Here is a 72,089-nt window from a genome sequence, read left to right as displayed (position 1 = left end):
AACTAATGTAATATTATATATCAACTATATTTCATTTAAATAAATACAAATAAATAACATTTTTTAAAAGACTTGAAAAACTTTGATGTCAAAGGATAGCGTTTCCCTTCTCCAGGGGATCTTCCAAACCCAGGGATGGAAGCCATCAAACCCAGGTCTCCTGCTTTGCGGGCGGATCCTTTACTAGCTGAGCCACCAGGGAATACTGGAGTGGGTAGTTTATACTTTCTCCATGGGATCTTTCTGACCCAGGAATTGAACCAGAGTCTTCTGCATTGCAGGTAGATTCTTTACCAACTGAGCTATGAGGGAAGCCCTCACTACAGATGGAAATTTTTCACATATAGCAGCACAACCATCAGTAATGCTGTATAATGGTTGCCAAGCATACACGTGTCTATAGCAGTTATTAGATTAAAAAAAATAATCTACTAATTGCCTAGAGTGGTCCATTATTTGGATCTGTGAATCAGATCTTTTATATAGACACTTATCTAGGAACATTGCCAATCTTAGATAACCAATATTTGTATTCATACAAACAACTCATTCGTATACAAATATTGATAAATCTACTAAGAGTAAAGGGAACATAATGCTCATTTTGTGAATTGTCAATTCATAAATTTGATCCATAAGCATAACTTTATGCAGAAGATTAAAAATTGGTATCTCATCACCAATTTAAAAGCATATAGTTTTAGTATTAATAGCAGTCTTCACACGTTGTTAACAAAATAATTACTATTGGAATTTGTATCCTGAATGGCCTAGTTCTCAGTAACATTTTAAATATATCATTTAAGATATATGTGAGATTTGTCTCAATGCTGTACTTTAGAACATGTATTGAATTGAAAGGACTTTAAGCCGTCAAGGCAGTGGCACATTATCACAGTAATGTTATACTATAAATAAATATATTTTCCATCAGCACCATCAAAGTTTTTTTCAAGTCTTTTTAAAAATGTTACTTATATATTTGTATTTATTTAAATGAAATATAGCTGATATATGTATTACTTTAGTTTTCAAGTGTATAGCATAATGATTCGGTATTTTTATAGATTCAGTTCAGTTCAGTCGCTCAGTCGTGTTGGACTCTCCGCGACCCCATGAATCACAGCACGCCAGGCTTCCCTGTCCATCACCAACTCCGGGAGTAACTCAAACTCATGTCCACAGAGTCAGTGATGCCATCCAGCCATCTCATCCTCGGTCGTCCCCTTCTCCTCCCGCCCCCAACCTTTCCCAGCATCAGAGTCTTTTCCGGTGAGTCAACTCGTCACATGAGGTGGCCAAAATATTGCAGTTTCAGCTTTAGCATCAGTCCTTCCAATGAACACCCAGGATTGATATCCTTTAGAATGGACTGGTTGGATCTCCTTGCAGTCCAAGGGACTCTCAAGAGTCTTCTCCAGCACCACAGTTCAAAAACATCAATTCTTCGGCGATCAGCTTTCTTCACAGTCCAAACCATTACATGATAAATGCTGTATTTCCATGTGTTATAAGATACATCTTCACTATTAATCTATTTTATATAGTGCTGCTGCTGCTACTGCTGCTGCTGCTAAGTCACTTCAGTCGTGTCCGACTCTGTGTGACCCCATAGACGGAAGCCCACCAGGCTCCCCTGTCCCTGGGATTCTCCAGGCAAGAACACTGGAGTGGGTTGCCATTTCCTTCTCCAATGTGTGAAAGTGGAAAGTGAAAAGTGAAAGTGAAGTCGCTCAGTTGTATCCGACCCTTAGTGACCCCACGGACTGCAGCCTACCAGGCTCCTCCATCCATGGGATTTTCTAGGCAAGAGTACTGGAGAAAAGTTGTTTGTACTTATTAATCCTATACCCCTAACTTGCCCCTCTCTTTCCTCTCCCATATGGTAACCACTGGTTTGTCTCCTATATATGTGAGTCTGTTTCTGTTTTGTGTATAAATTTATGTTTTCCAGATTCTATATATGTTATACAGTATTTGTCTTTTTCTGTCTGACTTATTTCCCTAAGCATACATAATATTCTCTAGTTCTATCCATGTTGCTGCAAATGGCAGAATTTTATTCCTTTTTGTGGCTAATATTCCGTTGTATATCTTCTTTATCCATTAGTTTGTTGATGGATACTTAGGTTGCTTCCATATCTTAACTATTGTAAATAGTGCTTCTATGACCATGGGGTGAATGTATATTTTTGATTACTATTTTTGTTTTTTTTCCACATGTATACCTAGTAGTGGAATTCATAGATTGTATGGAAGTTCTACTTTTAGGTTTTTAAGGAACCTCCTACTGGTTGCATCAATTTACTTTCCTACTAACAGTGTTCAAGTGTTCCCTTTTCTCCATATCTTCACCAACATTTGTTATTTGTAGACCCTTTGTTGATGGCCATTCTGACAGGTGGGAGATGTTCCTTCTTCCTGTTGTGATTCACACTTCTCTAATTAGTGATTTTGAGCATCTTTTCATGTGCTTGTTACCTTTCCATATGTCTTCTCTATAAAAATGTCTATTAGGGCTTATGCCTATTTTTTATTTTTTGGTATTGAATTGTATGAGCTGTTCATATATTTTAGATGTTAATCTCTGTTGATCATATCATTTGCACATATTTTCCCCAGTGTATAGGTTGTCTATTGTTTTGTCAGTGGTTTTCTTTCACATCATCAAATTTTCATTCCAAAATAAGATGTTAAAATGAGGTCCAATTTTAAAATGACTTATCTAAAGTCTTAAAGATATGTGAATATTGTCATTTGTGTAATGCAAGTAAAGTCCATTTCACTGAATTATCAAAGTATAGAGATGTTGAGACCTTCAGGTGCTATTATAGGCCAGTCAAGAAATTGATTTATGTGATTTTATACAGAAGATATATCAATTACCTAATTTTCAATTCTTATTAATTTCAGAGGTTTCTCCAAAGCTTATTAATACCACAGCTATTGGATATGATAACAATGAATATTTCATGATTTAAATGCCAAATATGAGAGAAAATTTGAACATAAAAACCTGAGCTTTATCTAAATAACTGTTTGAATTATCTAATTGTTATAACTATGACTTTGTATGTGTATATAATTACTATAACTATTAAATGAGGCTTCCCGGGTGGCTCAGTGGTAAAGAATCTGTCTGACAGCATAGGAGATGCAAAATTCAATCCTTGGATCGGAAAGATCCCTGGAGAAGGAAATGGCATCCTACTTGAGTATTCTTGCCTGGAAAATACCATGGGCAGAGAAGCCTGATGGACTGCAGTCCATGGGGTTGCAAAGAGTCAGACACAACTGACCGACAAAGCATACATATCTGTTAAATATACAGTTATAAAAATCAGGAATAAAAATCTTGCTATATAACTATAACATGACATCATCATAAAAGTACATATATTTATACATTAAAAAAAGATATTTTCAAATTCCTGGCACAGAGCTACTAAAACTTTTGGAATTTGCTAAATGACAGATCTTTTGTTATTCATAAAGAGTTTACCTGCAATGTGGGAGATCTGGGTTCCATCCCTGGGTGGGGAAGCTCCCCTGGAAGAGGACATGGCAACCTCTTCCTGTTGGAATGACTGACTACCTCTAGTCAATCATTAGAATTCAGGCCCACCCCCAACCTCTGGGAAAGAAGGAGTGCTGGATATTGATTTAATCTCCATTGGGCAATGATTTTTGTCAATTACGTCTATATAATGAAACCTTCACAGAATTCCTAAGTGACAGGGGTTGGAGAGCTTTTGAGTTAGTGAACACATCAGGTTCTGGGAAGGTGGGATGCCTAGAAATGGTATGGGAAATCTGCACCCTTATCTCAGAATTCACTGTGTCTGTCTTCCATGTGATTATTCCAGATTGTATCCATTATACTACACCAATTCCAGTAAATAAAGTCTTTCCCTGAATTCTTTGTGCTGTAGTAGCAAATTGCTGAACTTGAGGAGTGGGTCTTTGGAATCCTTGACGTGTAGCCAAGTTACTCAGAAGTATGGGCAAGCCTGGGACCTACTAATTGTGTTTGGAGTCGGAGGTAGAGAGAAGTCTTGGGGGATTAAGCCCTTAACCTGTGATGTTGGCACTAAATCAGGACATTCAGTATCAAAATTACTTAATATAATTTTGGTGAAAACCTACATACATAGTGTCAGAAATGTTGTGAGTAGCAAAGAATCAGTTATTTATTTTCTTTTAATAGCTATTCAACAAGCCTTCATAGACCTCAAAAAATAAAGCAGTTTTAATTGAAAACTTTGTAAATGTTTTCTTCCCTTTTATATACCACTCAAAGTTGGCTTATATTCAAACTAAAATACCATCTATTTCATAGATTGAGACATCCTATTACCTTGACAGATAGGACAGCCTTAAGGGAGGCTCAATCACTTTTGTCCTTAATTACTTTTTTAAAACAACCTGATCTCTCATGACATAATGAGATATTTAAGAAAAATACCATCTTTTAGGAAGATGATGCTGGTGAGTTTAAAATTATATTCAGAATTATTTAATATAGTGATTTGTTAACTTCACTTTTTCAGAACTATGTATATATAAATATGACTATTACAAGATCCTGATATTTTGAATGTGAAGGTCGTTATTTATCCAAGGTCATCCTCAAATATCTTCCATCTGTTTTACCATGGGTGACATTTTCTGCAATGAATAGGCATTTGTAGGTGTTGATTTATACATCTCAAATTCACTTAATTTACATCCAATTCAAATTTAACCCAACAAAATTATTTTAACCTTTCAATACATCTAATATTATCTTACATAAGCCTAGCTCAGTGTATGGTTGGGATTCATGATGACTTAACCATGTGATATGCTGACACTAGTAAATTTGTGTTAAAAAAAAAACAAAAACATAAAACAGATTCTCTGCCATCTTCTAAGACAGGTAAGCCACATTATTCGATGAGTGAATCAGTCAATATTTATTAAATTTCTAACATGAAAATAAGAACAAACACAGTTTTGGAAACTGCAGGAGAACTTAAGCATACAGAATGGTTTCATTGTCATTGTCATTACAGTCTAGTCATGGAGACAAACATTAAATGTAAAAGAGAATCATATGACAATGCATAATTACATCCTAGAGTAGTCTAAAATTGGCTTCATTTTTTGTAAAGGAACTATCTTCAGCAGAATTCCGTAAAAATTCTGTATGGAAAAAGATACAGAATTTTCAAATAAGTAGCTAAATAGTTATCATTGCCTCTTTAACACTTTAAAGTTGTTAAACATTCAAATGTGTAAATGTTAAATTGAAATCTGTTTTTGTCTTTGTTTAGGAGGGATAATTTCTGTCAACCTGGTTAAGAATGAGGACACGTACTTAAGGCAGATTCTATCTATCCAATAAATTAAAAATTGGAGTAATTTGAGCATATAAGTTTGCATTCAATAAAAAATAATGTTCTGAAGAAATGTCCTACTGAATCCCAATCTGCTGAACTATGCTGTGATGGTTGAAAATAGAGCTTGTGAGAAAAGTCTCCCAGATAAATTCAACACATGGGAAAATCAAAGAGATAAGACACTTTGTTTCAAGTACAAAAGGAAGGTTAAAGTGACATGGCCCAAACAGTTCAGTAACACACATATGTTAATTTATTCCTGTCCTTAAAAAGCTCCAGAAAGTTGTTTACATGTCAGAGAAAAAAATCTACCCAGGAGTAGAGTCAGCTGCTATATCTAGTAACAGAAAATGGCTGATTTACTGGTGGCATTACTGTCAGAAAGATGAGGGTAAACAGTTTCTGTATTCCCTACATTGGCAATTCTGGAAAAAAAAAGGGGGGGGGAGGTAACAAAACTGGCTTTCATATTCAAGACATTATGATGAGAACACCATTGTATACTTTAAAACTGAAACTGAAGATGCAGCCTATCAGTTTGTAATATGGAATATGCATCCAGTTTTCTGTAGTGATGAATTTGTTTCTACTGTTAAAACTTTGATTGTGATATACTGGAATTAGGTAGGTAAGGTTAGAAGAGAATACTTAATTAAGTGAAATCTCAGTAGATTAAAAGAAGAGCCAGAAAGAAGACAAGTAGTGATATATTTAAAACAATTTATGTAAAATGGAGACAAACAAGAGGCTTTCTTCGTTCCCCTGCTCTTGCTATTCCTCTTTCCTTCATTGATTTTTTTAACCCCTCAACCACAGCACTCAGTGTGTCTCCTATTCACCCTTCCCTGTCCAAAGCTTGAAAAATTAAAAGTCTCACACTTAAACTGCAGAAAGAAGAATCTAGAGTTACTAAAACTAAAAGACATTTTTGGAAGTATCAGTAATAGTTATTAAAATAGATGGCTGTTTGAGGCTTTATCATTTCTTCTTCAGAGAAAACAGAAGTGAAGACTGACATTCTATTTCTCTATGATTTAGATATAATATTGGTAGAACACTGGGAAATGAATAGAAAACTTGTTGAGGTCCTTTGTCTCCTCAATTTTACAAATTATTTTTGTACAGTGGTAAAATATGGGCATGATTATGTAAATAGACTGTTAAAAAAGCTAGGTATATTTGAAGTGGAATACAAAGTGAACATTTTATTATCTTCTCATAAATATTTTATGACCCTATGTGGTTGAAACGAATCGCCAGTCCAAGTTTGATGCATGATGCAGGATGCTCGGGGCTGGTGCACTGGGGTGACCCAGAAGGATGGGATGGGGAGGGGGATTCAGGATGGGGAACACATGTACACCTGGGGCGGATTCATGTCAATGTATGGCAAAACCAATACAATATTGCAAAGTAATTAGCCTCCAATTAAAATAAATTAAAATTTAAAAAATAATAATACACTATTGGTAAAGGTTATCATAACTCTAAGGAGGAACTGTGTGAAATAAGGAGGCTGCCATAAAATAATTTGATCTTGAAAGTGATTATTAATACATGGTATAAAAAGTACATGTATATATAAGGTCTTGCAATGTCCATTAAAATTATGAAGCCATTTTAACTTCCAAGGCATTTTTTGGCTCTTGACTATAAGCCACATCTTATTATGACTACTATTATATTTTGTTAATGTAGTCCACAGTTACTATCTATACCTGTTAGAGAATGCATATTCACTCAAGAAATAACTCTTCAAGAATAATAGAATGCAATGTTTACAAAAGATTGTATGGCTCTTCACTACTGAAGGTCTATCCAAATCAAATGTGGGTGTAGAAAGTATTAAACCAAGCATTAATAAAATATGATATTATACAAATTAGTTTCCCTGACTAGTGTAATTTTTGTCAACTCAAATATGTAGAGGGGACATGAAGAAGCCAGACTACATCCATGATTGGAAGTAACAAGGGACTTGACAAAAAAGCAATAATAACATGATAAGTTTAGTGAATTTGCTGTTGAAACAAAGAACAAAGGAAAATGAACATGTCTTTATGTAATATATAATAACTCTTACCAGGCTATTAGTGACTTTTCTCATCTTTTTTTTTTTTTTTTTACTAGCAGTATAACTTCTGCTCTCTGTATCTCACACAGTAAAAGAAAAGTGTGTTATTGAATAAAGATTTTATATAAATCATTGGGTACAGCAGCATAGTGACAAGGCAGCGCAAACATGTTCAGTGATTTTTAGAGGTGACATACTTAGAAAAGTAAATACAAAAATAACTTCTTAATAATTCAGCAAGATAACATGTCCTAGTATTCTGAAGTTATGGTAAATTATATACTTTGTAGAAATGTATTTTGCTTGTGTGTATCTGTATTTATATAGTGTTCCTTGGTGTTGTAAAATTGTTAATATTTGCTTTTAAATTTTAGCAGTTTACCTTTAGATTCTTTGGAGTTTCCTAGGTATGCAATGGTCTGGCTACAAATCATTTCTTATACATATTGTTTTTAATATTATTTTACTGTATTGCAGTGGACTAGCTCTTTGTAAAATGCGACACAGAAGTGATGGCAGGCATTCTTCAGAAGAAATTATTTCAATATTTTACTATCAAGTATGTTATCACCATATGATCTATAGATTTTCTTAATGGAAAACTTTTAATATTTCCATCTGATTTCCATTTCTTAAGAAATGTGAGGTTCTTTCAACATGAATTAATATTGAACTGTATTCACTACCTTCTCTTTGTATATTGAGGTAAACATATGCTTTTTTGTATATTGAGGTAAACATATGCTTTTTTGTTTTGTCATTTGTTAAAGTGGTGAGTTTGCATTGTTAAGCTAGTATTGTATTTCTAGAATAAACAGAGTTTGTAATTTTTTTTTACTTTTATGTATTGCTTCAATGTGTTTGTAAATATTTTAGTAAAATTTCTGCATTTACATTCTGTAGGTTTTGTTTCTTATAATATCATGTGAGTTTATGAATACACATGCCTATATGCATATATGTATATATATGACTAGCAGTTTAGATATGTTCTGTGGCAGTTTTGATAAATGTTTCTCCTAGATTATTAGGACCCTCTTATTTTTCCCTTTCCCTAAAGAACACTCTTTAGATTTCCTTCAGTTCACTAATAGTCTTTCTTTTCTTTTCCTGACTAGCATTTATTTCACTGTTATTTTTGAAGGCTATTTTTATTGGATATAGACTTCTAGGTCGGCATTTTCTCCCAGCAATTTGAATATATCATTTCCCTGTTTTCTGTCCTTCCTTGTTTATTGCTGTTGCCAGCTCCCAGTGTGTCCTGTAGCTTATTTGAAAACACTGGTCTTTTTTTCAGATGGCTTTTAGCATTAGTTATTGTTTTTCAACAATGATACGACGATGTGTCTTGGTGTGATTTTCTTCTATTTTTCCTGTTTTAAGTTTATCAGATTTCTTGACTCTGTGGTTTGGTGCCTTTCAAGTTTTAGAAAAAAAAATATGAACCATTATGTCTTCAGTTCAGTTCAGTCGCTCAGTCGTGTCCGACTCTTTGCGACCCCATGAATCACAGCACGCCAGGCCTCCCTGTCCATCACCAACTCCCAGAGTTCACTCAAACTCATGTCCATCGAGTCGGTGATGCCATCCAGCGATCTCATTCTCTGTCGTCCCATTCTCCTCCTGCCCCCAATCCTTCCCAGCATCATCTTCAGATATTACTTTTCTCATCTGCTGGCAATGCACTTTTATAACTTTGCATTATCTGCGGTATGTCTTTCAATATTCTTTGTTGCATTTTATCTGTCTTCCCTACTTCAGTCTGTCTTTTCTCCTGACCCACCTCTCAGTCTTTTCTGTTTTTAAAAATAGCTACTGATTTTGATAATTTAGCTCTTGTGTTTCTAGTACTAGACTTTCCTTGTAGTTACTTTAAAGTTTCTACTTTGGAAATTTCCCCAATCTTACCTTCTATTTCATTGGCTATTAAGTATTATTATTTTAATGTTCATAGATGGTAAGTCCCTTATGTGGATCTCCTATGAGTATCTTTCTTTTGATTCCTTTATCTTTTATTAAAAATCAGGTGTTCTATGCATGAGGATTTTGATAACTTTGTGAAAATTTACTTCCCAACATTGCAAACTAACAATAATAAATTACTAAAAGAATAGAATACTTTCTTTAATTCAGATAATCTGAGGAGAAAGTATAAATTTAGTAGACTGGGTATGATTCCTTCATTACAGATAACACAGCATGTGAAGAATCAAACAAGATGTGGGGAAGGACTCATTGGAAATATTAGTTTTTAAACAGAAAGAGTCAGTGAGCTATGGAAAGATTTTGAGTAGAATACTGATAAAATTGATTTAAGTTTTAATAGAATTACTCTGACTGCTGAGGTAAATTAAATTTTAGGAGAACTAGGGCAGAATTAAGAAAACAGAAGGTATTGTAATAATACAATTGGGAGATAATGGCAGTTTGAATGTGGAGGTGATGAAGTTGGTGAGAAGTTGTCAGACACAGGATAAGCTTTTGTGGCATAGTAACATTTGCCACCCAAAATATACCACTCCCATAAAGATTATTTTCAATTGAAAGTAATCGAGAGCAACTACAAGAATAGCTTTCTACCTTTCCCCTATTTTCCTAAAGTAGGATATAAATTTACAACTGTGTCCCTTCACTCCTCTCTATAATGAAGAAAAAGAGTTAATCACCAGAGACAACTTTAGACCCTTATCAATCCAAAGATAGCAACAGAGGAGCCCATGTAACAAACTGCACAAACTAGCCTTTAACTGCCCTTAGTCTTCCCCCACATGTTTACCTTCTTGTAGACCTTGTAAGTCTAAAATGTTGTTTCTTTACAAATGTACTTTTTGCCCTTGTTAAGGATTCTTTGTAAACCTGAGTTCTAAGCCACCTCTTGAGTTATTCATTCCTGAGTTTCTTATATTTATACATGAGATATGTGTGCATGTGGGTTAGTTGCTCAGTCATGTCCGACTCTGCGATCCCATGGACTGTAGCCCACCAGGTTCTTCCGTCCATGGAATTCTCCAGGCAAGAATGGGTTGCCATTCCCTTCTCCAATATGTGAGATATACATGTTAATACACTTATTGTCTTCATCATTGTTATTCTGTCTTTTGGTACAGAACCCCAGATGAGAGCCTAAGATGGGCAGAGAACACATGTTTTTTTCTCCTGGACACTTCACAGATAGAGGAAGTATATTAATGGATTGGATGTGGGATATGAGGGGGGGGGGAAGAGGGCTTTAACATTAAGTCTTTTGGCCTGGTAAACTGAAGTATGCAGATGCCAACACCTGAGAGGTGGAAGAATTTTGCAGAAGCAGGATGGTAGGTTGAGCAAGATGATTATTTGGCATCCAGTTAAAAATATCAAGTAAGAAATTGGTTATATAAGTCTGGGGTTTCAGGGAGATGTACTAGTTATACATATAAATTTGGAAATTATCAGTATGTGGGTGGTATTTTAAAACAATCTTTGCAACTGGGTAAGGTCACTGAGGATAAACAAAGGTAAGAAGTAGTTGGGGAATGTTATTTAAAACTGTGTCCCCAATTCTTTACTGTCCTTTGATTCACATCCTTCCCAGTGTGACTTCTTAGTTCTTCAAGAAGTAGCTTCTACTCAAACCCTTCTGAATCTAGGTCACCCTTGTGACATGCTTTGGCCAATAGACTGCAGTGGAAATGTCAAACTGGGCCTCTAGAAAACTACATGTGCTTCTGATTTCTCTTTCTGAAGTTTGCCAGTGTCACATGAACAAGCCTAGGCTAGCCTGCTGGGTATGGAAAATCACGTGGCTTTATTGTCCAGGCCAACTAGCCAGCCAGCCAGATATATGAGCGAGGCTATTCAAACCAACTGTACATCAGACAACACATCAGCTGAACACATGAGTATGAATAAGCAGTAAAATCAGCAGAGCCTGTCCCAGGTCAGCAGAAACACTCAGAGGACATGGATTCTTAGGCAGTAATAAGTTTTGTTTTAAGGCACTGAATTTTGAGATTGCTTATTACTCCAGATGAGATGGTTGAATGGCATCACTGATTCAATGGACATGAACTTGGGCAAGCTCTGGGAAGTGGTGAGGGACAAGGAAGTCTGGCATGCTGCAGTCCATGGGTTTGCAAAAAGTCAGACATGACTTGGTGACTGAACGACAACATTACTCCAGAATAATTACAAGAATCAAGGAAGGAATTCAGAGGGCATGACAATTATTAAGGAATTAGAGAAATGGAAAGGAATCAAAGAAAACTAAGAGCAACCATGAGGGTTGGGGGCGGGGGGAAGCCAGGTATTTAGGGTATTTTTTAACCTGGAAAAATATTTCAAAAGAACCAGAATTGTCAGTTCTGTCCAGTGCTGCTAAGTCATGTACAAGGAAGGTTTCAGGTTGACCACTGGTTTTACTAATGTAGTAGATGCTGTTGACCTTATTTCAAAGATGCTTTCTCAACCATGTTGACAGGATGAGAACAAGGTGAATTTTATGAAAGACACTAAAGATTACTATATGAATATACATTATAAAACTTTGAATTCTACATAATCTCATTTTGGCTGTATGTACTTTTTCTAGTATAATCAAATGTATAACTCTATTATGACATATTAAACAGAAACATCAGTTAAACCTTAAATTGTTGATATAGATATAAAATAAAATCAAAGCACTCTCTTGCTGTGCAAACCTTTATATATGTGACTTATGTTGTACACTCCATTCACTGAATCAAAGGACAGTTTTATGCAAGATTGCATGAGAACCCACCTGCCAGTGCAGGAGACATAAGAGATGTAGGTTTGATCCCTGGGTCAGGAAGGTCCTCTATAGAAGGGCATGGCAACCCACTCCAGTATTCTTGCCTGGAGAATTCCACACACAGAGGAGCCTGGTGGGCTACCGTCCTTGGGGCTGCAAAGAGTTAAGACATGATTGAAGTGATTTAGCACGTATACAAGCATGTAAATAAGATTCCAAGGAAAAATGCGGAAGGAATTCATTAAAAGTATTTTTAAGCCTTTTAAAAACTCTAATATCATTTCATAGTTACTTTGACCTACTAGTTACATTAAAGATAGACCTTCAATTCTTTTTTCCTTTTCTTTTTAATTGGAGGCGATTTATTTTACAATATTATATTGGTTGTTTTTGCCATACATTGACATGAATCCGCCCCAGGTGTACATGAGTTCCCCTTCCTGAACCCCCCCCTCCTCCCTCCTCCCCTTATCCTCCCTCTGGGTCATCCCCGTGCACCAGCCCTGAGCATCCTATATCATGTGCCAAACCTGGACTGGTGATTTGTTTCACATATGATAATATACACACTTCTAAGCACTGAACTGAACTGAAGCATTAAAAATAATTTTCTAGGCCAATATAAAAAAAAACATTTGTACTAAAATTTGGCATTAAAAGTAAATCATTGATGTTTGTTTATTGATAGACTTTTTCTGAAAGTGAGGTTGGTGTATTGTTTAGGCAGGTTTGTTTATTTATGATGATTTTGCTGAATCTCACATGAGATTAAAAGAACTATACAGCCTGAGTCAAAGCTATCCCTTTGTTGCCTAGAAGGCCATGGTTATCTTCTGCCCCCTGCCTTACCCCTTCTCACCCCCACCACCACTGAAATGGAGAACATGATATTATCAATCTCTCATTCGTATTTAACATGGGTTGGAAGAGAGAACATTGAGGCACTGCTCCTAACCTTTGTGCATCCAGGTCCAACAATGGTCAGATAGAAATAATTAGTGCCACTTCAAAGTTATTAAAAGCAGTTCTGTGCAAAGGGGAAGAATCATCTTAATTGTGCCCTAGGGAAGAACTGCTTCAGAGGGATACTTCTGATTACTTTGAAGTAGAACTAACTACTTGCACCCTCTCAGCAGGCTTCACTAAGTAGAAATGTATAAGCTCTCCTGGACTCAAGGGAGAGAATAAACTGAATACCTAGTAGAAGCATTGATTTCTTAATCTCAGGCGGTAGACTCCTGCAGAACAAGATGCAAAAGCAAACCATGTGATTTCAACTCGAGTGACCCCACTGCATTAAAACTAAATTAGACCAGTGTCGATAAGCCTCAAGAAATGAATGTCCTCCTAAAGAAAGCAATAGTTTAATTTATAATTCTGCCTAAAGGTTTCTCTGCTAAAAACAATCAAATAGAATAGATCTAATATTTTCTGTTTAATGTAACATCAAGTAAATGTGATAACTGACTAGTAGTGATCACATATTTCAAAAGCACACAGTGACATTTACTTACTCGAAGCTATAGGAAAATGTAAAATTTGTCACCCAGTTGTATTCTGGTGCCTGGAAAATTATAACTCATGCATTTAACTTTTGGTTCAGTTCAGTGCTGTCGTGTCCAACTCTTTGTGACCCCCATGGACTGCAGCACACCAGGCTTCCCTGTCCAATTTCCTGCTAAGAAATGAACTAAAAACTGAGGAGAGGCATTTATGTAAATAGATTGATGCTCTAAATTTCCTTTATTAGTCATAGTTTCCTTTCTGACTTGATCTTTGTTACTTAAAAATACATGTCTGCTTAAATGCTGCTTGTTCCAAACTCAGGATGTTACAAAAATTATATAAACTAGCAGAAACTATCAGAGAAGGCAATGGCAAGCCACTCCAGTACTCTTGCCTAGAAAATCCCATGGATGGAGGAGCCTGGTAGGCTGCCATCAGTGGGGTCACACAGAGTCGGACACGACTGAAGTGACTTAGCAGCAGCAGCAGCAGCAGCAGAAACTATACCTGCTATTGAACTATAATAATAATTGCAAGTGGTCTAATTCAAGAATACTCTTTGTATAAACATCCTGATTCAATATTTTAAATGCTTAAAATATATTCCTTTTATTTAAACTCAGATTATTAAAAATTCATCACAGGCATTCTAACTATACACTAGTTTATAACTGATTTTGAAAAAGAGAAAATAGAGTTATGAGTGTTAGGGACACTGAAAGTGTTACATCAGTCTTGTCTTTGAAAAGTAAAATTTAGTCTGTTGTAAATCTTGTTTATTTTATAAACAAAAAAAGTAACAAGATCTTAAAATAGAAATTGCTTCTAATTTGACCTTAAGTATCACAACTACACAGGAAAATAAATAAATGGTAATTTAAAATTAATGGGTAGATGTTTTTTATTCTTCTTGTTTTAGTTATTTAGAGACAGATGAGAAGTGTCAGAGAAGATTGAAATGTTACAATTGGATATGTGCATAAACAAATATTTACATGAACAACTGTAATATAACTGTTAAATATATAATCACCTAATCACCAATCAAATTTCAAGTTATCACTTAGTAAAACTTTTTTTTTTTTACTACTTTTCTAGAAGGTTACACAGTACTGTACATTTTAGTATTAAAAAACCTTCTAGTTGTATGGGATTATAAAACACAAGTGCAAAAGAGTGTTTTCTGCACTCTCTATTGACTGTGCTTGATCTCTATTTAAGTTTGTTTATCTCTCAGCAAGTGCTTAACAGCATAATACTGTGTGGAATGGAATATATTCCTTTTTTCCTCCTCAGATTTTTACTAGTTGTTGACTGCTATTGGAAGACTACCATATGGTGTAAAATAAAGATTTCATTTCAGCATGCTACAATATGTTGTATTAAAGCCATAAGGAAAGGAAACTTGGCTATAAAGGTCATAAAATTGTAATGTACCACACAGAAGAAGTTGTTACTGTGTAAGTCATCTTGCAAATATAATGATATACATTTCAATATGTGCACTAAATAAAGAGATTTAAAATATTTTTTTTCTTTTTTATTGGAGGCTAATTATTTTACAATATTATATTGGTTGGTTTTGCCATACATTGACATGAATCCGCCCCGGGTGTATGTACATTCCCCTTCCTGAACCCCCCTCCCACCTCCCTCCTCCCCTTATCCTCCCTCTGGGTCATCCCTGTGCACCAGCCCCGAGCATCCTGTATCATGCTTTGAACCTGGACTGGTGATTCGTTTTGCATATAATATACATGTTTCAATGCCATTCTCCCAAATCATGCCACCCTCACCCTCTCCCACAGAGTCCCAAAGACTGTTCTATACACCTGTGTCTCTTTTGCTGTCTCAAAAGATGGCAATGATATAAAACATTTTTAAAAGATGCTTTCCTTGTGCAAAAAAAAAATTAATAATAAAGCAAGCAATAAGGCTGGATATTGAAGTCTCAAAAGAAACATATTTATGAACTTGGGTCCATTCACCACATTTAATAAAATTTATTGATTACTTACAATATAGTAAGTAAGGCAGAAAGATGTGCAAACTCAGAATCAGTTCTCTGGGGGCTTACCATCTACTAATGGTGGTTGTAGACAGATAATCAAATAACCATAAAAATACAATAGGTTCTATTTTTAGTAGACATTTGAAAATGATGTTCTGTGGACCCAGAGAAGAAACCACTTAACTCTGCATAATAATTCAGGGGAGAGTCCCAGAGGAACTATCATTTCAGCTAAAAGTTTTGTTTCCATTATTCATATCTCCCCAAATGGTAAATCTATGTGTCCATAAGTTTAATATTGAGAAAAAAGAATGATTTCACTGCTTCTACCCTGTGACCCTCGCAGCCCATTTCTACAGAGCAGTCCTGAGTAATCTCTTCAAAATGTCATTCTAAGCAAGCCACTCTTTTGCTTAAAAGGTCTGGCTCTCATACTATGATTCATAAAGCTGAACTTGCATCACATTCTTGATGATTATATGAACTCAACTGTCTCCACTCTTCCTTTCACTTAGTCTTTCCTCTAGATGTGCCTACATTGCCCTTGTCCCATGTATTTAAAAACACTTTGTGAAGGCATCAGATATGTTAACGCTTTATTCCAGTATCTACTCAAACCTAATTTTGAGAGAGAAAGAACTTTACTGGTCACCCTATGAAAAATTGCATCTTCTAGCCTATTGCGTTTCGATGAAAAATAAGTATTTGCTCTTTGTCCCCATTTCCTGGCACAGAGCTAATGAACCCCACAAGGGCTCCTGGATGATGGGTGTCTTTGGTTGCTGCAGAGATGGTGGGAGCCTCCAGAAAGCCTCAGTCTTGGGGCTGGGATCCAAAAAGACTAAACTAGGATTCCAGGGTTGGAATGTTCAACCTCAACCCCAACCTACCAGGAGGGGAGAGGGAATAGAGATTAAGTCACCAGCCATTGGTGATAGAATTCAATGAATCATGCTAATGTAATGAAACCTCCCTAAAAGCTCCTATAATTCAAGATTCAGAAAGTTTCAATGTGGATGAATCTGCTGAGTTTCCAGAAAGGGCAGGGACCTGAAGAGAGCATGGAGGCTCTGGGCAATCTGCCCACACCCTCCCATATTTTGCCTGTGCACTACTCCCGTTTCAGGGTTCTGAGTTGTATTAATTATCATTTATGATAAGCTAGTAAACATAAGATTATTGTTTTCTTGAATTCTGTGAGTCATTCTAGCAAATTGTTGAACCTAAGGAGGGGGTTGTGAAAATTCCTTATTTATAGCCAGTTGGGCAGAAGTACAGGTTACCTTGGACCTGAGATTAGTGTCTGAAGTGAGGGCAGGCTTCTGGGACTGAGTCCATAACTTGTGGGGATGCATTAATTCAAAATAGTGTCAACATTATTTAAACTGATAGATGACCCATTGGTGTCAAAATCACAGATGTGTTTATTATATATTCCTTTTAATCTATTTTGTTTTCTCTGAAGTACATATCTTTACCTAAAATTATAGTAAAAGTGAAACCAAGTTCACCTAAAACCATATTACTATCCTGACTTTATTTTCTGTTGTATTTTTATTTTGGAATATATTTAATTTACAGTGTTGTGTTAGTTCCAGGTATACAGCAAAGTGTTTCAGTTATACACATATTCTATTTTGATATTCTTTACACATATAGGTTATTAAAGAATATTGAGAAGAGTTACATGTGGTACACAGTAGGTCCTTGTCGGTTATATAACTTGATATAGGTACAAGATTTATATATATATATATAAACAAACATATGATATATGTATATAACTTGATATATTATAAACACACTTGATATATATCTCTAAATAAACATACACTGCTATATATAGTATATATAGCAGTGTATGCTTATTAATTCCAAACTCCTAATTTATCCTTATGCCCCTGTTTTCCCTTTGATAACTGTTACATTGTTTTTGAAATCTGTGACTATGTTTCTGCTTTATGAATAAGTTCACTTATTTAATTTTTTTTAATTTAATTTACAATATTGTTAGTTTCAGATGTAAAGTGACCCAGTTACATATATATCCACTGTTTCGCTTTCCCATATAGGCCTTTACAGATATTGAGTAGAGTTCTTAAGCTATACAGTAGATCCCTGTTAGATATCTATTTTATCTGTTCAGTTCAGTCGTCAGTCATGTCCTACTCTTTGCGACCCCATAAATCACAGCACGCCAGGCCCCACTGTCCATCACCAACTCCCAGAGTTCACTCAAACTCATGTCCATCGAGTCGGTGATGCCATCCAGCCATCTCATTCTCCGTTGTCCCCGTCTCTTCCCACCCCCAATCCCTCCCAGCATCAGAGTCTTTTCCAGTGAGTCAACTCATCGCGTGAGGCGGCCAAAGTATTGGAGTTTCAGCTTTATCATCAGTCCTTCCAATGAACACCCAGGATTGATCTCCTTTAGAATGGACTGGTTGGATCTCCTTGCAGTCGTAGTGAGTATATCTATATCCCAATCTCTCAACTTATCCCTCCACCCTTCCTACCCTTCTGGTAACCATAAATTTTCTACATCTGTAACTCTGTTGCTGCTTTATAGATAAGTTCATGTGTATCCTTTTTTTTTTTTTTTTTAAGATTCTACATATGTGCATGTGCGAGCTCATTTGTGTCTGACTCTTGGTGACCCCATTGACTATAGCCTACAAGGCTCCTCTGTCCATGGAATTTTCCAGGCATGAATATTAGAGTGGGTTGTCATTTTCTACTCCGGAGGTTCTTCTGAACCAGGGATCCAGTCTGCATTGGCAGGCAGATTCTTTACCCCAGATTCTACTTATAAGTGAGATCATATATTTGTCTTTCGATGTCTGACTTACTTCACTCAGTGTGGCAGTCTCTAGGTCCATTCGTGTTGCTGGAAATGGCATTATTTTATTCCTTTTGGTGGCTGAGAACTGTTTCATTGTGCATATGTATATACACATCTTGATCCATGTGTCAGTCTGGACATTTATGTTGCTCCCATTTCTTGGCTATGGTGCATTGTACCTTGGGATTCATGCATATTTTCAAAGTATGGTTTTCTACCGATATATGCCCAAGGGTGGGGTTGCTGCATCCAATGGTAGCTCGATTTTTAGTTTTTTAAGGAACCTCCATGCTGTACTCCATAGTGGCTACAGCAGTTTACATTCCCACCAGCAGTGTGTGTGGGGGTTTCCCTTTTTTTCCTCGCCCTCTCCAGTAGTTAATATTTGTGGACTTTTTGATGATGTCCATTCTGACTGGTATGAGGTAATACCTTTTTGTAGTGTTGATTTGCATTTCTTAATAATTAGCGATGTTGAGAATATTTTCATGACATTTTGGACAGCTGTATATCTTCTTTGTGGAAATGTGTATATCTTTGGCCCTTTTTAAAGAAATATATTAAGCCATATGTGCTCTTTTTAAATTTTGGTGATTGATCCCTTGTCAGTCACTTCATTTGCAAATATTTTCTCACATTCTGTGCATTGTCTTTTCAGTTTGCTTATGGTTTCCTTTGGTATGCAAAGGTTTTAAGTTTAATAAGGCCCCACTTGTTTAATTTTTTTTTTTTATGACTCTAGGAGGTGGACCCAAAAAGGTGCTACTGCCATTTATGTCAAAGACTGTTCTGCTTATGTTTTACTCTAAGAGTTTTTTAGTATATGGCCTAACAGTTAGTTAGGTCTTTAATTCATATTGAGTAAATTTTTTTGTATGGTATTAGAGAATGTTCTAATTTCATTCTTTTACACATAGCTGTTCAATTTTCTGAACACCATTTTTATTGAAGAGACTGTCTTTTCTCTATTGTATACTCTTACCTACTTTGTTGTGGACTGACTGACCATCGGTGTGTGGGTTTATCTCTGGACTTTCAATCCTATTCCATTCATCTGTATTTTTGTTTTTGTATTAATACCTTAACTGTTTTGATAACAGTTGCTTCCTAGTATAATCTGAAGGCAGGGAGCCTGATTCCTCCAGCTCTGTTTTTCTTTCTTCAGATTGATTTGATTACTCATGGATTTTTTGTTTACATATAAATTTTAAGGTTTTTTTTTTTTCTGGTTCTGTGAAAAATGCCATTGGTAATTTGATATAGATTGCACTGAATCTGTTGGAGAAAGAAATGGCAACCTGCTCCAGTGTTCTAGCCTGGAGAATCCCAGGGATGGGGGAGCCTGGTGGGCTTCCGTCTATGGGGTCACACAGAGTCGGACATGACTGAAGTGACTTAGCAGGAGCAGCAGCAGCACTGAATCTGTAGATTACACTATACCTTGATAGTACAGTCATTTTAACAATATTGAGTCTTCCCATCAAGAATATGGTATACCTTTCCATGGAGGTTCGTGACATTGTACAGGAGACAGGAACCAAGACCATCCCCATGGAAAAGAAATGCAAAAAAGCAAAATGGCTGTCTGAGGAGGCCTTACAAATAGCTGTGAAAAGAAGAGAAGCGAAAAGCAAAGGAGAAAAGGAAAGATATAAGCATCTGAATGCAGAGTTCCAAAGAATAGCAAAGAGAGATAAGAAAGCCTTCCTCAGTGATCAATGCAAAGAAATAGAGGAAAACAACAGAATAGGAAAAACAAGAGATCTCTTCAAGAAAATTAGAGATTCCAAGGGAACATTTCATGCAAAGATGGGCTCGATAAAGGACAGAAATTGTATGGACCTAACAGAAGCAGAAGATATTAAGAAGAGGTGGCAAGAATACACAGAAGAACTGTACAAAAAAGATCTTCATGACCAAGGTAGTCACGATAACATGATCACTGACCTAGAGCCAGACATCTTGGAATGTGAAGTCAAGTGGGCCTTAGAAAGCATCACTACGAACAAAGCTAGTGGAGGTGATGGAATTCCAGTTGAGCTATTACAAATCCTGAAAGATGATGCTGTGAAAGTGCTTCACTCAATATGCCAGCAAATTTGGAAAACTCAGCAGTCACCACAGGACTGGAAAAGGTCAGTCTTCATTCCAATCCCAAAGAAAGGCAATGCCAAAGAATGCTCAAACTACCGCACAATTGCACTCATCTCACACGCTAGTAAAGTCATGCTCAAAATCCTCCAAGCCAGGCTTCAGCACTATGTGAACCATGAACTCCCAGATGTTCAAGCAGGTTTTAGAAAAGGCAGAGGCACCAGAGATCAAATTGCCAACATCCGCTGGATCATGGAGAAAGCAAGAGAGTTCCAGAAAAACATCTATTTCTGCTTCATTGACTATGCCAAAGCCTTTGACTGTGTGGATCACAATAAACTGTGGAACATTCTGAAAGAGATGGGAATCCCAGACCACCTGACCTGCCTCTTGAGAAACCTGTATGCAGGTCAGGAAGCAACAGTCAGAACTGTACATGGAACAACAGACTGGTTCCAAATAGGAAAAGGAGTATGTCAAGGCTGTATATTGTCACCCTGCTTATTTAACTTATATGCAGAGTACATCATGAGGAACGCTGGGCTGGAAGAAGCACAAGCTGGAATCAAGATTGCTGGGAGAAATATCAATAACCTCAGATATGCAGATGACACCACCTTTATGGCAGAAAGTGAAGAGGAACTCAAAAGCCTCTTGATGAAAGTGAAAGAGGAGAGTGAAAAGGTTGGCTTGAAGCTCAACATTCAGAAAACAAAGATCATGGCATCTGGTCCCATCACTTCATGGGAGATAGATGGAAAAACAGTGGAAACAGTGTCAGACTTTATTTTTTTGGGCTCCAAAATCACTGCGGATGCTGATTGCAGCCATGAAATTAAAAGACGCTTACTCCTTGGAAGCAGTTATGACCAACTTTGATAGTATATTAAAAAGCAGAGACATTACTTTGCCAACAAAGTCCGTCTAGTCAAGGCTATGGTTTTTCCCGTGGTCATGTATGGATGTGAGAGTTGGACTGTGAAGAAAGCTGATCGCCGAAGAATCGATGTTTTTGAACTGTGGTGTTGGAGAAGACTCTTGAGAGTCCCTTGGACTGCAAGGAGATCCAACCAGTCCATTCTAAAGGAGATCAATCCTGGGTGTTCATTGGAAGGACTGATGCTAAAGCTGAAACTGAAATACTTTGGCCACCTCATGCGACGAGTTGACTCACTGGAAAAGACTCTGATGCTGGGAAAGGTTGGGGGCAGGAGGAGAAGGGTACGACAGAGAATGAGATGGCTGGATGGCATCACCGACTCTGGATATGAGTTTGAGTGAACTCCGGGAGTTGGTGATGGACGGGGAGGCCTAGCGTGCTGTGATTCATGGGGTCGCGGAGAGTCGGACACGACTGAGCGACTGAACTGAACTGAACTGAACTTCCATGTGTTCATGTCATCTTTGATTTCTTTCATCAGTGTTATATATTTTTTAGAGCACAGGTTTTTTCCTTCTTAGGTAGGTGTATTCCTAGCTATTTTATTAATTTTGATGGGATGCTAAATGTGATTATTTCCTTAATTTCTCTTTCTGATCTTTCATTGTTGGTGTATAGGAATGCAAGAGATTTCTCTGTATTCACTTTGTATTTTGAAACTTTACCAAATTGATGAGCTCTAGTAGTTTTCTGGTAGCATCTTTAGGATTTTGTATGCATAGTGTCATGTCATCTGCAGACAGTGACAGTTTTACTCCTTTTCCAAATTGGATTCCTTTTACTTCTTTTCATCTGCAGCTGCCATGGCTGGGACTTCCAAAACTATGTTGAATAAACGTGGCTATAGTGGACATCCTTATCTTATTACTGATCTTAGAGGGAATGCTTTCAGCTTTTCACCATTGAGAATAATGTTACCTGTGTGTTTGTCATACATTGCCTTTATTATGTTGAGGAAGTTCCCTCTGTGATAACTTTTGGGAGAGTTTTCATTATAAACGGGTGTTGAATTTTGTCAAAGGCCTTTTCTGTATCTATTGAGATCACTGTGTGATTTTTATATTTCAGTTTGCTATTGTGTATCACACTGATTGATTTGTGGATATTGAAAAATCCTTGCATCCCTGAGATAAATCCCATTTGACTCTATCATATGATCCTTTTAATGTGTTGTTGAATTTGGTTTCTATTTTGTTGAGTATTTTTGCATCTATGTTCATTAGTGATATTGACCTATAATTTTCTGTGTTTGTGGTACTTTGGTTTTGGTATCAGGGTGATGACGGCCTCATAGATGTGTTTGGGAGTATACCGCCCTCTGTAAATCTTTGGAAGAGTTTCAGAAGGATTGGTCTTAGCTCTTCACTAAATGTTTGATAGAATTCACCTGTGAAGCCATCTGGTCCTGGACTTTTGTTTGTTGATAGTTTTTTAATCACTGTTTCAGTTTCAGTACATGTGAGTAGTCTGTGGATATTTTCTGTTTCTTCCTGGCTCAGTATTGGAAGATTGTACTTTTCTAATAATTTATCCATTTTTTTATTTGCCCATGTTATTGGCATGTAGTTGTTTATAGTATTCATTTATGATCCTTTTTTATTTCTGTGGTGTCAGTTGTAACTCTGTTTTAATTTTTAATTTTATTGATTTGAGTCATGTCCGTTTTTTCTTTAATTCTGGTTAAAGGTTGATCAATTTTGGTTATCTTTCCAAAGTACCAGGTTTTAGTTTTATTGATCTTTGCTATTATTTTCTTTGTCTCTATTTCATTTATTTCTGCTCTGATCTTTATTATTTCTTTCCTTCTACTGACACTGGGTTTTCTTTGTTCTTGCTTTAGTTGTAAGGTTAGGTTGTTTGAAAGTTTTTCTGTTTCCTGAGGTAAGATTTTTGTGCTGTAAACTTTCCTCTTAAAACTGCTTTTGCTTTGTCCCACAGCCAAGGACGTTTTGGATCACTATATTTTCATTGTCATTTGTGTATGTATTTTCTAATTTCTTTTTTTTTTTTATTTCTTCAGTGATCCGTTGATTGGTTAGTAAAATGTTGTTTAGCCTCCATACGTTTGTGTGTTTTACAGTTTTCTTTCTAGCATTGATTTCTAACCTCACAGCATTGTGGTTTGGAAAAGATGCCTGATATGATTTCAATTTTCTTAAATTTACCAACCACGTGCACTTAAGAAGAAAGTTTATTTTGCTGCTTTCAGATGAAATGTTCTATAAATATCGGTTAGCCATTATGCTATACGTCAGTTAAGGCCTATGTTTTCTTAATTGATGTTCTGTCTAGATGATCTGCCCATTGATGTAAGTGGGGTTTTATAATCCCCCACAATTATTGTTACTATTTCTCCTTTTATGGCTTTTAGTATTTGCTTTACATGTTGAGGTGTTTCTATGTTGGGTGCATATATACTTAAAATTTTTATGTCTTCTTGGATTGATCCCTTAATCATTCTATAGTGTCCTTTTTTGTCTGTTGTAAAAATCTTTACAAGATTTAGGCTGCTTTGTCTAATATGAGTACTGTTACTGCAGCTTTCTTTTGATTTCCATTGTCATGGAGTATCATTTCCATTCTCTCACTTTCAGTCTGTATATATCCCTAGGTCTGAACTGGGTCTTGTATATAACATATATGTCTTGTTTTTGTTTTTGTATCCAATCAGCCAGTCTATATCTTCTGGTTGGAGCATTTAATCTATTCATGTTTAAGGTAACTATCAACATGTATGTTCTTATTGTCATTTTGTTACTTGTTTTGAATTTGTGTTGGTCTTTTTTTTTCCTCTCCTGATATGAGGACTATATTTAGTGTTGTGGTTGTATTGCTTTTTCTTTTTGTGTACTTTTCCATTGTGGATTTTTGTGTTTTGATTCCCTTGCAGATAGCAGTCTATATACATGCAAAATTGTTTTCAGCAGTCTCAATTTCAAATGCATTTCCAGTATCCTGTACTTGTGCTGTCTTCTCACAGTTGCTGGTTTTGATACTGTATTTGTGTGTGGGTGATTCCAACCTTTACTTTCTGTTTTCCTTTACTGGTGAGATTTCTCATTTGGAAATTTCTTATTTCTGCCTGTGGCCTTTTATTCTAAAGAAGTTCCTTTAGCATTTGATATGAAGCTGGTTTGATGGTCCCGAATTATCTTAGCATTTGCTTCTCTGTGAAGCTTTTGGTTTCTCCATCAAATCTGAATGAGAGCATTGCTGAGTATTCTTGGTTGTAGGTTTTTCCCTTTCATCACTTTAAGTGTATCATGCCACTTCCTTCTGGCCTGCAGAATTTCTGCTAATGTGCTTATAACCTTATGGGAATTCCTAGTATGTTATTTGTTGCTTTACCCTTGTTGCTTCTTTTTCTTTGTCTTTAATTTTTGTCAGTTTGATTACTATGTGTTTCCCCTTGTTTCTCCTCGAGTTCATCCTGTATGGGACTCTCTGTGCTTCCTTACATGACTGCATTCTTTCTCATGTTAGCGATGTTTTCAGCAATAATCTCTTCAAATACTTTCTTAGGCCCCTTCTGTCTCTTCTCTTCTCTCTTTCTGGGGCCCCTGTAATGTGAATGTGCTTTTAAAGTTGTCCCAGAGGTCTCTGTTACTGTCCTTACTTCTTTTTATTATTTTTTCTTTACCTGTTTCATGATAGTGATTTCTACCATTCCTTTCTAGCTCAGTTATTCCTTCTTCTTCCTCATTGATTCTGCTATTGACTCTTTAAGTGTATTTTTCTGTTAGTTATTGTATTGTTTAACTCTGTTCTTTAAACCTTCAAGCTCTCTGTTAAACATTTATTTTGTCTTTTTGGACTGTGCCTCTATTATTTTTCCTGTGTCTTGGATCATCTTTACTATCATAACTCAAAGTTATTTTTTAGGTAGATTTCCTGTCTCCACTTCACTTTGTTGTTCTTGTTGGTTTTTATAATGTTCTTTGTCTGGAACCTATTTCTCTGTCATCTCATTTATAATTAACCTCTCCATCCAAAAGGTTATTCTCTTTCTTGTCCAATATCTGTTATCCTCAGTATTGAGGAGCATCAAAGAAGAGGGGAGATTAAAACTGAGCAGGACCTTGTGGGGTTCTCCCCATTGCAAAAGACTTTCTATGTGTCCCTGTTTCTTGTTTGCAGGAAAAAGGCTTCAGCCTCCAAGACATTCCCAGAGTTATGAAGGACAGAGTCAAACAGTTACTAATTAGGGGAGGAAAGAGGTGCAGAAACAGAGGAGGAGCAGTCAAGAAACCACAGTGCAGTGATGGGGCAAGGTCCTGGTTCCTCCTCAGCAGATGTAGATTACTACATATATATATATATATATATATCTGAGTTGTCGAGAGAAACTAAGGCCCCTACCCAGGTGGCAGATGGTAACTTCAGGCTGAACATAAGTACAGGGACCCAAGACTGGTTGGAACCAGAAGGTGATTATTGAGATTCTGGGCCCACCACCCTGTTAATTCACTAGAAACTGGTCAGAGGAAGGTCACACACCCTGCAGAACTACCAAATTTTTCCTATGAGAACTCTTCCCTGAAAACCATCAGGGAGTTGGGGTTTTGGGGAATAAGCTTCCCATTTTCATTGTATAGCCCTGGAAAAAAACTTTTCTGTACTCCAGAGCTAAACATTTTGGTTTGTTTGGTGTCACTGTGCATTGGGCACAGGAACTTACATTCTGCAACAGAAGTACTTTGTTTCCCACAGACCCATGATAACAAGTGACATTTCTGTCATGTTCATTATAGAATCCTTGAAATGAGAAACAGTACTTTGCATATATTAGGCATGCAATAAAATTTGCAAATTAATATATGAATGAATGTGTAACTGCTACCTGACGATGGACTACTATGTGTCTATTTCTTTTATCATTGGTCACATGGGATATAATAAATGTATTAAAAAACAAGCATATATGTTACAAGGTTCCATTAGCCTTGGGAAGAAATTTTAAATCAAGGATGAGAAGTTATTTATTTTGTATACCAACTGAGAATCCAAATTAATACAATCAAACAAGAAAAGCCAAATATTTTTGAATAAAAATATTTTATGTGTTCCCTAAATGCTCTTCCTCTCACTTTGAGTTTTACAAAGTTCATTCCTTGCCCTGAAATAGAAATTATATGTCTTTCCCCCTTGTTTGCTTATAGGCTGTAAGATCTAAGTATCCCAGCAGGTTTTAGTTGCAAATACAAAAGGAGAAAATTCCCCCATATGGTTTTTGCTTTATCCATATGAGGGTAATCAAAGAAACTAGCTAGGGAAATAAAAGGGATCAGCTGGAGACTTCCTTTTTTCCAGAACTAAACAGATCAGTTCAAACAGTATGCCTCTTTGAAATATTATTTTGCAAAAACTAGCTCTCATCCTTTATGAAAATGGTGTATATTCAAAAGTATTAAAAGTATTAAGGTATATTAAAAGTATAAGGTATATTTGTAAAATATATTTCTCTTACCAGTTTTGTTTGTTAAAAGATTGTCTCTGCAGCAAACCAAACTCTAACAGTAGCAAAATTTGATTTGAATTCTACTTTCCTTAGTGAACTTTTTGAATGTATTTCTGGACAACTATGGAGAATTTTAACAGAAAACACTGATTTAAGTAACAATATCTAAGACTGTAGTATTTTCACGTATATTGCTGGCGTTATTTTCCTGTGGAGATAACTTATAAGATCTTTTCTCTGGTTAAAAATAATGTGTGCTGGGGGAGGAGAGGCATTTTTTCCTCTACCCATCTAGATTCCATGGCTGAGATAACCTTGTTATGCTGCTGCTGTTGCTGCTAAGTCACTTCAAGATAGATTAATAGGAAAAAAGCAAACAGAAGTTACATTAACATTGCTACCTCATATACACATGGAAGATACCTAGGAAAACTGACTAAAACTCCCTCCAATCTTAAATATCATCTTTAGCTACAAACAAAAGATTTTAAATTGGTTGGAGGCCAGTTATGGAAGGATACCAGGATAAGCATGATTAATATGGATAACGTTTATTGTGCAGGTTTAAGATGATTCATTTGCCATTGACGAGTTTCTGGAAATTTAGAGTTATTTTGTCTCTGATATGGAAAAGGACTCTAATACTAAAAGTAAATTTTGCCCACAAAATGGTAGTTCCTACTCTGTTTTCAGGAATTCTCCTGTGTCTGCAGCATCTCAAAAATAATCATCTCAAAACAAGCCTTATTCCAAAAAGGTACATTTTTGGATGGTACACTCTATTATTCTTCAATACCAATATTGATTTCCTATTCTTGAAAATTATACTATGGTTACATAAGGTGTCAACATTAGATGAAATAGGAGGGATACAGGAGAACTTTATGTACTACTTTTGCAACTTCTCTAAAATTAGTTTGAAACGGTTTAAGATATAAAGAAGAGAAAACTTTAGCTTTTGTCTCCATAATTAATAGACTGTGACATAAACAATTTGTAAAATATATCCTAAAATAGAATCATGAGAAATCTAGGTAAATCAAGTTTTTAAAAAGCATTTATTCTTCCACTTTCAATTAAGATAGAGTATGTAGTTCTTGACTTTCTTTCTCACTTTAAACAATTATGAAACTAGACAAAATATGAGATAATGGTTTTGGACATTAAAAAAAAAAAACAGGCAGAACGTCACTGTGGTTCCTAGAAAGTGAAAAATCCATGAGGAAGCCCTATAACTTATCCAACTCTCTTATTGAGGGTATATACCCTATTGTGACAGGAATAGAAGATCAGAGCTTTTGAAGAGACTGGAATTCATGCTGCTTGATCCTCAAAGAGGAAAGTGAATGTTACGGAACTAAGGTTCAGCTGCTTATCACTGAAAAGCGAATAATTGAGAGGCAAGTGTTGGTAAAAAGGAAAAGTACTTTAATCAGAAAAGTAGCAGTTCAGGGAGAAGATGAACTCATGTCCTGGACAAACTCTGAAGATCCTGCTAAATCATGACAGTTTTTAAATGGAAATGGGACAAGTATCTCAGGGATCACAGAGGTAGGAGGCTGGATTCTGCATCATTTTCCATTGCATACAGACAGGCTGACTCTTTTTGAGTGTTACCTTGTTCATGTGATCTGTCTACAGGATTGCTAATGGAGCAGTTAGGTGTAGACAGCTAGTCATTTTTTAAGTACTTGATTCTTTTCCTGGAGAAAGAGGATGAAAAATAAACAGTTTCGGTAAGGCATAGTGTGCATTTCAGTTCAGTTCAGTTCAGTTCAGTCGCTCAGTCGTGTCCGACTCTCCGCGACCCCATGAATCACAGCACGCCAGGCCTCCCTGTCCATCACCAACTCCCGAAGTTCACTCAGACTCATGTCCACAGAGTCGGTGATGCCATCCAGCCATCTCATTCTCCGTCGTCCCCTTCTCCTCCCGCCCCCAACCTTTCCCAGCATCAGAGTCTTTTCCAGTGAGTCAACTCGTCGCATGAGGTGGCCAAAGTATTGCAGTTTCAGCTTTAGCATCAGTCCCTCCAATGAACATCCAGGACTGATCTCCTCTAGAATGGACTGGTTGGATCTCTTTGCAGTATAAGGGACTCTCAAGAGTCTTCTCCAACACCACAGTTCAAAAGCATCGATTCTTCGGCGGTCAGCCTTCTTCACAGTCCAACTCTCACATCCATACATGACCACGGGAAAAACCATTGCCTTGACTAGACGGACCTTGGTTGGCAAAGTAATGTCTCTGCTTTTTAATATACTATCAAGGTTGGTCATAACTTTCCTTCCAAGGAGCAAGCGTCTTTTAATTTCATGGCTGCAATCAGCATCTGCAGTGATTTTGGAGCCCAAAAAAACAAAGTCTGACACTGTTTCCACTGTTTTTCCATCTATTTCCCATGAAGTGATGGGACCAGATGCCATGATCTTTGTTTTCTGAATGTTGAGCTTCAAGCCAACCTTTTCACTCTCCTCTTTCACTTTCATCAAGAGGCTTTTGAGTTCCTCTTCACTTTCTGCCATAAGGGTAGTGTCATCTGCATATCTGAGGTGATTGATATTTCTCCCAGCAATCTTGATTCCAGCTTGTGCTTCTTCCAGCCCAGCATTCCTCATGATGTACTCTGCATATAAGTTAAATAAGCAAGGTGACAATATACAACCTTGACGTACACCTTTTCCTATTTGGAACCAGTCTGTTGTTCCATGTCCAGTTCTAACAGTTGCTTCCTGACCTGCATACAGGTTTCTCAAGAGGCAGGTCAGGTGGTCTGGGATTCCCATCTCTTTCAGAATGTTCCACAGTTTATTGTGATCCACACAGTCAAAGGCTTTGGCATAGTCAATAAAGCAGAAATAGAAGTTTTTCTGAAACTCTCTTGCTTTCTCCATGATCCAGCGGATGTTGGCAATTTGATCTCTGGTGCCTCTGCCTTTTCTAAAACCTGCTTGAACATCTGGGAGTTCACGGTTTACATACTGCTGAAGCCTGGCTTGGAGAATTTTGAGCATGACTTTACTAGCGTGTGAGATGAGTGCAATTGTGCGGTAGTTTGAGCATTCTTTGGCATTGCCTTTCTTTGGGATTGGAATGAAGACTGACCTCTTCCAGTCCTGTGGCCACTGCTGAGTTTTCCAAATCTGCTGGCATATTGAGTGTAGCACTTTCACAGCATCATCTTTCAAGACTTGAAATAGCTCAACTGGAATTCCATCACCTCCACTAGCTTTGTTCGTAGTGATGCTTTCTAAGGCCCACTTGACTTCACATTCCAAGATGTCTGGCTCTAGGTCAGTGATCACGTTATCGTGACTATTTTGGTCGTGAAGATCTTTTTTGTACAGTTCTTCTGTGTATTCCTGCCAGGAGTTACGTTAAATTGTCTAGTGAGCTCATTCCTATAATTAGGTTCTTTTAAGGCTAGAGGGGAAAAGAAATGAGAAAACGGCAAAGGGGCAAAAGAGCTGCTTTTAGTTCTCCACTGTCAAACATCATTTCATTTCTGTGGAATTAGGCCTGAAGATCTGTCTTTGGTAACTTCATTCTGACTTAGGGCACTGTATTCTCAGAGTGGATAATGTTGACATGGGTATATAACATCTCTTTGAAATTTTTATTTACCCGCTTACATATGTGGGAAAAGCAAGCTATGATTATTTTGATGCCATGAGGATATAGATGACTATGAGTAAAAGTCTTAATCCCATTCTCTTGAGGCCAGTTCTTGAAATTGTGCTAGCTATATATTCAGTTCTGCTCAAGATGGAGCAGCTTATGGCATGGCTATAGTCTGATCATCATGCAGTTAGCTTTTGACTCATCATGCAGTTAAGGTTTTGATGTCTAATTGGAATTATAGTTTCTGTAAAAAAAACTCAAGAATGTTCATCAGACACTGACTCTGTGGCTCTGTTGTCTGAATCATTAACTGCTTGACACTGTTCTTTTGTGGCTCAGTGAGGCCTGGGAGATTTCAGTTTTTATTTTATTTTTTTTCAGACAAGAGACAGGGGACATGAGGAAGAGTGTTTACACTTGGGGGCCTGAAAGGATTCTGCTTGAACAGAGATGATCCCTAGGAATCTGAAAGGGGATCTACGCTGAGTCTTTGGTTAAGGTTTGAGTGGTCTATATGCAGGATGAGATTCTGCGAGTCCTGTCAGAACCAAGAAACTCTAGGGTAGACGGACACAAAGTGAAATAGAACTAACTCATGAAAGGATAAAACCAAGCCGAAGAGTAAAAGGGAGGTGCCAGTGAGTTAACTGCATGATGGGACAAAATTCAATATCATTCAACGATGGTGGCATAATTATGCCATACAAGATATCAAGCAGAATATTCAATATAACATAAAAATTGCTAGTCATGTGAAGAAACAGGAAAGTGTGATATACAATGAGGTATGCTGCTGCTGCTGCTAAGTCACTTCAGTTGTGTCCGACTCTGTGCGACCTCATAGACGGAAGCCCACCAGGCTCCGCCGTCCCTGGAATTCTCTAGGCAAGAGTACTGGAGTGGGTTGCCATTTCCTTCTTCAATGCATGAAAGTGAAAAGTGAAAGGGAAGTCACTCAGTCGCGTCCAACTCTTCGCGACCCCATGGACTGCAGCCTACCAGGTTCCTCCATCCATGGGATTTTCCAGGCAAGAGTACTGGAGTGGGTTGCCATAGACTTCTCCAAATGAAGCATGAGGGTTACTCAATACAAATCAAACCCAAGAGGCTAAAGAATTTAGAATTAATAGACTAGGACTTGTGAACAGGTATAATGAATATATGTATATATGTATGTATATATATATGTATTTTTAATTGTCATTGAAGTATAATTGATTTGCAATGGTGTGTTAATTTCTTCTATACAGCAAAGTGACTCAGTCATATATATATATATATATATATATAATTTTTATGTTATTTTCCATCATTATGGTTTGACATAGGATATTGGATATAGTTCTCTATACAGTAAGACCTTTTGTTTATCCATCCCTTACATAATAGTTTGTCTCTGCTAATCCCAAACTTCCATTCCTTTCCTCTCCTTTTCACCTTCCCTCTTGGCAACCACATCTGTTCTTTTTCTCTGGAAGTCTGTTTTGATGTTTCTTAGATACATTTATTTGTATGGTATTTATTAGATTTCACAAATAAGTGATATCATAGGATATCTGCCTTTAACTTACTTCAATGAATATGAGAGTTTCTAGATCTATCCATGTTTCTTCAGATGGCACTATTTCCTTCTTCTTATGGCTGAGCAAGATTCCATTGTGTGCGTGCATATACATACACGGTGCACATACAGGCACACACATACCACATCTTTATCCATTCCTTTGCCAGACAGTTTACTGTTTCTGAGTCTTGGGTGTTGTGAATACTCCTGCTGTAAACATAGTGGTGCATGTATCGTTTTGAATTATATATTTCTCTGGGAGCAGGCTTGCTATATCTCATGACAACTCTGTTTTTAGTTTATTGAGGAACCTCCATAATGTGTTTCATGGTGGTTGCACTGATTTACATTCCCACCAACAGTAGTAAGAGGTTCCCTTTTCTCTACTCCTTATCCAGCGTTTGTGATTTGTAGACTTTTTAATGATGGCTATTCAGATCTATGTGTGGTAGTACCTCATTGTATTAGTGTTGATTTTTGTTTCTCTAATAGTAATGTTGAGCATCTTTTCATGTGTCTATTGGCCATCCATGTCTTCTTTGGAGAAATCTGTTTAGGTCTTCTGCCCATTTTTTGATTGGGTTGTTTATTGTGTCTCTGTGTGGTCAGTCATGCCTGACTCTTTGAGACCCAATGGACTGTAGCCCGCCAGGCTCCTCTGTCCATGGGATTTTTTAGGTAAGAATACTGAGGTGAGTTGCCATTTCCTATTCCAGGGGATCTTCTAGACCCAGGGGTCAAATTTATGTCTCTTGTGTCTCCTGCATCGGCAGGTGAATATTTTACTACTAGTGCCACCTGGAGCTATTTGTCTTTTTGCAAATTAAGTCACTGTCAGCTTCATCATTTGCAAAAATGCCTCCCATTCCATAGGTAGACTTTCATTTTGTTTAAGATGTCCCTTGCTATGCAAAAGCTTGTAAGTTTGCTTAGGTCCTACTTGTTTATTTTTGTTTTTATTTCTGTCACCTTGGAAGAGTGACTTAAGAAAGCATGGGTACAATTTATTTCAGAGAATGTTTTGTTTATGATCTTGTATAAGAGTTTTATGCTGTTATAGTTTCATCTTTAAGCCATTTTGAGATGATCTGGTGTGAAGGTGTGTTCTAACTTCATCAGTTTACATGCAGCTGTCCAACTCTCCCAGCACCATGTTCTGAAGAGACTCTTTCCCAATGTGTATTCTCACCTCTCATATTGACGCTTGATTGACCATCGATGTGTGAAGTGTGCTCTGGGCTCTCTATTCAGTTCCATTGATCTGTATGACTATTTTTGTTCAAATACCACACTGTTTTGATTACTGTGGCTTTGCAGTATTGAATGAAACCTAGGAGGGTTTTAATGCCTCCTGTTTTGTTCTTTTTCCTCAGGATTACTTTGGCAATTCTGCGTCTATTATGATTCTATATATCTATAGGTATATCTATATTTAGGTTATTTGTTCTAGTTCTGTGAAAAATGTTACAGGTAATTTGATAGGGCTCACATTAAATCTGTAGATTGCCGTGGAAATTATTGCCATTTTAAGAATAATAATTCTTCCAATCCAAGAGTCCAGGATATCTTTCCATTTCTTTGAATCATCTTCAGTTTCCTTTATCAGTATTTTGTAGTTCTCAGCATAAAAGTCTTTCACCACTTTGGTGGTTTATTCCTAAATATTTTCTTTTTATGATGCTATTTTAAATGGTATTTTTTTTTTTACTTCTGCTTTCTGATATTTCATTAGTATAAAGAAATGCAACCGATTTTTGTTAATCTTGTATCCTGCTACCTTGGTGAGTCTTTTGGGTTTTCTATATATATTATAGTATCATGCCATCTGTATATAATGACATTTTTACCACTTCCCTATCGATTTGAATACCATTTATTTCTACTTCATGTCTGACTGCTGTGGTTAGGACATCCTCTATTGACGAGATGTGTTGAAGGTGGGGCAGCCTTGATTTGTTCCAGATTTTAGCAGAAAGACATTCAGCTTTTCACCATTGAGTATTATATTGGGTGTGCATACTAAGTTGCTTCAGACTTAGTCATTTCTGAGTCTTTGTGACCCTGTGGACTGTAGTTGCCAGGGTCTTCTATCCATAGAGTTCTCCAGGCAAGAACACTGAAGTTGGTTGCCACGCCCAGGGGATCTTCCTGACCCAGGGATTAAACTCACATATCTTATGATATGTTCCCTCTATACCCATTTTTGTAAGGATTTTTTTTATCATGAATGGTTGTTGAATTTTATCAAATGCATCTATTGAGATGATCATGTGTTTTTTTGTCCTTTACTTTGCTAATGTAGTATATCACATTGATTTGCTATGTTGAACCATCTTTGTGACCTGGAATGAATCTTACTTGGTTGTGGTATGTGACCTTTTATATGTGTTGTTGGTTCGGTTTGCTAATATTTTGTTAAGAATTTTTATGTCTATACTCATCGTAGACATTGACCTATAATTTTGTTTTTCGGTAGTGTCTTTGGTTTTGGTATAGGGTGATGTTTGCTTCATAGGATGATTTTAGGAGTGTTCTTTCCTCTTCAGTGTTTTGGAAGAATTTGAGAAGGACTGGAATAATTTCATCTTTTTATATTTCATAGATTTTCCTAGTGAAGCCATCTGGTCCTGAACTTTTGTTCAGAGGAAGGTTTTTGTTTTTTCCTTACAGATTTTATTTCATTTCTAGTGATTGGTCTGACCAAGTTATCTATTTTTTATTGATTCAGTTTTGGTGGGTTGTATATTTCTAGAAAGTTGCTGTTTTGTCTAGGTTGTCAAATTTGTTGGCATATAATTGTTCATAATATTCTATTTCTTGGTATCAGTTCTGATTTCTCCTCTTTCATTTCTTATTTTGAGTCTTCTCTCTTTTCTTCTTGGTGAACCTGGGCAGAGGTTTGTCAGTTTTGCTTACCCATCTTTCAGAGAACCTGCTCTTGGTTTTATTGATTTCTTTTTCTGTTGTTTTAATCTCTATTTTATTTCCTCTCTTAAAGTCTTTCTTATAATCTTCTTTCTGCTAGCTTTAGGTTTTGTTTATTCTTCTGTTTCTAATTCTTTTAGGTTGTGGGTTAAGTTGTTTATTTGAGATTTTTGTACCCGTATGAACTTCCCTCTAAGGACTGTTTTTGCTGCATCCCATGGATTTTCCATTGTTGTTTTGTCATTTGCTCAAGGTATTTTTAAACATTTCTTTGATCTTATCATTGCCCCATTGGTTTTTTAGTAGCATGTTGTTTAGTCTCCATGTAATTTTTTATCTTTGATTTTCTATGGTTGATTTCTAATTTAGTGACTTTCAGTCAGAAAGGATGCTTGAAATAATTTCTCTACCCTTAAATTTGTTTAGGCTTGTTTTCTGTTCTAGTATATGGTCAGTCCTAGAGAATGTTCCATGTGCACTTAAAAAGAATGTATATTCTGATTATTCTCCTGAAAATATCAATTAAGTCTAAATGTCTTATTGTTTCATTTAAGATCACTGCTGACTTATTGATTTTCTGTCTTAAAGATATATCCATTAATGTGTGGGGGGTGTTTAAGTCCCCTACTATTACTGTATTCCTGTCAATTTCCCCCTTTATGTTTGTTAGTATTTGTTTTATATATTTGAGTACTCCTATATTGAGTGTGTATATGTTGACAAATGTAATATCCTCTTATATTGATCCTTTCACCTTTATGTACTGTTCATTTTTTTATCTTTGTGTATTTTATTTTGTAGTCTATTTTGTCTGATGTGAATGTCATAACTCTTGATTTTTTTGTCATTTCCATTTGCATGAAATAATTTTTCCATCTCCTCACTTTTAATCTATATGTGTCCTTTGCCCTAAAACAGGCCTCTTATAGGCAGAATACTGTAGATTATTGTTTTTTTGTCCGAACAGCCACTCTGTCTTTTGACTGAAGCATTTATTCCATAGACGTTTAAGGTAATTATTGATACATATGTATTGCCACTTTAAATCTTGTTTTCCCATTGATTTTATATTTCTTTGGTCCCTTTCTTTTTGGTTTTCCTTTTGTGGTTTGATGGCTTTTTCATGTATTATACTGATGTTCTCTTCTTGGTTTTTGTGAATATATTGTATGTTTTTGTTTGTGGTTGCTGTTTTTCAAGTATGTTAACACCTTCCTATATCTACTTGCTTTAGACTGGTAGTCATATAGGCTCAAACATATTCTACAAAAAAAAAATCTGTTGTCTTACTCTGCTCCCCCACATTTTATGATTTTGATGTCCTCTTCTGCATCTGCATGTTCATTTTGGTGTTCATGGTGATTACCATTGCTTCCGCATAAATTTAAAAATGTTGAAAATCTGTGTCTGGCTTATTTAAGTGACTTACTTTCCACTTTTGATTTTCTCTTTCATATATATTCTTACTTCATTTCTCTTTAGAGAAGATCTTTAAATATTTCCTTTAGGATAGGTTTAGTATATTGCTCTATTTAGCTTTTGCTTACCTGAGAAGTTCTTTCTATTCAAAATGATCATCTTGCTGGTTAGAGTACCCTAAGTTACAGATTTATCCCCTTTCTGGACTTTGAATGTATCTTGCCACCCTCTTCTAGCCTGCAACATTTCTGTAGAAAATTATCTGACAGCCTTATGGGGGTTCTCTTGTAATTAACTCTGTTTTTCTTTTGATGCCTTTAGAATTCTCTTTACCTATAACTTTTGCCATTTTTATTAATATGTTTCAGTGTAGGTCTGTTTGGGTTTATGTTGTTTGGAGTCCTCTGTGTTTCCTATATCTGGATATCTGTTTTCTTCTTTAATTTTGGGAAATTTTTAGCTATAATTTCTTCAAATACATTTTCAATTCCCTTTTCTCTTTCTTCTGTTTCCAGGATCCCTGGAAAGATTGACATGCTTTATATCGCCCTATAGATCTCATATTCCTTTCATTTTTAAAAAAATTTGAGCTTCTATCTGATGTTCTGGGCTTTCCAGGTGACTCAGTGGGTAAAGAATCCTCCTGTAATGCAGGAGACACAGGTTTGATCCCTGGGTATGGAGGAGAGCATGGCAACCCACTCCAGTATTCTTGCCTGGAGAATCCATAGTATAGAGGAGCCTAGCAGGCTACAGTCCATAGGGTCGCACAGAGTCGGACATGACTGAAGGGCCTGAGCATGCATGACCTGCTGTTCTGATTGGGTAGTTTCCATTATTTTGGCTTCCAAACAAGTATTTGTTGTTCTCCGTTACTCATTCTGATAATCATAGCCTTTCATTCAACTTTCATCTCTTCAAATGAATTCTCTAAATTTTTTGTCTCCCCCTTCTAGTTTCCAGTTCCTTTTTACAGTCATCTGCTTTTCTGTTCAGAGTTTTTCTTAATTCCTTCAGTAGTTTCATTATCTCTTTTTGAACTCAGTGTCTGTTAGACTGAAGAGGTCCATTTCATTGTTCTTTTAGGAGAATTCTTTCAATCTTTTAATTGTGAGTGATTCCTTTCTTCTTCATTTTACTTGTATTTCTCTTGCTTTATTAATTTAGGAGAAACACTTACTGTGGTTGTAGAGGGCTATTTTAATGTGGGAACATCTCTGTTTAGCCTGCATGGGTTTAATCTTTTTTGTGTAAGGGCTGTTTTTAGTATGGATGCCTATCTACCTCTGTCCTCAGTAAATGTCGGCCATTATTGCCTTGATAGGACGTGTGACTGTTCTTGCAGTGGCCAGAGACTGCCCTGGATATTGAACAAGCCCTCCTTTTTTGCTCTGTTTGTCACTTCCCTGTCAGGGGCAGGGTCTGCTCCCTAGTTGTTGGAGTATAAATGCCAAGATTTTTTTCTGAGCTGCATTTCTAATTGCAGGGTGACATAGCTAGTATTGTAGGGCTCCCAATGGGAGAGGAGCATCTGCATATTCCTCTGCTGGAAATACTCACGTGTCAGTGTTCTCTCTTGTGTCACCTTTCACCCGTTGTGTGGTCTCACAAAGTACACGTTGTTGGCTTTCAGCCCCACCTCAATCATAGGTATGCTGGCAGTTGACCCTGGTATCTTTGACATTGTTTTCATCAGGCCACCAGCACAGATCTATTGAAATCAGGTCCCAGGACTATAGTAGTTATGCATCTGGACCCACTGTGGGAGCTGTGGAGGCAACTGACACTGACCTGGCCCAGCCCCCAACATGTACTCATCCACTAAGCCCAGAGTTGCTAAGGTCAGATTGTCCCAGCTGCCAAAGCACACATCATCTGTTTGGATGTTCTGTGGATGCTAAATTTACAGCTCTGACAGCAGCTATAGAGAAAGATTTCACCTCTGCTTTCTACATTGTAATATCAGCCCTACTCTTGCAGGTAGGCAACCCATTGGTGCTACCACGGCTGCTGAGGCAGTGGCCAGTGTGTCCAAGTTTGCCCAGGTAGGTGACTCTCCAGGAGCATGTAAAGAAAGGCAGAGGCTGGCACGTGTGGAAAGAGGCTGCTACAGTGGCCCAACTCCTCCTTTTCATACTTTAACAATAGTGCTTCACTTCTATGGTGACTTAGGCTTCAGAGAATGCTCCCATTAGTGCTGCCCCATACTCCAGCCCCTTAAGGCTGTCTTTGTGCAGCCACAGCAGACCTCTCTTCAAGAGTTTGTTCGCTAAACCTGCATTCCAGCAATCAGCTCCTGACTGTACCAGCAGATGCACATTTCAGGCTGGGGTGCACAGGGCAGTGGCACGACATTCTCTTTAGGTCTCATTCTGTTCTACCTGCCACCAACCAGTTGTTGTGCTCTTCTCTGAGCCACTGAAGCTCTTTTTCTGTCCCAGCTGATCTCCCTACCAGTGAGGGCCTTCCCAGGGTACAGAAGCTCTCCTTTCTTCAGCTCCTACCCAGGGGTGCAGGTATTGTTTTGCTTCCTCTTCTCTCTTTTTGAAAAAGTTTTTCTTTTGTCCTACATTGTTATGTTTAGAGCTTTCTTGTCCTTTCAGGTATTTGTGATCTTCTGCTTGTGTCCTGGGAGGGTTGTTCCAGTTGTAGATATATTCTTGATAATTTTGTGGGAAGAAGTGAGTTCCAAGTCCTACTACTCTGCCATATTGATTCCATATATTGAATATGTTAAAGAACATAAATTATAAAAATGAATCAGTAGATATTCTCTATCTCATTAGAGAAATAGAAACCAAAAGATTTGAATTTATAGAAATAAAAAGTATAACATGTGAAATGAAAAATTTACTAGATAGTCATAATGCAAAATGAACAGAGTAGAATAAATGGTGAGTAAATATGGACCTTATTCAGTTCAAGACCTTCTTCATAAATGAAATAATAGAGAAAAATTTTGGGTGAAAAGAACACACCGCAGTGACTTCTGATTAAACATCAGATGAACATAAGTAACTGCCTTTTCCCCAAACCAGAAAAGAGAATAAGATAGAATAATATTTGAATAACTATTTCTAAGGTTTGATGAATTTGGTTAAAAAACACCAATTTAAAAAAGCAAGAAAACCAAGGAAAGTCCAAAAGCATTTTTTAAAAAAGCACATCAATGCAGACCAAATTTATGAAAATCAAAGAAAAAACATCTTGAAATAAGACAAAAACGATATTCAGCAGAAGAAAAGTATCAGTAAAGCAGACATTCTCTTCAGAAACAAAGGCCAAAAACAGTGCAATGATATATTTAATACACTTAAAAGAAAAACAACTCCTAAACTAGGATTCTCTATCCAGTGAAAATATCATCCCAAAATTAGTAAAAAAAAAAAAAAAAAAAAATTATATTTTGAGATATAACTGATACATAATCGCATTAGATTTAGGTGTACAAGTAATGATTTAATATATGTGAATATTGTGAAGTTATAATAAATCTAGTTAACAATAATAAAGAAATAAATTTAGTTAACAGTGTTGCAGGCTTCCCTGGTGGCTCAGTCAGTAAAAAATCCACCCACAATGCAGGAGACTGCCTGCAATACAGGAGACCTGTGTTTGATCCCTGGGTCAGGAAGATCCCCTGGAGAAGCCAACCCACTCCAGTATTCTTGGCTTGGGAAATCTCATGGACAGAGGAGCCTGATGGGCTATAGTTCATAGGGTTGCAAGAGCTGGACATAGCAACTAAACCACCACCACCACATTATTGCACGTTTTATTTTTCTTGTGATGGCTTTTAAGATTTACTCTCTTGTTGCTGTTCAGTCACTGAGTCATGTCCAACTCTTTTGCAACCACATGGTCTGTAGCCTTCCTCTCTCAGCAACTTTCAAATATCTAATACAGTACTCTTAACTTTAATCACCATGCTATACATTTACATCCCCAGGGTTTATTTTCCTCAATAACATGAATTTTGTACCTTTTTACTACCATTATGAATTTTTCTCACCTCTGGAAACCACCAACCTGTTCTCTGTATCTATGAGGTTTTCAAGTTCTACTTGTAAGTGAAATCATACTATATTTCATGTTGATTTACTTCCCTAAGAATAACAGCCTCAATGGCCATTCATTTTGTGGTAAATGACAGGACTTCATTATTTTTCTTCTGGCTGAATAATATTTAACTTGTGTGTGTATATATATGTGTGTGTGTGTGTATGCCAGCCACATTTTCTTTATCCATTCATATATCCATGGACACTTAGCTGTCATAAATAATGCTGCAGTAAACATGGATACAGATATCTTTTTGAGATACTGATATCATTTTCTCCAGATAACTTCAGATAACTAAGTAGTTCTGTTTTCAATTTTCTGAGAAACCACCATAGTGTTTTCTATAGTGGCTGCACCAGTTTGTCTTCCCACCAACAGGGCATGAGGGTTTCCTTTTATCCAAATCCTCACTTACAGTTATGTCCTATTTGATGACTACCATTCTAACAGCTCTGGGAGATGGTGAAGGACAGGGAAGCCTGGTGTGCTACAGTCCGTGGGGTTGCAAAGAGTTAGACATGACTGAGTGAGTGAACAACAGCAAAAAATTCTAACAGGTGTAAGGTGATTTGCATGTCCCTCAGGATTGGTCGGAGAAGGCAATGCAAGCCACTCCAGTACTCTTGCCTAGAAAATCCCATGGATGGAGGAGCCTGGTAGGCTGCAGTCCGTGGGGTCGCTAAGGGTCGGACACGACTGAGCGACTTCACTTTCACTTTTCACTTTCACACATTGGAGAAGGAAATGGCAACCTACTCCAGTGTTCTTGCCTGGAGAATCCCAGGGACGGGGGAGCCTGGTGGGCTTCCGTCTATGGGGTCACACAGAGTCGGACACGACTGAAGTGACGCAGCAGCAGCAGCAGGATTGGTATTTGTTGGCCTCTGTATGTCTTCTCTGAGAATATGTCCCTTCAGTTCCTTTGGCTATTTTTAATTTTTTAAACTGAGTTGTATGAGTTCTCTAATACTTCAGGTATTAACCCCTTATCAGATACATGGTTTGCAAATATTTTCTCCTATAGGTTGCTTTTTTTCATTTTTGTTGGTTTATTTGTTGTGGAGAGCTACTTAATTTGTTGTATTACCACTTTTGCTTTTGATGCCATTGCTTTTGGGGTCAAATCCACAAAATTATTGCCAATAGTATGTTTTCTTCTGGGTGTTTTATGGTTTCAGATCTTATGTTTAGCCCTTTAATCCATTTTGAGGTTGATTTTGTATATGGTATAGATACTAGTTCTGTTTCTGTCTTTTGCATGTGGCTACCAGAGATCAAATTGCCAACATCCCCTGGATCATGGAGAAAGCAAGAGAGTTTCAGAAAAACATCTATTTCTGCTTCATTGACTATGCCAAAGCCTTTGACTGTGTGGATCACAATAAACTGTGGAACATTCTGAAAGAGATGGGAATCCCAGACCACCTGACCTGCCTCTTGAGAAACCTGTATGCAGGTCAGGAAGCAACAGTTAGGACCGGTCATGGAACAACAGACTGGTTCCAAATAGGAAAAGGTGTACGTCAAGGTTGTATATTGTCACCTTGCTTATTTAACTTATATGCAGAGTACATCATGAGGAACGCTGGGCTGGAAGAAGCACAAGCTGGAATCAAGATTGCTGGGAGAAATATCAATCACCTCAGATATGCAGATGACACTACCCTTATGGCAGAAAGTGAAGAGGAACTCAAAAGCCTCTTGATGAAAGTGAAAGAGGAGAGTGAAAAGGTTGGCTTGAAGCTCAACATTCAGAAAACAAAGATCATGGCATCTGGTCCCATCACTTCATGGGAAATAGATGGAAAAACAGTGGAAACAGTGTCAGACTTTGTTTTTTTGGGCTCCAAAATCACTGCAGATGCTGATTGCAGCCATGAAATTAAAAGACGCTTGCTCCTTGGAAGGAAAGTTATGACCAACCTTGATAGTATATTAAAAAGCAGAGACATTACTTTGCCGACCAAGGTCCGTCTAGTCAAGGCAATGGTTTTTCCCGTGGTCATGTATGGATGTGAGAGTTGGACTGTGAAGAAAGCTGATCGCCGAAGAATCGATGCTTTTGAACTGTGGTGTTGGAGAAGACTCTTGAGAGTCCCTTATACTGCAGGGAGATCCAACCAGTCCATTCTAAAGGAGATCAATCCTGGATGTTCATTGGAGGGACTGATGCTGAAGCTGAAGCTCCAATACTTTGGCCACCTCATGAGACGAGTTGACTCACTGGAAAAGACTCTGATGCTGGGAAAGGTTGGGGGCGGGAGGAGAAGGGGACGACGGAGAATGAGATGGCTGGATGGCATCACCGACTCTGTGGACATGAGTTTGAGTGTACTCCGGGAGTTGGTGATGGACAGGGAGGCCTGGCGTGCTGTGATTCATGGGGTCGCGGAGAGTCGGACACGACTGAGCGACTGAACTGAACTGAACTGAACTGATCCAGTTTTCACAACACCAGTTGTTGAAGAGAGTGTCCTTTCCTCATTGTATGCTCTTGGGTCCTTTTTTATAAGTTACTTGGCCACATACGTGTGGGTTTATATCTGGGCTCTGTATTCTGTTTCACTGATAATATGTGTTTGTTCTTATGTCAGAACCATATTGTTTTGAATACAACAGTTCTGTAAAACAGTTTGAAATCAGGATCTGTGATGTCTCCAGCTTTCTTTCTTTCTCAAGATTGCTTTGGCTATTCCAGAGCTTTGTGGTGCTATAGAAATTTGGATATAGTTTGCTCTATTTCTGTGAAAAACGTCTTTGGAATTTAGATAGGAATAGCATTGAATCTGTAGATTACTTTGGGTAGTATGGGCATTTTAACAATATTAATTTTCCATGTGTGCAGAATATCTTTCTTTTTATTTATATCTTCCTCAATTTCTCTTATCAGCTTCTAAAATAAAATTTTTATTGCTAAAGCTGAGAGAATTTGACTATAGTAGATCTATAAGACAAGCTTAAAAGAATTTTAGAATGAAATAAAAATGTGGATTGCAAAAACAAACATAAAACACCAGCTAAATGAAGCAAAAATAATTACATTGTATTCTATAATTTATAATGAACATAATACACATAAAATTTATGACAAGCATAAATGACAAGAGCAGTGAGTAGAATTATATCATTTAAGGTTCTTATATTTTACATGAAGTAGAGAACAATTATAAGTCTAAATAGATTCAGATGTTAATAATGCACAATGTAATCCCTACAGCAAATGCTTAAGTAAACAGTACAAAGAGATAGAGCTAAAAATCAATTAGAAGAATTAAAAGGATATATAAAAATATTCCGTTAACCCAAAATAAGGCTGGAAAGGGGTAGGAAAAGAAAACAATCGGATAAGATAAAAAGAAAAATAATAGCATAATAAGAATGCTTAAACCCAAACATAGGAATAATTTTCATTAAATACAAATGGATTAAACATTCCAACCAGAAATGTGCCCCACAATTATATACAATCACAAGAGAAACACCTTAAATGTAACAACATTGACAGGATTAAAGGAGTGGTTATTCCCCATTCTAATTTTTGGTTTTTACAATAAATGTTGAAAATAAAGTCAGTCAACAATATTGCAAAGACCCATGCTGGCTAGTGGCCTGCTGCTGCTGCTGCTAAGTCACTTCAGTCGTGTCCGACTCTGTGTGACCCCATAGACGGAAGCCCACCAGGCTCCCCCGTCCCTGGGATTCTCCAGGCAAGAACACTGGAGTGGGTGGCTAGTGGCCTAATGATACCTTTATCATTGTTCTCAATAGACACCACATGGGGAAGCTGAAGTTTTTCCTTTTCTGAAGCTTAAATATTTGAACATTGACCCACATAATAGTACAGGTCCTATTTCAATGTCCACCTGTCTCAGGCATTAATTCCATGATCCACCTAATTATGTAAGCCTGAAACGTAGGAATAAACTGTGATACCGTGGTCACTATCCTCTATGTTCAATCTGTTCATCATGTACTTTTTACCATTTAAATACCACATAAATTGAATTATTTTTCCCCTCAACTCCAACAACCATTGTAACTTACCTGTTCTATTAAAATTGTACCTCAACTAAAATGTTAACTTTTTTCTGTAAAAAGTCTGATAGTAAATATATTTAGCTATTTGGTCAGATCGTCATTGTCACGACTGTTGTAACACAAAAGCAGTCACAGACAACAAGTATATAAATAAACAAAGCCATATATGTGCGCCAGGAAAGCTTTACTCAAAAAAAAAGGTAAATTTGATGAGCTGCAGTTGTGCCAATTCCCACAAAATGACCTACCTGAATCCATCAATACAAAGAATATATTTTGAAATGTAAATTTCCTCTCTGCAGAGCCCTTAAATGTCATTTCTCTCAAGATAGATTCAAACCTCTTGATCTGAACACAAACTCAGCATGTTCTTCCTGACTTATCCATACTAACCCAGTTGCACCATGCCCATCTCCTCTCCAGCCTTTCTGGCCTTCTTTTGCACCACAGCAATTATGCCATCCTCTTCCTGGGACAATCTTCTACATCCTTCTTCCTAACAAGCATTTTAGCATCCTTTTGATACTATAGAAAAATTTCCTAGCCACCTCGAATAAGTAAAATTCACATATTTGACATCCCCAAATGTTCTTGCATGTCTCTTTACACACCTAATCATAGTAAAAACATTATGAGTTTATAGTTAGTTGATAAATAGCTAGTAGCTTTCAATATTCTTATTTATGATACTGTTAAGAGTGCCAAACAATTTTAAAATGCCTTATGTGTACTATCTGACTAAATCCTCACAATGATCACATGAGATAAGAACTAACTTTTGACCAGTTTATGGTTTTAAAGTGAGGCGCTGGAAATAATTTTTGCTAAGTCAAAAGGGAAGGAAATGTTTCTATATCAACACAGGTAGTTTGAATTCAGAGTCCTTGCTCTTAACAGCTATCAAATGACTATCTCTTCAGTTAGACTGTAAGATACTGGTTTTCTATTCTTAATGCACTATTGCAGGAATAAATATACTATATACCAGTGTTGCCCAGCCTTTTTGGCACCAGGGTCTGGTTTTGTGGAAGACAATTTTTCCATGTATGGGGGCAGGGGGGATAGTTTCAGGATGATTCAAGAACATTTCATTTAATAAATGAACTTATTAAACTTCAATAAACTAAATAATGAACTTAATAAACTTTATTTCTATTTTGTGGCAATATTAAGATATCCCTCCTTGATTTTAGGGCTACATTTCATACTCTCCTATGCTGCCACTGACCTGACAGGAGGTGGAGCTCAGGCTGTAATGTGAGCGATGGGAAGGGCTGTAAATGCAGATGGAGCTTTGCTCGCTTGCCCGCTACTTCCCCCAGGGTGGGCACCAGTCCATGGCCTGTGGGTTGAGGATCCTTCTATATACTAAACTCACAGACTCTTGTCAATGTATGAAAGGGTAAATAAAAATTCAGCATTTCCTTAAAGAGTCTACATGTTCCATAACAACATGTGTAGAGATGCTGAAAGCCTGGATTTATATAGACCACAAAGGAGTATGGCAAAGGAACTGAAACTCTGAAGCAAAAACATAGGCTGGCCTGCCACCACCATCAAGAGGAAGTCTTGTGTTATTTTCCTTTTGCCCAGTGAAGGAGATGATTTGGTCCTACCAAGTCACCTCGTCAGCTTGCCCGTGACTGAGAAACAAGGAACAGCCAAAGAGGATGGAAGATAGAATCCAAAGGCCAACACTGCTGTTTCTGTTGCTTCTTTTCCCCAACCCCTATGAAACAGAGCTTCACGTTGGGTTTAAGTTCAGAATCTTTATGTAGCTCTTTAGTCTCTCCATTGAAAGAAGAAAAAATATATTATGAAGTTTTATTTGAAACAGTCAAAGTTACAGGGGACTTTTATAATATGTAAGTAAAGAGTATAGTTATAGGCTAGAAAGCAAAAGGATTAAACTAATGAATAAATAAGTTCACTGAAAGTTCATTTATATCTTGTTATAAGCAATAGTTGTAGTTTTGATTACATGTCATTATTTCCTACATTTATGATATTTAACAAATCCATTCCAATAATTCATGTTTGTAACATGAATTCTATGTGAACATCGAAGTTGTCATTATATTTCTCATGGCTAAGATTGGCTTTGTGTTAGGACAACATGATATTGAGAGAGTCCAAACTTCCTTACATTAAACATATGCAAATACTCCAAAGAACTCTAAATTGTGCTAAGACAGAGGACATAGCCAAACTTGCATCAACCAGATTTTCTTGTTACCTAGACATAATTTTATCTTAATTTTGTTTCAATCAAGGAAAGAACATTTTTCAGTAGAGCTACTTGTAGGGGAGGAGTTTCAGACCCCCTATCTGAATTATTTTAAAAATTGTACACCCATGGTTGATTCATGTGAATGTATGGCAAAACCAGTACAATACTGTAAAGTAATTAGGCTCCAGTTAAAATAAATAAATTAAATAAAAAGTTAAGGGTGGGGAGGTAAAAAGTTTTTCCTAAGTCTGCTGGGCCTTGATTACCTTCAGCTCAAAATAATTCACAAGCCCAAGTGGCACATTTTGCAGTAGCATAGTCTACTCTCCTTCACAATAAACATACCATGTATAGTGTTTTTGTTCAAATTATTGTTGACTGTATATAATTTATAGCTAATTTCCTTTACAAAGTAAGATGTATGTCTACTTCTGTATTCCTTCTCTTCAATACGGTCCTAAAAGAATGTGATCAAATCCTTTTGTTGTTACTAGATGTAGGCTTGAGGAACTTGCTCCTATATAAGCCCCAGAAGATTCAGACTTTCCCAAGGTTTATGATAAATAACCATGGCAAAACTTTATTGGATTGCCCGTTTGCCTGATTTCTGTTAATCCATGATCATTTGGTATTTCTCAGTCTCTCCCTCTTTGTTTCCTTATACTACACACATACACACAAATCTCAAAATAACCTTCATCCGACCCAAATTCTTAATAATAATTAAACACTGCAAAATAAAAGTGAACGCCTCAGGTCCACCCATGTCTCTTCAAATGGCACAATTTTGTTCTCTTTATGTCTGAGTGATATTCCATTATATATATATATGCCACATCTTCTTTTTCCATTCCTCTGTTGATGGACATCTAGGTTGCTTCCATGTTCTAGCTACTGTAAATCGTGCATGTACCTTTTGGAATAATGGTTTTCTCTTGGTCTATATGTAGGAGTGGGATTTCCAGGTCATATGGTAGTCTTATTTTTAGTTTTTCAAAGAACCACCATACTATTCTCCATAGTGGCTGTACCAATTCACATTTCCACTGACAGTATAGGAGGGTTCCCTTCTATCCACACCCTCTCCAGCATTTATTATTTGTGGATTTTTTGACAATAGCTATTGTGACCAGTGTGAGGTGATACCTCATTGTAGTTTTGATTTTTGTTTCTATGATAATTAGTGATGTTGAGCATCCTTTCATGTGTCTTGTGGCCATCTGTATGTCTTCTTTGCAGAAATGCCTCTTTAGGTCTTCAAACATTTCTTGATTGGATTGTTTTTATGATATTGACCTGTATGTATGCAAAGTCTAGAAAAATGGTACAGGTGAACCTATTTGAAAGTAGAAATAAAGACACAGATGTAGAAAACAAATCTATCAACACCAGGGGGTGAAAGGGAGAGTGGGATGAATTGGGAGATTGGGATTGACATACATACAATACTATGTGTAAAAGAGATAACTAATGAGAACCTGCTGTGCAGTCCAGGAAACTCTACTCAGTGCTCTCTGGTGACCTAAATGGGAAGGAGATCCAAAAAAGAGGGATTATATGTATCCCTATGGTGGATTCTCTTTGCTGTACAGCAGAAAATAACACAATGTTGTAAAGCAACTATACTCTAATAAAAATATTTAAAAAGTGAATGCACTAAATGCAGTAAAAATTATAAGGAAATATAAAAGGTTAGGAAAGTATTTTTAATCCAGCATTAAAGGTTTGAAAAGTAATAACCATGAAAATTCTCATGTTGTTATAATCAAGAAAATTGATAACACAGATTATAGAATGGGTATATGTTATGCTTCTCATATATTGCTTTGGGAATGATAAACTGGCATGGCTCTTTTGAGGATCTCTTTGGTTAAATATGAAATGCAGTCAACGTGTACAGAATTTTGTCAGTGTTAAGGTCTACTAAGAATTTATTCACAGGGAATAATCACATGGATAAGTAACTAATGAGGAAATTATATTTACTGCAGTGTCATTTGTAATGCCATGAAATGGAAATTACATTAATGACCAATAATGATGTTTGTTGAAATAAATTTAGGTACATTTAAAGCAGTACTATAAAATGAAATTGTGTTCTTAAAATGGAAAAATGTCCATGATATTTAGTAACAAATGTTTGTGGTCTTATGGGTGGGCCACATAAGAGCAACATGTGTCCTGGTAGGTTCTGTACAGACTTTGTTTTTACTTCTCCCCTAGTGCAATCATTAAAAACACTCTTGCTGCTGCTGCTGCTAAGTCACTTCAGTCGTGTCCGACTCTGTGTGACCCCATAGGTGGAAGTCAACCAGGCTCCCTATCCCTGGGATTCTCCAGGCAAGAACACTGGAGACTTGTCTTATTTCACATGATAAGTTTGGCCAATCTACATATAAACAAAAAATTCATACTGATTATTTTAAAATGATTGTTGTTGTTGAGATACTAAGATACTAATGTCCAGCTCTTTTCAACCCTATGGACTGTAGCATGGTAGGCTTCCCTGTCCTCCTCTATCGCCCAGTGTTTGCTTGAGTCGCTGATACCATACAACCATCTCATCCTCTGTCGCCCCCTTCTCCTTATGCCCTCAATCTTTTCTAGAATCAGAGACTTTTCCAATGAGTCAGCTCTTCACATCAGATAGTCAAAGTATTGGAGCTTCAGCATCAGTCCTTCCAATGAATATTCAGGGTTGATTTCCTTTAGGATTGACTGGTTTGATCTTACAATCAAAGAGACTCTCAAGAGTCTTCTCCAGCACCACAGTTGGGAAGTATCAATTCTTTGGCACCCAGCCTGCTTTAGGGTCCAACTTTTACATGCATACATGACAACTGGAAAGACTAAGGCATTGACTATACAGATCTTTGTTGACAAAATGATGTCTCTGCTTTTTAATACACTGTCTAGGTTTGTCATAGCTTTTCTTCCAAGGAGCAAGTGTCTTTTAATTTTATAGCCGTAGTCACCGTCTGCAGTGATTTTGGAGCTCAAGAAAATAAAATCTGTCACTGTTTCTACTTTCTCCCCTTCTATTTGCCATGAAGTGATGGGACCATATGCCATGATCTTAGTTTATGGAATGTTGAGTTTTAAACCAACTTTTTCACTCTCCTCTTTCACCCTTATCAAGAGGCTTTTTGTTCCTTTTCTTTCAGCCATTACAGGGGTATCATTTACTATCTGAGGTTGTTGATACTTCTCCTGGCAATATTGATTCTGGCTTGAACTTCATCCAGCTTTGCATTTTGCATGATGTACTCTGCATATAAGTTAAATAAGCAGGGTGACAACATACAGCCTTGAGGTACTCCATTCCCAGTTTTAAACCAGTCCATTGCCCCATATCTGGTTCTAACTATTGCTTCTTTACCTGCATATAGGTTTCTCAGGAGACAGATAAGGTGGCCTAGTATTCCCATCTCTTTAAGAATTTTCTAGTTTGTTGTGATCCACACAGTCAAAGGCTTTAGCATAGTCAATGAAGCGGAAGTAGACATTCTTCTGGAATTCTCATTTTTTCTATGATCCAGTGAATGTGGCAAGTTGATCTCTGGTTCTTCTGCTTTTTGTACATCTAGCTTGTACATCTGGGAGTCTCGGTTCATGTACTATTGAAGCCTGGTTTGAGGGATTTTGAACATTACCTTGCTAGCATGTGAAATGAGTGCATTTTTACAGTAGTTTGAACATTCTTTGGTATTGTCCTTCTTTGGGTTTAGAATGAAAACTGACCTTTTCCAGTCCTTGGCCCCTGCTGAGTTTTCCAAATTTTCTGACATATTGAGTTCAGCACTTTAACAGCATCATCTTTTAGGATTTTAAATACTTCAGCTGAAATCCTGTCACTTCCACTAGCTTTGGTTGTAGTAACACTTCCTAAGACCCAGTTGACTTCATGGGCCAGGATGTCTGGCTCTAGGTGAGTGACGACTCATTGTGGTTATCTAGGTCATTAAGACCTTTTTTAGTTTAGTTCTTCTGTGTATTCTTGCCATCTCTTCTTAAGCTCTGCTTCTGTTAGGCCCTTACTGTTTCTGTCCTTTATTGTGCCCATCCTTTCATGAAATGTTCCTTTGATATCTCCAATTTTCTTAAGGCAGTCTCTAGTCTTTTCCATTTTGCTATTTTCCTCTATCTTTTCATTGCTCACTTAAGAAGGCTTTCTTATCTCCTTGCTATTCTCTGGAGCACTGCATTCAGTTGGGTGTATCTTTCCCTTTCTCCCTTGCCTTTCACTTCTCTTCTCTCCTCAGCTATTTGTAAAGCCTCCTGAGACAACCACTTTGCCTTCTGTATTTCTTTTTCTTTGGGATCATTTTGGTCACTACATCCTATACAGTGTTATAAACCTCCATCCGTAGTTCTTCATACACTTTGTTTGCCAGATCCAATCTCCATCCATAGTTCTTCATACACTCTGTCTGCCAGATCCAATCTCTTGAATCTATTAGTCACCACCACAGTATAATCATAAAGGATTTGATTAAGGTCATATCCGAATGGCCTATTGATTTTCCCTACTTTCTTCAATTTAATTCTGAATTTTGCAATAAGGAGCTCATGATCTGAACCACAGTTAGCTCCAGGACTTATTTTTGCTGACTGTATTTTTTCAGTTATTTTAAATAACTTTTAAATGACAGTATTATGACTAATACATAATACATAATAGTACTATGACTTCTCTTTCAACCTTGTTGCAATTTAACATAAGTCATTTGCTGGCAATAGGAAGACAGCAAAAGCCTTAGATGCTAAGGCATTTTATTTTCCAAGTTTTCAGCTGTTAGACCTCATCTTTCTTAACTATAAATGAGATCAAAAGAATGGGTATATGTGATTTAACATAAATTTAACCTCTTTTTTGGGAAGTATGCTGAGCAGCATATATACTCATGCAGGGAAAAATAAATTCTTCTGGCTTCTCTCTAAATTCCTACTGCCTTCTGGATACAGCCCATTTTTCTCAGTCTCTAATCTGGGTATTACAGAGCTGGCTTTCATAGGTTCACATTTAATATTACATTATAAAACATTTACATTACATTATAAAACATAACACATGTCAAAGAAATATTCAAATACAAAAGCAGGTGGTGGAAATAAATGCTCAGCTGAAATAAAAAAGTGTGAAATAATGCCATTTGCAGCAAACACGGATGGACGTAGAGATGACCATAGGAAGTGAAGTAAGTCATATGCAGAAAGACAGATATGATGTGATACCACTTACAAAACAAACAGACTTACAGACATAGAAGACACATTTATGTTTACCAAAAGGGATAACAGCAGGCGGGGGCATGAATTAGGCATTTGGGATTAATGTATGCACACTGCTATACATGAAATAAACAACAAAGACCTATTGTAGAGCACAGGGAACTATACTCAATATCGTGTAATACCTATAATGGAAAAGAATATAAAATATATATGTGTGTGTGTATAAATTGATTCACTTTGCTATACACCTGAAACTAGCACAACATTGTAAATTAACTATACATCAACTAAAAATGAGGTTAAAAATAATATAATACATTTTGAATTTATATACTCCTTCCTTCATCCAAATACTTATTTTTTAGTGCCTAAATGGGGAAGACACAATGTCTTTTTATTCTATGGGATCCAAAAGATGCATGAGACAAGCTGTGCCCATGAATGTCTCAAAATCTAATGGCCTACTTTAGATCTAAATACATTAGTATATGTGGAATTAGTAGAAACTGTATGACTGCAAGTTAACATGTTGTAGTGAGGTGAAGTACTAGAAACTAAATATTGAAGCTAGTAAACATTTCATACCCTGTAAGATAGTCAATCTAATAAAATAAAAAGCTTGCCAAAGTGAAAATGTGTATAGATAAGGGGTCTCCAACAGCCTCAAAAAATATTCCTTGGTATTGATACTTTCAAAGTCTGACAGACATGATTTAGCAAAAGTCAGTGTTATCTGGTAATAAACACAATTTAATGAAAGGTTTCTATTTATTTTTCACCCCTTCATATATTACCATACTGAGATTTTAGGTGACTCTACTTGTAAATTTTGTGAGTCATATGCGCAAAAGAAATTCATTGAGTTAAACATCTCAATTTAAATTTCCATGTAAAGTTACTAGGGAAATTATTGAGAAACATTTTTCAAATTTCAAAAACCCCTAAGAGATGAATAAAAAATTCCCTGATATAAAGTCACTCTCTCTTCAGTTGGCTATGCTATAGTAACTATGCTCCATGTCTTCTCATTGCCTTGATGTGGTTCCTGTTAATTTATATTATGTTTTTTTTTTAAAGAAGTATCAGTACTGAGTAATACATGTTCAGTTCAGTTCAGTCGCTTAGTTGTGTCTGACTCTCCGCAACCCAATGAATCACAGCACACCAGGCCTCCCTGTCCATCACCAACTCCTGGAGTTCACTCAAACTCATATCCACAGAGTCGGTGATGCCATCCAGCCATCTCATTCTCTGTCGTCCCCTTCTCCTCCCGCCCCCAACCTTTCCCAGCATCAGAGTCTTTTCCAGTGAGTCAACTCGTCGCATGAGGTGGCCAAAGTATTGGAGTGTCAGCTTTAGCATCAGTCCTTCCAATGAACACCCAGGATTGATCTCCTTTAGAATGGACTGGTTGGATCTCCTTGCAGTCCAAGGGACTCTCAAGAGTCTTCTGCAACACTACAGTTCAAATAATGATATACTATTTCACTTTGTTTATCCTAATGAGTTTTTAGCTGTAATCCACCCAAACTTTCATGATAGCCACAATGTATATTGTCTTTTTAGCTCAATACAATATTGTATTTAATAGTCATATCATGTCTTGCAACTTTACAAGGATAAAAAATGCTTACACAGCCTGTAAGCTATTTCCCTTTCATTATGCTATTATTTTTAATCTAACTTTAAAAGTGAACATTTAAATTTTGTAATTTAAAGCCCTTAAGGGCTATCCATAAGGTTATCTTAATTATATAAAAATTTGTAGGTTTCAATTGAAAGGAGAAACTTTAAATTTAACTCTATATAATGTATCAATTCAGTAAAGTGATAATACTAATTTCTTTCATAACTGTTCTTCCAATTACTATGGTATAGCAAGTTCAGTTCAGTTCAGTCAAAAGACCCAGAAATTTCTGGCATAAAGTTTTATTCTCATAAATTCTATGGGTCTGGGATTTGGACAGGAAACCAGTGAAACCTGTTTACTCCCTACTGTGTCTGGAAACTCAACTGGGAATATATGAAATCTGAAATCATCTGGAATTAACTTCATTCACATGTTTAGTGCCCAGGCTAGAATAAATACAAAGGTTTAACTATGCTCAAATTCTCAATAAGACTATCTATACAAGACTTTGCTATGTGGTTTGGAGCCATCTATGTAAACGTCTCACATAGCAGCTGAGGGCTACAGCATAAATGTTACCACAAATAACACGGGAGCTGCATGTGTATGGCCTTTTATGACCTGGCCTTAAAAATTACATAGTGTAACTTCTGTCACATCCTATTGCTTGAGAAGGTTTAAGTCCATTCACACACAACGGCAGGAGACACAGATCCTGCCTTTCAATAATAGGATTATTACTGAAAATACAGCAATTCAAGCAAATTTTAAAAAATGCTACATTTCCAAAGTAGAATTACTTTAGATATTGCAACCACATATCTAAAGTAATTCTACTTCGGAAACTGTCAGAATTAGTAAAATATTTAAAATTAATATGAAATCTCAGATTATAAAATTCAACCTCCCATATTTACATATGAGAAAGCCAATGACTAGAGAAGCAAAATTATACATCTTTGGACCAAAAAAGTAGAAGATAGACAGACTGGTAGAGCGAAGACTAAACCAAATCTAGTATTTTAAGAGCTGTATGTTATTTGGATCTCACAGATGACATTCTTAAAACATTATTTCTAATAGTTGACTACAGTCAGGAAACTGACCACATGGCACCATGGCATCATGGTGGTGGCTTTCCTTCCACCAGACACAGCTCAGCCAGCTTCCCTGAGAAAAGATACCACCGAGGTACCTATTTGTTATTGTAATAGATCTCTAATGTAGATGTTTGTTAGCAACTATAGATACTCTAGCACTTCAACTTTATCTGAGACACCAGCAAAAGTGGCGCATTAAGGAGTGTATGTACTGTGCTGAGAAAACAACTGTCCTAAACCTGAAATAAACAAAAAGGTAAAATATATAAACAGTGGTATTCAAGATGTTCACAGGGTCTCCACTCAAGTTTTTATCATAGAATCATCAGAACACGAGTGCTGGGAAACTGTCTGTGGTTGAAGAACTATCCAAAGCATTAGAGGAAAAGTATGTGGCATGACATAGAGCCCATGCCTATTCCTACTTGCCAGGTTGGAAGACTTCATAAGTCAAGGGTATCTGAGTAGAGTACATTGAAGAGTCTTACTGAGGTCATGAGGGAATAATCAGCTCTGGATTAAATGCTGTTTTGACTTGCCTAATGTATCTTGAAAAGCAAGATCTGAAATATTCAAACTGTTTCCAAGGAGTTTAACTGTATATCAGAACAAGGCTTCAAAACATAGAAATACAAAAATATCCAACACAAACAAGGCAAAATATAATGACTGGGTCCCACTAAAAAATTACCAGGCACTTAAAGGCATAGGAAAATATAATGTATGATGAGAAAAGGCAAACAATTAAAACTGGCAGGAATGGGCATTAAAACAGTATTAGATTGCACTCCATGTATTTTAAGATGTAATTAGAGCCATGTAAGATGTCAAAAAAAACCCAAATGGAAATTCTTGACATGAAAACAATAACACCTGAGGTGAAATATATACTGAGATAAAAAACAGTACTGCAGAAGAAAAGATTAGTAAATTAAGTAAAAGCAATGAGTAGTGTTTGTTATTATGTTTGTTTCACTTCTGAAAATTAAAACTAGGCATATTAAGTGTTTATAGGACCCACTAGAAGAAATGAGTCTAGTTCCTAAAACATCATACAGAGGAAAGTTAAACAGATAAGGAAAACCTACAGTACACACACACACACTCTCTCTCTCACACACACACACACACACACACACAGTGTAAATATATATTGTTAAGCCATTGCAATATCATGGCTTATTAATTTCAAAAGTTACCAGCTTTATAACATGGCAATACTATTTGTAACATTCTTAGAAATTTACATTTTTCTAGAAACTATATATGAAATTGTGCAATTTTCTCTGCAAAAAATTAAAATCATGGAATATATTCTATATTAAACTTATGATTCTGAATAACTAGTTCAGTTAGTTATAAGAGTTACCAGAACCTATATTGGATATAATGCATACTAGTAAAGGAAAGGTTTAATTCTAATTATGTATAAATTTAAAATTCTTAATAACTAGAAATAAAGGCAGATATTTGGTAGAATACTTAAAATGTACTAAAAGGAACACCTAATTCTGGCATCAAACTGTGATCTTGTACAAATTGCTTTTTTTTCATCTCCTTAAATACATTTTTGATCTGGACAAAGAGGAAATAGTATATATTCATGTATCAGTAAACAAGAAAGGGATTCTATGCTAATAGCCATGTAGCTCAAATACAACTAAAGTTGTGAACATTGCGAAGAAGGTAACCAGTATTTTTTCTTTCAATCTACTTGATTTGTTTGATTTTATGAATAAAAATTATGTATTAGGCACTGTGATGTTTTCTGAGAAGCAATAAACTGGAAGATCATCTCTGTCCCTAAATAACTGTTAAATCAGTTACAGTTAATTACAACTCAGTGCACGTATGCATAGGGTGGAATGGGAGGGAACATCCTGCCTAGGCAAGTATTTCTATCCTGGAATCAGAGTAGAGTTCAGAGAAAAGGAACACTCAACTTCAGTGTGAAGAAGTAGTGGGAGGAGGAGATTTTCTGAAATGTTAGCGTAGGCAACTTAGGTCAAAGATATAAAATGTGATCATATTGTGTTGAGGAACAGAAAACTGTTTATCGCTAAAGCTTATGGATGAAATGGCAATGGGAGCTAAGTATAGATCATAGTGGCCCTTTGTAGTCACCTCGAGTTTAGGGGAAAATGTAAACCTTTTCTTTGTAACCCATAATCCTGTTGTCTGTGTCTATCATTTAATATTGTTGTGACATCTGTACTTTTCACAAATTCTATTTATACTGTGATCCACTAAAACCCATAGGTCATGCTGAGCACAAGTATGATTTATATCTTAGACTGGTAAAGGAATATATCTGCAGAGTAGGCCATACTCCGTACTATTAAAATACCATTACCATACAGATTACAGCTATTAATATTAGGGAATAAAATAATCAACAAAATAGGTGTCTGAATTTTCATAGCCAGATATATTGTGGCCTACTCATTCTTTAAATTCCAAAGTAATATAAATCATGAATCAGAAAAATTAAATAAGGCTTCTCTGCTATTCATCATCTTTCTTACATACCCAGACATCCTAAGCATTTAATACTTTTTCTGTGTCCATATTTTTCTCCTTAGTTGCACTTTTTTTTTTCTTTTTAATATTATAGATGTGTAAAGTTTTATTTCATGGATATAATTTGTTTAAATTTTTGTTTGCAATTACAAACAAGGATACCATGAATTTCTTTACACACATATATGTGAACATCTATATAAAATTTTGAATAGAATAAAATAATAGAGTATTGATGGCAGTGTGTTGCATTTTACTAGTGATTCCATTGGTCATTGGGACTTTTCTTGTCCCTATAAAAATGATTATTTCTTCAGTCTTAAATAGGTGTGTGCATGAGTGCTTGCTAAGTTGCTTCAGTTGTGTTTGACTCTTTGTGACCCTGTGGACTGAAGCCTGTCAGGTTCCTCTGTCCATGGGATTCTCCAGGCAAGAATATAGGGTTGGGTTGCCACCTCCTGCTCCAGGGGATCTTCCTGATCCAGGGATCAAACTTGGATCTCTTAAGTCTTCTGCATTGCCACCTGGAAAGCCTATCTTCAATCTTAATCAAGTCTAAAAAATGTTTTGTTTGAGCAGATATGTGAAGAAAAATAATATGAATAATTTTAGAAACTTTGCCACAATGGCTACCACTTTGTGTTTCTGTTCACCTGGACCCTAAGTCAGCTTGTTATTGATGCCTTCTTTTGTGTCAAATAAATCACTATTTATATATCATCTAGAAATATCAAGAAACATAGTGTTCTTTGAAATACCTTTTGTTACTAAATGATGTTTCTTATTTTGAAAATTGGATCAGTGAAATACTGTTCAAAATTTGAGGTAGAAGTTCTTGGAAGATTCAGGCTGTAGCAAAGTGTCACTAAAGACTACTAAAATGAACTGCATCAACTTCTAAGAAGTTGAAAGTTTTTCTCCAGTAAGTAAAATAGGCATAAGATAATACTCTCATTATTAGTATTCAAGGTCAAATAACAAGTGACCTGAAATTTTATCTTTTATTTAGATTTATAAGCATGAAGCTCCCAATATGAACTTTTTCTTCTGCCTCAACATTCCATAGAGTTAGAGGATACACTGATATCAATTATTAAAGTACATATAATTGTGTTCAATTTTTCACTATAATTATAGTAAGCTCAGCAGTTTAAAATTCCAAAGCAATAAATGGAAAGTTTAATTACCATGATGTTTAAAATTGATCACATTACTTCTTCCAATATGATTATTAAATTTATAAGAGTATTTTTTCCTATAATGTATCTATTTGGCTAAGCCAGTCCCTGCAGTGTGGGAGACCTGGGTTCAATCCCTGGGTCAGGAAGATCTCTTGGAGAAGGAAATGACAACCCAGTCCAGTATTCTTGCCTGGAAAATCCCATGGACTGAGGATCCTGGCAGGCTACAGTCCAGGGGTTGCAAATAGTTGGACATGACTAAGTGACTTCACTTTCACAGTAATAATACTTAAAGAGTATTTAAAAAAGAATATGGGCTTCCCAGGTGGTGCTACTGGTAAAGAACCCACCTGCCAATGCAGGAGATGTAAGAGAATGTGGGTTTGATCCCTGGGTTGGGCAGATTGCTTGGAGAAGGGAATAACAACCCACAACAGGATTCTTGCCTGGAGAATCCCATGGACAGGGGAGCCTCGAGGGATACAGTTCATAGGGTTGCAAAGAGTCAGACACAACTGAAGTAACTGAGCGTGCAATACTATAGATGCATTCCTTTTACTTCAGTTCAGTTCAGTTGCTCAGTCGTGTCCGACTCTCCGCAACCCCATGAACCACAGCACGCCAGGCATCCCTGTCCATCACCAACTCCCAGAGTCCACCCAAACCCATATCCATTGTGTCGGTGATGCCATCCAACCATCTCATCCTCTGTCATCCCCCTCTCCTCCTGCCCTCAATCTTTCTCAGCATCAGGCTCTTTTCAAATGAGTCAGATCTCCACATCAGGTGGCCAAAGTATTGGAGTTTCAGCCTCAACATCAGTCCCTAAAATGAACACCCAGAACTGATCTCCTTTAGGATGGAATGGTTGGATCTCCTTGCAGTCCAAGGGATCTCAAGAGTCTTCTCCAGCACCACAGTTCAAAAGCATCAATTCTTCAGCGATCAGCTTTCTTCACAGTCCAACTCTCACATCCATACATGACCACTGGAAAAACCATAGCCTTGACTAGACGTACCTTGGTTGGCAAAGTAATGTCTTTGCTCCTTAATATGCTGTCTAGGTTGGTCATAACTTTCCTTCTAAGGAACAAATCTCTTTAATTTCTCATGGCTGCAATCACCATCCACAATGATTTTGGAGCACAGAAAAATAAAGTCAGTAACTGTTTCCACTGTTTCCCCATCTATTTGCCATGAAGTGATGGGACCACATGCCATGATCTTCGTTTTCTGAATGTTGAGCTTTAAGTCAACTTTTTCACTCTCCTCTTTCACTTTCAAGAGGCTCTTTAGTTCTTCTTCACTTTCTGCCATAAGGGTAGTGTCATCTGCATATTTGAGGTTATTGATATTTCTCCCAGCAATCTTGATTCCAGCTTGTGCTTCATCCAGCCCAGCGTTTCTCATGTTGTAATCTGCATATAAATTAAACAAGCAGGGTGACAATATACAGCTTTAACGTACTCCTTTTCCTATTTGGAACCAGTCTGTTATTCCATGTCCAATTCCAACTGTTGCTTCCTGACCTGTATATAGGTTTCTCAAGAGGCAGGTCAGGTGGGCTGGGATTCCCATTTCTTTCAGAATTTTCCACAGTTTATTGTAATGAACCACACAGTAAAAGGCTTTGGCATAGTCAATAAAGCAGAAATAGATATTTTTCTGTAACTCTCTTGTTTTTTCCATGATCCAGCAGATGTTGGCAATTTGATCTCTGGTTCTTCTGCTTTTTCTAAAATCAGCTTGAACGTCTGGAAGTTCACGGTTCACGAATTGCTGAAGCCTGGCTTGGAGAATTTTGAGCATGACTTTACTAGCGTGAGATGAGTGCAATTGTGCAGTAATTTGAGCATTCTTTGGCATTGCCTTTCTTTGAGATTGGAATGAAAACTGACCTTTTATAGTCCTGTGGCCACTGCTGAGTTTTCCATATTTGCTGGCATATTGAATGCAGTACTTTCACAGCATCATCTTTTAGGATTTGAAATAGTTCAACTGGAATTCCATCACCTCCACTAGCTTTGTTCGTAGAGATGCTTCCTAAGGCCCACTTGACTTCACATTCCAGGATGTCCAGCTCTAGGTGAGTGATCACACCATCATGATTATCTGGGTCATGAAGATCTTTTTTGTACAGTTCTGTGTATTCTTGCCACCTCTTCTTAATATCTTCTGCTTCTGTTAGGTCCATACCATTTCTGTCCTTTATCGAGCCCATCGTTGCATGAAATGTTCCCTTGGTATCTCTAATTTTCGTGAAGAGATCTCTAGTCTTTCCTCTTCTGTTGTTTTCCTCTATTTCCTTGCATTGATCGCTGAGGAAGGCTTTCTTATTCCTCTTGCTATTCTTTGGAACTCTGCATTCAGATGCTTATATCTTTCCTTTTCTCCTTTGCTTTTTACTTCTCTTCTTTTCACAGCTATTTGTAAGGCCTCCTCAGACAGCCATTTTGCTTTTATGCATTTCTTTTTCTTGGGGATGATCTTGATCCCTGTCTCCTGGAGAATGTCATGAACCTCCATCCATAGTTCATCAGGCACTCTGTCTATCAGATCTAGTACCTTAAATCTATTTCTCACTTCCACTGTATAATCATAAGGGATTTGATTTAGATCATACCTGAATGTTCTAGTAGTTTTCCCCATTTTCTTCAATTTATGTCTGAATATGGCAATAAGGAGTTCATGATCTGAGCCACAGTCCACTCCCAGTCTTGTTTTTGCTGTCTGTTTAGAGCTTCTCCATCTTTGGCTGCAAAGGATATAATCAATCTGATTTCAGTGTTGACCATCTGGTGATGTCCATGTGTAGAGTCTTCTCTTGTGTTGTTGGAAGAGCATGTTTACTATGACCAGTGTGTTCTCTTGGCAAAACTCTGTTATCCTTTGCCCTGCTTCATTCTGTACTCCAAGGCCAAATATGCCTGTTACTCCAAGTGTTTCTTGACTTCCTACTTTTGCTTACCTTTCACTTACCTTTTGACTTTGAATTCTGTTCCGTTCCGTCGCTCAGTCGTTTCCAACTCTTTGCGACCCTGTGAACTGTAGCCTACCAGGCTTCTCCTTCCATGGGATTCTCCAGGCAAGAATACTGGAGTGGGTTACTGGTTCCTTCCCCAGGGGAACTTCCCGACCCAGGGATCGAACCCACGTCTCCTGCATTGGAGGCAGACGCTTTAACCTCTGAGCCACCAGGGAATGTATAAACTTTTCTGAATGCTTAATCTATTCAAACTTCCTACTTTTGCTTACCTTTCACTTACCTTTTGACTTTGAATTACATGATTAAAAAATGTATAAAATTTTGAATGCTTAATCTATTCAAACTCATATTCTGAAAAATGTTTTTGGAGGTAAGTATGTGGAATACTATTTTTAAAAATAAAAATTATATAATTTTTATTGAACATTGCATTTTAACCTGGAGCATACAAACTTAAAATGGTATAAATGTTTTTTATTTTTATACAATTAAAGATTACAATCCGTTTAGTTATTACAAAATACTGGCTATATTCCTCATGTTGTACAGTCCATCTTTGGGCCTTACACCCAATAGTTTGTACATCCTGTTTTCCAATTCCTTTATTACCCATCCTCAGTGGTAACTGTTAGTTTGTTCTCTTTATGTTTGAGTCTGCCTCTTTTTTTCTTATATTCAGTGGTTTGTTCTTTTTTAGATTCCACACATAAATGATATATGGTATTTGTCTTTCTCTGACTTATTTCACTTGGCATAACACATTCTGAGTTTATTTCATATTGCTACAAATGTTTGCATATATTTGCTCCCATTCTGAGGGTTGTCTTATTTTGTTTATGGTTTCCTTTGCTGAATAAAATCTTTTAATTAGATACCATTTTATTATTGTTTTATTTTCATTACTCTAGGAGGTGGGTCCAGAAAGACTTTGCTGCAGTTTATGTCAGTTTCTGCCTGTGTTTCCTTCCAAGACTTTTATAGTGTCCAGCTTTACATTTAGGTTTTAGTCTATTTGGAGTCTATTTTTTTTGTATGATGTTATAGAGTGTTCTAATTTCACTTTTTTACATGTAGCTGTCCAATTTTCCCAGAACCACTTATGGAAGAAACTGTCTTTCCTCCATTATATATTCTTGCCCTCTCTGTCAAAGATCAGATGACCACTGGTGTGTTGGTTTATCTCTGGACTTTCTATTCTCTTCCTTTAATCTGTATTTCTGCTTTTGTGCCAGTACTATATTGTTTCTTCATTTTGCTTACTATGCTGCTGCTGCTAAGTCACTTCAGTCGTGTCCGACTCTGTGTGACCCCATAGACGGAAGCCCACCAGGCTCCCCCTTCCCTGGGATTCTCCAGGCAAGAACACTGGAGTGGGTTGCCATTTCCTATAGTAAGTAGTCAAAAATTACTTAAATAATTGCGGTGTATATGGCAGAAAAAAGGGCTAATATGGGTAATAATCCCAGAACTAATACAAACATAAATAGGAAAATAACTCAGTACAAAAAAATAAGTTAACTGAGCATTCACAGATGAGCAAGTATCAAAAGCTAATAATTGCCTAAAACATTCAAACCCACAATTAGCCAAAGAATGACTATTTGATAATGACACATTACTTACAGGATAATCAGGACATTACTTACAGGACACATCACTCAGCACCCATCAGAAAGGCAAAAGTGAATGAGTTATAACATCTATTGCTCTCAGGGATTGAAGGAGAAGGGAATAGTCATGCAGAGGGTAATGTAAAATGTGATAGCCATTTTGGATGCTATCTGGCAGTATTAAAATAATACTAAGGATTAATACCTGTGATTAAGAAATTAAAAACCTATCAGAAAAAATTGTAGTATTCAGGGACATTTATTTAAGGATGTTTGCTCATAAGAGAACAAAGATAAATGTATAATCAATAAAATATATAAATCAAAGTACATCCATGCCATGGAATACCATGTATCCATTGTAAACTATGATTGATAGGTATAGTTGTTTACTTCCAGTTCATAAAAGAAAGTTGACATTTGCATATATAATTGTGAGGTATTATTTTTGTAAAGCAAAAACAAAAAGTCAGCCCTAAAATCAGATAAGTGAATCTATTATAATAGTATAAATATCAATTATAAAAGTTTTTATATAATTCCATGCTTAAATAAAAATACATTATTCTAAAACTGAATTGCCAACCTCAACTTCTTTGGGAGATATAATGATGGAAAATGAAACAAACTGAACTTAAAAATATGCATCTCATTAGAAATTTATATAAAGTTATGCATTGACATTTATAATGGCCTCTCAAAGTAAAATGAACAAAAGCAATGAATATCTGTTCATTTAAAGGCCAGAGAGTTCTAGAAACACATCATCTACCCTTCTGATATGATTCGCAAACATTAAAATATTTAGGGAAATACCAGAAAAGCAGAAAAATTTTACTAAATTGATAAAAATAAAATTTCTTCAATTAATTTTGAGATCACTGTGTTTTTCCTGTTTCTGAATAAGAGAGCTAAACCATATTTAAAATTTGTAAAAGGTATTATCTTTTATAGTTTTGGCCTTTCAAAAGATTACTTGTTTCTAATTATATCTAAACATGTTCACATTTGCCTTAAAATAGTCACTTATTGCAACGGAGTTAACATGCAAAAATTGTTGATGCTAATAAGCAATTTGATTTAGACATTTTTTACTAATATGCATCCAAATATTAACAAATGAAGTTTAAATATTGGATCTCACCATATATGTTACAGTACATTTGGGGGAATTATCATTTTCATATTTGCATCAGTGCTTTGAATAATAATAGATGTTTGGTTCAAATCTACTTTTAGTTTCACAAGTTTTTTAAAAGAGAAGTCTTTTCTTTCTTTAATTCTATACACTTGGATTAACAGGAGTAATCTAAGGCATGTTAGCCTAATGAAAGAGAAGTACTGAGACAAATCACATTCATTTCAGTTCACTTGATCACTGGCTCACTCATTTGTAAAATCTAATGAAACAGTTCTGGAATGAAAGGGAGAAAGACAGAAGCTCTGAAAGATTTGTGGGAAAATCTGAATAAATCTGAGACAGTAATACAGAGTTTAAGGAAGCCGATACTTCCTGTGAGAAAAGTTTATAACAACTAATTTTACTGAATATAGTGCAAGTTACTTCATAAAACTGACTTGCTGCTCAATCAGTTTGACTGAATATGTTGAACCATGCTACACTGTTATCAAAAATTAGAAATAGTTACCTTGAGTTAACACTTATCCATAGAAAGTAGAATTATGTAGAATTCAATTATAGTTTATTAACTGAAACATAGATTTCAATCAATTATCCATCCACCTGGAAACCAGATCACTTGGTTAACCTCAAATAATATTACTGACTTTTTAACCTCCTGGAAATATTAAGTAGGTGAAAAATATACAAGTAAAGGAAAAAACCACAATCAGATAATTCCCTGCCAATTTCAGGAATTCTTTGTTTTCTGAATTTGTCTGAGGTTTTGAGTCTAGTCCAGTTTTGTAGCACTACTGTGACAATGCCTGGGATTCCCTTGTGGCTCAGATGGTAAAGAATCTGCTTACAGCACAGAAGACCTGGATCCAATCCTGGGCCAGAAAGATCCCTGGAGACATGAATGGCTCCCCACTCCGGTATTCTTGCCTGGAGAATTCCATGGAGAGAGAAGCCTGGCAGGCTATATAGTCCATGGGCTTGCAAAAAAGTTCGACATGATTGAGCAACAAACATACACGGGACAATAGTTGTTTTTGTAATATATATATATATATATATATATATATATATGTATGTATGTATATACACACTTGTGTATACAGCACACACAAACACACTCTTCAGTTCTGGTGTGTGTGTTAGTCGCTCAGTCATGTCCGATTCTCTGTGACCCCATGGACCATAGCCTGCCAGGCCTCTCTGCTCATGGAATTCTCCAGGCAAGAATACCGGAGTGGGTTGCCATTTTCTTCTTCAGGGGTTCTTCCCAGCCCAGGGATTGAATCCAGGTCTCCTGCATTCCAGGCAGATTCTTTACCATCTGAGCCACCAGAGAAGCCCTGGTAAATACTGTTCTAGTAAATATCAATAAATGAATTTAGCTCACTCCAAATAGTAGTAAAATGTGGTTTTGTGTAAATTTGAAACAAAGATGCACACACACATTTAACAAACCAGTAACAAATATGGAAGAATTGAGTTGAAAATCTGATAATGTAAAACCATCTAAAAATATCTTTTTTCACATTATCAGTGCTAAGTTTGTGTAGAATGCAGCAGAATGATGCTTTAGAAAATTCTGGAAATGTGTTTTAAGCCAGAAAAACATTCTTCCACAACTTGTGGTTGTTCAATTGCTCATTTTGTACAACTTTGCAACCTCATGGACTGCAGCATTCCAGGCTTCCCAGTCGATCACCATCTGCCATAGCTTGCTCAATTTCATGTCCACTGAGTTGGTGATGCCATCCAGCCATCTCATCCTCTGCTGTCCCCTTCTCCTCCTGTCTTTAGTCACTCCCAATGTCAGGGGCTTTTCCAAAAAGTCAGCTCTTTGCATCAGATGCCCAAAGTAAAGCTTTAGCCTCAGCATCAGTCCTTTCAATGAACACTCAGGAGTGATTTCCTTTAGGATGCACTGGTTTGATCTCCTTGCACTCCAAGGGACTCTCAAGAGTCTTCTTTAACACCACAGTTCGAAGGCATCAATTCTTCAGTGCTCATCAATTCTTTATGGTCCAACTCTCACATTCACACATGACTACTGGGAAAACCATTGCTTTGACTAGATGGACCTTTGTTGGCAAAGTAATATCTCTGCTTTTTAACATGCTGTCTATGTTTGTCATAGCTTTTCTTCCAAGGAGCAAACATCTTTTAATTTCATGGCTGCAGTCACCATCTGTAGTGATTTTGGAGCCCAAAAAAATAAAGTCTGTCATTGTTTCTGTTGTTTCCCTACCTATTTGCCATGAATAGGGACCAGATGCCATGATCTAAGTTTTCTGAATGTTGAGTTTTAAGCCAGCTTTTTCACTCTCCTCTTTCACTTTCATCAAGAGGCTCTTTAGTTCCTCCTCACTTTCTGCCATTAGGGTGGTGTCATCTGCATATCTGAGGTTATTGATATTTCTCCCTGCAATCTTGATTCCAGCTTGTGTTTCATCCAGCCCAGCATTTCACATGATGTACTCTGCATAGAAATTAAATAAGCTGGGTGATAATATACAGCCTTTACATACTCCTTTCTCAATTTGGAACCTGTTGTTCCATGTCCAGTTCTGTTGTTTCTTGACCTGCATACAGGTTTCACAGGAGTCTGGGTAAGGTGGTCTGGTATTCCCATCTCTTTAATAATTTTCCACAGTTTGTTGTGACCCACACAGTCAAATGCTTTTTGAAGTCAATGAAGCAGATGTTTTTCGGGAATTCTCTTGCTTTATCTATGATCCAGTCGATGTTGGCAGTTTGATTTCTGGTTCCTCTGCCTTTTCTAATTCCAGCTTAAACATCTAGAAGTTTTGATTCATGTACTGTTGAAGCCTATTTTTAGCATTACTTTGGAGAATTTTGAGCATTACTTTACTAGCATGTGAAATGAGTGCAATTGTGCGGCAGTTTGAACATTCTGTGGCAATGCCCTTCTTTGGGATTGGGATGAAAACTGACCTTTTCAAGTCCTGTGGCCACTGCTGAGTTTGCCATATTTGTTGGCATGTTGAGTGCAGCACTTTCACAGCATCATCTTTTAGGATTTGAAATAGATCAGATGGAATTCCATCAGTTCCACTAGGTTTGTAGTGATTCGTCCTCAGGCCCACTTGACTTTGCACTCCAAGATGTCTGGCTGTAGGTGAGTGATCACACTATTGTGGTTGTCTTGAGTCATTCTAGATCCGTTTAAAATGAAATTCATTATACTCAACTCTATACATTTTGGGTTCTGTTTAATCCTTGAAACGAGTGTATGTACATACCTTTATCTGACATGTATCTTAGCTTCATATGAATCTTAAATATGGTGATTTCACAATGATTTTAGCCACCCCCTCTTCATGGATATTTATATTTCTAGGTTTTATTTGTTCCTACAAACACAACTAAATAAAAATTCTCACTTTTGCATTTTCATTCTTGGACTTCCACTTTTATACAATCAGTTCAGTTCAGTCACTCAGTTGTGTCCGACTCTTTGCAACCCCATGAATCACAGCATGCCAGGCCCCCCTGTCCATCACCAACTCCCGGAGTTCACTCAAACTCATGTCCATCGAGTCGGTGATGCCATCCAGCCATCTCATTCTCTGTCGTCCCCTTCTCCTCCCACCCCCAATCCCTCCCAGCATCAGAGTCTTTTCCAGTGAGTCAACTCGTCGCATGAGGTGGCCAAAGTATTGCAGTTTCAGCTTTAGCATCAGTCCTTCCAATGAAAACCCAGGATTGATCTCCTTTAGAATGGACTGGTTGGATCTCCTTGCAGTCCAAGGGACTCTCAAGAGTCTTCTCCAGCACCACAGTTCAAAAGCATCAATTCTTCAGTGATCAGCCTTCTTCACAGTCCAACTCTCACATCCATACATGACCGCTGGAAAAACCATAGCCTTGACTATAGGTAGCCAAAAAAAGTCCTGATCCTAAAATATGAAGATTTTAAAGTGTAATGGCTATGATTAACCTATCTGCCTATATTATATGGTATTTTCTATGTTTAATGGTAATGATTAAAGTTACCATTAAAGATAGAAAATACCATATAATATAGGCAGATAGGTTAATCGTAGCCATTACAGATGGGCTTCCCTGGTGGCTCAGAGGTTAAAGCGTCTGCCTCCAATGCGGGAGACCAGGGTTCGATCCCTGGGTTGGGAAGATCCCCTGGAGAAGGAAATGGCAACCCACTCCAGTATTCTTGGCTGGAGAATCCCATGGACGGAGAAGCCTGGTAGGCTACAGTCCACGGGATCGCAAAGAGTCAGACATGACTGAGCAACTGAACAGAACGGAATGGTAATGATAGCCACCTTCTCCAGGATCCACTTAATGTTAAATATTATTTTCCATTTAACATTACTCTTAATGTAAAAAGTGGCTACTTTGTTACATCTCTCTCCATTAACTATTCTGTTTGCTTGTGGTTTCTTGACCTACTCTTGAGCCCACTTTTCACAGTGAACCTTTAAAGACTCTTCATTTCTACACCCCAGTCTCCCCCATCCAGCTCCTTGGTGTTATCTTTAATAATCCTAGTACAGTTCATTAGATTTTTCCCTTAAAGTATCCACTCACGGCACTGCAATGTGTATTTAAATAACCAAGCATGGTTTCATTAACATCTACTAAGATAAATGTAGTGTGTCGAAATTTATTTTTCCTTGTTTTCTGGTTTAAACTGTATTCCTCTAGTGAATAATAAACTCTATGAAAGAATTTCCTGTCCTAAAATATGTTTCTTTTGCTCTAAAAGAAAAAAAAAATTTTGTGTGAGTATACTGTTTTCTGTTTTTTCCATCCCACTGACTTCTACCAGGTAGAAGCTGTTGTTATCTAATGCTGTTTCTTCTATAAGTAACTTGTAATTTACTGACAACCTTGGAATTCTGTATGCTTGGAATTTAAGATATTCACTAGGCTAGTGAAGGCATTTTTAAATTAGTCTTGCCTGAATGTGATAAGATTTTTGAATCTTTCTTTGGATTAGATTCTTTCTCTTTGATTTATGTAATCATTTCTTTTATATCATCTGTTCCTTTTCTTTTTCTAAAACACATATTATTTTTTATATTCTATCCCTGGCAGCTGTTCTACAACTTTCTTATTGTTTCCATTACATGCCTTCTCTATTTTGTCCTGTGGGTTCTGTGCTATTAATTTCACATGATCTGCCAAGCCACTAACTTTGTGCTGAATACTGATGACCTAGTTTTCCAAATGCTTAAATCAGTTCTCAAAATGTTAATATCGTGATTTTAATAACTTAATTGGTGCTCCTCGAGGGCTCATATTATCATGTTGTTAAGGTTGTTGTGTGCCAGTTCCAATGACTGTTTTAGCATGAGCAACTTGATCTCTGGGTTCTGTTTGTTATTCCTTTCTGTGGTTCCTTGTGCTCTCAAGCATACGAAGCTTTGTAAAAAATTATCCCCTTTCACACTCTTGGTGATCAGATTAAATTGTCAGACTGGATTGGACCAAGGGATACTCACCAGAAGGCACTTTTCTCTGCCTCTGACCAAGCAGAAGACAATCTCTTAACTGCCCATTGTCTCTCTGTGAGCTGGCAGGTACAGCTTTTTCTCAAGCATCTCTGTACTAAACCACTGCTGGTTACTGGAAAATCCTGTTCTAGTTCTCAACTCAGAGCCAAGTCCTGTGCTTCAGGGGATTCAAATGAAGGCTTCTGCCTCAAATGCTCTATTTTTCATGTTAAAAATACTATCATCTTAACCCAGAGAAGACAAGAGATAGAAAAAAGGGGGATTTTTTTCCCCTCAAAATATCTCTCCCAGTAAAATTAACTCTTCAAATAAAATAATGAAAAATTATTATTCAGGAACATTATGTATACTAAATATTAAAATAAGTAATATTTTAGTCTGTTTTTCTTCAAAAAAAAATCATGTGCAAACTCCAATATCATCCTCTGAGGCTTCACATGTGGTCTGCTCATTCTGTTATCAACACCAGTTGGGCTAGGGGTAGAGACAGAAAGGAAGAAGGAATGTAAGAATTGGTATATTTAGTCTTTAAAATATTGCACTGCAATTTTAGCTAAGTACTATTTCTAAGCGGGTATTTTCTTTTTTAGAGAAAATGATGCAGGGTGGCAGAGGTTTAGGAAAAGGGTGAGAGACTCAATTAACTGTTGGCAAGATACAGTGTAGCTGTCTGTCCCCTTTACTCTTGTATTCTGCCTTATGAATGAATGCTATTTATGAAACGTAAGTAAATCTAACATTAGTGGAGTGATGCTGCTGACTACAGAGTAGGTTCTGGAACTTTGTCAAATTAAAGATGCTCATAACAAACTGACCCCTCCTCTTGTGTGTAATACATCACTCGCAAGTATGGGCATCATTCAGGAAGCCTCCTTCATGAAGCATTGTCTGGACACTATTGTTTGGCAGTTAGCTTCAGTGGGGTTAGTCTCATAACTCACAAAGTTGTTACGTGTGACAGTAAGATCAGTGTTTAGAAAAAAGTTAAATTCACAGTGTAAAATTGTATGAGGACTATTTACTAGGTTAACTATTGCTGTTGAAAATATAGGCCTAAAATTATGCACAAAAGTATTCAATTTCTTGTTCACATATTAACCCAAGGAGCTGGCAAAAGAGGATTATCTGTTGCTTAGTGTGGTCATTAAAGGATCCTGGTGGTGGGCAGGTCTGCTCTCTTCAACATGTGGTTTCCAAAACTTCTCTGTGGGTTGCCTTCATTGATGTCAGGAGAGGGAAAAGCACAGATGAACAGATATGGTGCATTTAAACAGGCTAGTTTGGAAGTGGCTCCCACCACTTTGACTCAAGTTCCATTGATTGACAGGCAGTCACATGGCTCACCTGACTGCAAAGGAGGTTGAGGCTAGGAAATATAGTCCAGCTTTAGGCCTAGGAAATAGTTAAGTGTCTGCTTCATTGGCTTAGGTTAATCATTATAAAAATGTCAGCTTAAGATACTGTAAATATAATTTAATATTAAGAATTATCCATACTTATCCAGAAGCAAGGATGGAATCAGTACTTTTATTTTTTTCTATTCCTATAAAGCACACTTCTAAAATGCTCTACATGTGCTTCCAGCTCATAGTAAATGGAACGTTTTTTTTCTTGAGAGGAATATTATAGCTCATTCCAGCTTTTCATGGAAAGAAAATATTAAGAAAAAGATATATCTGGAGATTATCTAAATTTCTGAATTTTTTCTTCTAATATATTTAGTAGCTGCACTTTGATTTTGCCTGGTAAAGTTTACACTACCAATTTGCCACTGCACATAGTTCTGTGGGAATGGCTTCGGCATACTTGCTGCAAAGCCATGCCCCAATTAAATGTTTGCCTGTGCACCAACCATGCTAATCAGACTATAGCCCTGGGCATTAAAGTCTTACACGGACTAATACAAGGACAGAATGTCATAAACAACTAACTATTTAATTATGATGTCAATGCCCTGAAATGCAGCGCTGTGTTCTACAACTGAGATTGATGAACTCACTTGGTTTTTTCCAACCCAAAGCCTAGTTTATTTAGACTTCCTCTGATATAGTGAGCAGTATGCATCCAATTATATATTTCACTTTTGTATTGATTTTTGCTTAAATCAGATTCAGAATCCTTTGCTCCTTTCTGAGGAAACTAACTCAAACACCATGTAAATCCCTCTAGCTAGGCCATCCAGAGAAAATATAAGGCATTAGATCTATATTTGCAGTTAAAATGTATACCACTTTAGCAACTATGATCAACTGGTCTTTTTGGCAAATAATTTA

General features: G+C 36.8%; 1 pseudogene; it reads left to right on the top strand.

The window, feature by feature from the left end:
* Nucleotides 1-70,665: 70,665 nt before the first annotated feature.
* LOC148774844 (programmed cell death protein 5 pseudogene) overlaps nt 70,666-72,089 on the top strand; it is a 7,694-nt pseudogene continuing 6,270 nt past the window's right edge.

This window comes from Moschus berezovskii, chromosome 19, assembly GCF_049115385.1.
Source record: "Moschus berezovskii isolate FMDL1 chromosome 19, NW_MosBer_1.0, whole genome shotgun sequence".
NCBI lineage: Eukaryota > Metazoa > Chordata > Mammalia > Artiodactyla > Moschidae > Moschus > Moschus berezovskii.
This window is presented reverse-complemented; position numbering and strand designations above follow the sequence as displayed.